Source organism: Cannabis sativa, chromosome 5, assembly GCF_029168945.1.
Source record: "Cannabis sativa cultivar Pink pepper isolate KNU-18-1 chromosome 5, ASM2916894v1, whole genome shotgun sequence".
NCBI classification, from domain to species: Eukaryota; Viridiplantae; Streptophyta; class Magnoliopsida; order Rosales; family Cannabaceae; genus Cannabis; species Cannabis sativa.
The window spans coordinates 3,988,632-4,049,579 of NC_083605.1; the positions used below are offsets into that span (position 1 = coordinate 3,988,632).

Here is a 60,948-nt window from a genome sequence, read left to right on the forward strand (position 1 = left end):
TAAGATGCTGAAGCATTTTCTTTCTAATGGCAATCTATAGAAGCTTCACAACTTCTTAGGTATAGATTTTATTTATCTAAGGAAAAGTCTTAACTATTCCAGAAAAGATAAAGCCATGAAAGAATTTCTTACATCAACAGTGAGAGGTCTTAGATATGCTTTTGTATGCCTTAGACCAGACACCTGCTGTTGAGTGGGAGTAATGAGTAGGTATCGATTAATCCAGAGAAGAACATTGGAAGACAATCAAGTAAATCCTAAGATAAAGAAGAGGAACTATATGTTAGTCTATAAGGGTGTGTTTAAAACTCTTAGACTACACCATATCAGATTTCGAAATTTGCCTATGTGCTAGTAAATATTTCTGATAAGATGGTGGTTACTCTGGGGGTGGAATAGTGATTTTGGAGAAGTGTAAAAACCTATCTGAAGTCTCTAGGTCTACCAGAGAGAGACTGAATGTTAAAGCTGCAGGAAAGGTACTTATTCAGTCTAAGGAAAGTTCTATACATCTTTGGCACCATTCCAAATTGCCTTAAACTACTAGTGTTAATTTCCTGATTAACCAAAAGTAGTTGCCAAAGATATAGAATCCAGTATCCCAAGAGAGTAAACATATAGAGAGGAATTTCACATTATCAATGATTTTGTGATTAAGGAAGAGTAATAGTGGAGAAAAGGTTGTGGTTAATTCAACCTTTCAGATCCTATTACGAGGAGTTTACTACTACTACACTTGATTTGCATATCAAGGTGTTGAGATTATTTGAAACGCACTTTTTGTTTTATATTAGTGCAAGTGGGAGTTTGTTGGGTTTTATGCCCTAAATAAAACTCATTTCAATATAATCAGATTTGTTTATTAATATAGATCAGAAATAACATTTAATGTTGCATGGTTCACATGATTTATTTCATGATTATATGTACATAATGTATAAATTCATCTGAAACCCTTTTCACATACTTGATCCTGTTTATTGTGCCGTCAACACATTGGAAAGTAAACATGACTATGTGAATAAAGTTTCCTAGATTTATCAGACACAGGGTTTTACTGATATGATAATCTACAACAAGAGTTTACTTGCATTTGGAGAAGTGCTATGTTCTTTCCAGAGCATTGGTTAAAGTAAAGCTCAGGTTGGATGCATGGAGTATGCATCGGAAGGGACCGATATTGAACTTTGACTTAGATTTATTAAACTTACCGTAATATCTATTCAAGTCAATATCGCCTAGTTGATCCTAGATCAAATGATCTTAATCCTGATATGATTAGGCTCAATCTTGAAAGGCTATTCGTGTTCTTTGATTTGTTAGTTAAGCCTACTTTTAGGTCAGGGTGATACGTACATTTTGGGAACACGGTAGTGCAATTGAGTGGGAGCGCTAGCATAAACATGGAATCTATAGCTTCTATCTGGCAAATAGTAAGCAAAGGATGATCTCCTTCGAGCTTGACCAAACGAACATAAATGGTGGAGTACTCATTTCACATTAGCTGAAATATCATTTATACGGGGTCAAGTGTTTTAAGGAATAAATACATTGTAGGGTGTAACGGTAATTTAATCCCTTTACAAAGGTGTATCATTCATATAGAGGATCATTGATCACATTAGGATTGTAACAATGGATAACTAATGATGTGTCTATATGGTGGAACATATAGAGCATTCTATATACTGAGAGTGCAATTCTAAGTTCTATGCGTGGATTCAACGAAGAATTAATAAGTTAGTGAATTTTAGTGCTAAATTCTTGATCTACTTATTGGAAGCTCGGTTATATAGACCCATGGTCCCCCCACTAGTTGAGATAATATTGCTTGTAAGACTCATGTAATTGGTTTTGATTAATCAATTATAATTCTCAAATTAGACTATGTCTATTTGTGAATTTTTCACTAAGTAAGGGCGAAATTGTAAAGAAAGAGTTTATAGGGGCATATTTGTTAATTATGATACTTTGTATGGTTCAATTAATAAATATGATAAATGACAATATTATTTAATAATTATTTATAGTTATTAAATAGTTAGAATTGGCATTTAAATGGTTGAATTAGGAAATTGGCATTTTTGAGAAAATCAGATACAAAATGTGTTAAAATTGCAAAATTGCAAAAAGCAAGGCCCAATCCACTAAGTTTAGGGCCAGCCACTTTTGTAGGAAATTTAAACTGATTTTTTCATTATTTTAATGCCATATAATTCAAATCTAACCCTAGTAGGAATGCTATAAATAGATAGTGAAGGCTTCAGGAAAATTACACTTTTCTTCTGACTTTTTCTATTCAGAAAAATTGAGCCTTCTCTCTCCCTATCTTTAGCTGACCACTCTCTCTCTTCTTCCTTGATAATTTCGAAATCCTTAGTGTATGAGTAGTGCCCACACACATCAAGTGATACCTCAATCATAGTGAGGAAGATCGTGAAGAAAGATCATCAGCAAAGGAGTTTCAGCATCAAAGATTCAGAGAAAGAGATCCAGGTTCAGATATTGATAATGCTCTGCTACAGAAAGGAATCAAGGGCTAGATATCTGAACGGAAGGAGTCATTATATTCCGCTGCACCCAATGTAAGGTTTCCTAAACTTTATATGTGTTTAATTTATCGTTTTAGAAAGTTCATATTTAGGATGTTAATAAACATACTTGTGAGTAGATCTAAGATCCTGGTAAAATAAATTCCAACAGTGCCTTCATTGATTTTTTTTTTTATTTTAATTCTTTTTTCCAAATTTTTCATTTTTTTTTTCAATTCAGTCTTTTTTTTTTCTTTTTCTTTTGGCACCCCCAAATTACAAGTCTCAAACATCCTTCAAAGAGATAGAGGTCTTTTCTCGGTTGACCTCTCCACCCCCAAACTTCACTCCTTGGCCTTTCACTAAGAATTTTCTTCTTGAAAGTGCATCACGAAGTTCCACTACCCCATCGGGGTATACTCTCACCACCAAGAAAGATCCATCACACCTTGAATCTAGTCGTCCATGAGTAGCCTTCGTTAAAGAATTTGAAAAAATCACTTGTTGCCCAACTTCAAACATTTGAGACCGAAATTTTCTACTAAGCTTCTTTTTCTTTCTCTTCTTTTTGGGTGGTTTTTTAGAGTCAATAGATGCTTTGTCTTTGCTTTCTTGTGCCTCGTGATCCTTAGCAATTTCTTTAAGGAGAATCTTCTTTCTCACCTTCTTACTAACTTTGAATTTAGACTCCTCAACCATGTTAGGATCCATACCTTCAATTGCTAAGCATTCTCCTATTGCATCCGGGCCACGTATGGGATGGAAAACTTGAATGTGGCTTGCTCATCTTGAGCTCTCATGGTGAGCTCTCCTTTTTCAACATCTATCAAAGTCCTTCCCGTGGCAAGAAATGGCCTCCCTAAAATGATTGGAACTTCCCTATCTTCCTCATAGTCAAGAATAATGAAGTCCGCCGGAAAGATGAACTTATCTACTTGTACCAAAACATCTTCAATTTTTCCATCCGGATGAGCCATGGAACGATCCGCTAGTTGCAAAGTGACGGTGGTTGGCCTTGCTTCTCCAATTCCCAACTTCTTGAAAATAGACATGGGCATGAGATTAATACTAGCTCCCAAATCACAAAGAGCTCTTCCAACATCCCGTCCCCCAATAGAAATTGGAATTGTAAAGCTGCCCGGATCTTTCAATTTAGGTGGAATTTTATTCTTCAACATAGCGCTACAGCCCTCGGTCAAAGCGACTGTTTCAAACTCGCCAAGCCTCCTTTTCTTTGTCAAAATATCTTTTAAGAACTTGACATAATTTGGAATTTGCTCTAGCGCTTCTACCAAGGGAATATTGATATGGAGCTGTTTCAACACATCTAAAAACTTCTTGAATTGCCCATCTTGCTGCTGTTTCCGAAATCTTTGAGGAAATGGAAGGGGTGGTTTAGTACATACTGGTGCGGATTGCTGACTGTCAGATTGCTGACCCGATGCTGTATCAACTGGTCTGGTATCAGCAATTTCCTGGGCAGTTTTTTTACTCAATTTTTCGTCGTTTTGGATTGAAGTGGGCTCCCCACTACCCTTTATTTCCTCCTCGGAATTTTTCAGATGCTTGCCACTCCTCAAGTGAATGGATTTGCATTGCTCCTTCCCATCCCTCCTTGGATTCTCCGTGTCACTAGGCAAAGAACCTTGCGGCCTAGCTTTTAATTCATTGGCCAAATGTCCAAGTTGCAACTCTAAGTTTCGAAGAGAGGCAGCTTGACTTTGTATCACCGCATCATTTTTGGCCATATAATCCCGCATTAAACTCTCCAAAGAACTTGGTTGGGCATTTTGAGCATGTTGTGAATGTCGGGGTTGTTGTGAAAAACCCGGTGGATATGCTTGTCTTCCTTGGGCTGGTGCGGTACTTGAGCTTGCTCCTTGACCTCCCCAAGACAAATTAGGATGATTCTTCCAAGATTGATTGTAAGAGTTTGAGAATGCCCCATTGTTTCTGTTAAAATTCTGATTTCCCATGTAACAAACGGACTCCGGATTAGATGGACACTTCTCAAACACATGCCCTTCTCCACAAAACACACATGAGACATCATCACTTTGAATGGCAGCAGCTGGTTGAATATTTTTAGCGTTCCCAATACTCAAATTCTTCAAAACATTCGTCATGGAAGCCATTTGAGCTGTCAAAGCCGTTATTGCATCTACCTCAAGGACTCCCGCCACTTTTCTACTTGTTGGAGCTCTTGTGTTGGACCATTGGTAGTTGTTACTTGCAATGGTCTCCAAAATCTCAAATGCTTCATTGTAAGACTTCGACAAAATAGCACCATTGGCCGATGCATCTAACACCATTCGAGAAGCTGCATTTAAGCCATTATTAAAAGTCTCCATCTGAATACAATGTGGTATGCCATGATGTGGACACTTTCGCAAAAGTTCCTTAAACCTCTCCCACGCATCACTTGTGGACTCATCTTCAAGTTGCTGAAAAGACATGATCTCACTTCTGAATTTTGCATTTCTAGTAGGAGGAAAGTATTTCCTCAGAAACTTCTCAGCAAGGTCATTCCAATTGGTCACAGAATCAGGCGGCAAAGTGTTGAGCCATGATCTAGCTCGGTCTCGTAGTGAGAATGGGAATAGCTTCAGCCTTAACACCTCTTCACTCACTCCTTGGATCTTGAAAGAATCACTCACCTCCAAAAATGAACGGAGATGAAGGTGAGGATCCTCAGTTGGCATCCCGCTGAATTGACCCACGGTTTGGAGCATTTGAAACATCACTGGCTTGAGCTCAAACTGCGGTGCTTGTATTTCAGGCCTCACAATGCCTGGATTGAGCTCATTAAACATGGGGGCTGCATACTCCCTTATAGCCCTTGCTCGATCATCTGCCAATATGATGGGATTAACAATTTGTGGAGCAACCCCATCATTATCAAAATTCTCAGCCATGATGTCTCGGCCCTTAGCCTTTTGAACCCTTCTTCTTCTTCGGAATGTGCGTTCAATCTCGGGATCAATAGGAGCAAGCTCAAAGTCCTCTTGTTGGTTCATACACTATAGATACCTGAGATTTCAAAAACAAACCAGCAAGATTAAAAGCACAAAAAATTCTTAGAATGTCAATTAGTTGATAAAACAAAATTTAGAACTTAAAGTCCCCGGCAACGGCGCCAAAAACTTGTTGTGAAAATTGTATTGCTTTATAATTGCGCAAGTGTACACAATCACAAACAAGTAATACAATGATAAGTAATCAAAGTTCGTCTCCACAGGGACTTTTTACTAAATAATGTTAAATCAACTAAGAGCAATTCCAAGAATTTCAAATAAAAATAAAATAAAGTCACACATTAATTCATGAGAAAAATTTGTAGCCTTGATTCTAAACTTGAGAACTAACTTTTTAAGCTAAATAAACTAAAAATAAGAAACTAAAACTGATTAGAATGGTGGTAATTTCAGATTTAGAAAATAGACTTGGGTGATTAATTTCCACTTGTATGTCCCAGTTGATACAGCAATGACCCAGCAATGACTCAGCAACCCTGGCAAAGTTAACAGATTTCAAAAAAACCAGCAAGCTTTTTCCAAAACTTGCAATAAACCATTCACAATCTCACAATGCATTCCTACATCAGTTTAGATCATAAATAGCCTAATAAAGTATCAAATCTTTAGTTATGCATGGTAGCAAAATATTCCTATTTCACTACTAATTAATACCTAAAAGAAAAGGTAAACATCATGCATCAATTAGAGGGGTTCAACTAGGTCTTGCTTTTCCAAGTAAGATCTAGCTTGCTAAATGTTAAAAATGGCCAAAAATTAACATTCAATCAACATTTCATCACATCTAATTGAACTAAGACAAGATTACTTCATCATTGCAAAATCAAAACACTAGTCCATACAAGGGTTTATAACCACCCAAATCTCAAAGAGTTTAGTTCATAGCTGAAATTAAAAACTCAAAACCAGAAATTATATTGTTCATGAAGTTAAAGAGACACTTAAAGAGAAGAAAATGATACAAAACGAAGTGGAGAGCAAGAGAGATGAGTGGTGAGCTCAAATCCTTTCTTTGGTAGTTGCCTTCTTCTCCTTCTTCTCAATCTTCTTCTTCTTTGTACTCTCTTTCTCTGTACTTAGAAACTCTTTTCTGTTGTAAGTTTTTCGTACCCTTTTCAAAGTGCAGCCACCTTCCTCTATTATCACTCCTCTTTTTCTTTTTGCTCCCCAATTAGGGTACCCAAGTTTACCCTAATTGGAAATCCCAATCATCACCCACTTGTCCTTCATTTTCCACATGTTTGTTGAGTCAATAGCCAAAATTCGCCACCTCAGCTCGTTTTTCTTTTCATTAAAGCCAGCTGGACTATCTGCCAAAATAAACTTACTGGGCTGACAAATTGCTACGCGATGATTGCTATAGCAATTCCAGTCAGCAATAATCATTTTTCTGCTCCTTTTTCTCCTTGTCCCAAATATTTCCAAATACCTATTCTTGTATTTTTTCTGCTTAAAACACATAAAAACAATAACATAAGTCTATTTAACACTTACTAACACACACACTTCCATTTATTACAAAGACACAACAAACTAGACACAATTACACAATTTAAACATTAATTGCTCCACAATTCACATTAAATTCAAGCTTAAAGATATGAAAATAACTCTAAATCTTAGAGTTATCAACATGGAACTTGACTCATTGTTAGGTTATATTTAGCCTATGTTTCGGGTCTTTAAAGTTAGCATTTTCTCGTCTATTGGTGTCTTTTGGAGCAGTTTTACGCTTGATTTTCATTGTTTCAGGTTCCCGGGGTGTTAAAGTTCAAATTCAGTCAAATGGCAAAAAACTGGGACAAACTGGAAAAAAATTGGAAAATTCGGCTCCAGACGCGTCAGTAGTCGCGACCTCCAAAGAGCCAGGTCGCGACCCTTTTTCCTGGTTGCGACTCTGGTTGCGATTTCGAGATTTGGCAGAACCTCTGATTTTCGAGGTTTGCCTGAAGTTGCGACCAGCTTAAATGCTAGTCGCGACTAGGTACGAAAATCGCAGATTTGACCTAATTTTGATTTTTTTCTCAAATTGGAGGCACACCTCTCATCCCTATATAAGGAATACGACACTGAAAGTCAAAATAAGCAGAAATAGACCTAAATAGTGGATGCAAGTGGAGAGGAAGCTATCTTAAAGACCCGGAGCGATATCACCTTCTAGTTTCTTTCTTTTCCCCTTAATTTCTTCTTTATGTTTAGTTTTGTTTCTGAATTAATCATGGATGTTTTTAGAGTTATGTTGAACTAAATTTCCCAATAAGGGAGGATGATGAATGTTGTTTAAGTTTATGCCTAGTTAATAAATAATTGCCATTCCTTCATCTTATGTGTGAATACTATCTATATTTGTGTTTAATTTCATGTGCAAGCTTGATCACCTTTTACATGTTTAATGATCTCAATTCGAAATCTGAAAAAGTGAGAATTGAGAATGCTAAAATTGGATAGTCTAGGTTTTGATGTGAAACGAAAGTATTTACATAGCCTCAGTGACGAAAAGATTATTCCTTAATGCTGATTTTGTGTTGATTTAATTAAGAAGTTAATTAGAGAACATATTATTTAGAACCTAAAAGATCTGAAAAGAGTTAGGTTAATTTATAATCTGTCATTCACATTGAGATAAGGATAGCAATTAGGTATTAACATTGGTAGCTTATCAACAGGATTCACCTCCCTAACCTCTCATTAATCACTGTTTATTTTCTTGTTAATTTTCTGAGTTATTTACTTTTAAATTGCAAAATTATTATTTTACCAAATAGAATCATAAGTATAGTTTAGTAGTACTTAATCCAATTCCCTGTGGTTCGACCTCACTAGCGTGAGATACTACTTGATTGCGTACACTTGCGTAATAAACATAAAATTCGTAACACTCATCTGTCATTGCATTCAACCATAACTAAGATTGAGGACTCCTCATGGCTTCTTGGTAAGTAACTGGTTCAGAAGCGTCTCCCACATCATAATCATGTTCTTGCAAATAGACAAGGTAGTCATCATGAATAGCAGGTTTGCGAGCTCTCTCTGATCTTCTTAACACAACTTCACCACCCTCAATATCAGGATTTTCATCTTGCATATGATTCTGAGGTTCATCATGAGCTTCTGTTGAAATTTGTTCAATCACGGGATCAATAGTAGGAGCGGAAGCAACAGGTACAGGGACATAAATACATTCTTCCCTGAACAAAATTTCTCTTGACCCTTGACTTGAACTAAATTCATCTTCAAAATAGACAGCTCTATCTAATTCTATCACCCTCGTGGTGTGCGAAGGACAATAGAATCTAGAACCCCTCGAACCAATAGTGTAGCCTACAAAATAGCCACTAATAGTCTTCCGATCAAGCTTCTTAGATTGTGGGTTATAGGGCCTTACTTCAGCTTTACATCCCCAAACACGAAAAATGATACAAACTCGATTTCTTGCCTGACCACAACTCGTATGGTGTCTTTGGGACAAACTTGCTAGGTACTTGATTCAAGATATAAGTAGCAGTCCTTAATGCCTCACCCCATAAAAATTCTGGCAAGCTAGAATGAATCAACATACAACGTACCATATCAAGAAGTGTGCAATTCCTTCTTTCAGAAATTCCATTTTGTTGGGGTGTCCCTGGCATTGTATATCTTCCATCAATACCACATTCCAGCAAGTATTTGGCAAAAGGCCCGGGGTCCCTTCCAGTTTCATCATGACGCCCATAATACTCTCCACCTCTATCAAAATTGACAGCTTTAATCTTCTTTCCCTTTTGAAGCTCAACATTCGTCTTGAAAATCTTGAAAGCATCTAAAGATTCAGATTTTTCACGAATGAGCTCAACATGGCCATATCGAGAAAAATCATCAATGAATGTGATAAAGTATTTATAACCACCCATAGCAGGTGGAACAAAAGGCCCACAAATATCAGTATGAATAAGCTCTAACACATCTGCACATCTGTCTGACTTACTCTTTCTAACCTTGGCAGTCAACTTTCCTTTTATACAATCAACACAGGCAGTAGAATCAAAAAAAATTAAGATCTTGAAGCACACAATCTTTCACCAATCTCTCCATTCTATCTCTAGAAATATGGCCTAAACGTTTGTGCCAAAGCATGGAAGATCTCAAATCTGATCTTGCACGTTTAGAACCAACAACACCATTAAGAGAAGAAGAAGAAGGACAAGAGGGAGAAGTAATAGGAACAACTTCATGTAAATCAAGCTTATATAAGTTTCCACATAAAGTTCTATTTCCAATCAACATAGAGTCATGATACAAAGTCAGTTTTCCAATTCCAAAATGAAGACTATAACCTAGTCTATCCAAAATAGATACAGAGATCAAATTCCTCCTAATATAGGGTAAATAAGCAACATCATGCAACTCCAAAAAATGCCCAGTATTTAGCTGCAGATTAACAGTCCCAAAAAATTCAACTCTGACTTTAGTATCGTCTCCCATGTACACATACTCCTCCAACCTACTCGACCTTCTTCGACTTGTCACTGCCTGCAAAGAATTCGTAACATGAATTGTAGCACCAGTATCTAACCACCAAGTGTTTGAGGGCACATCAATAATATTGGATTCCAAACAAACCATCACAAGACAATTACCTTTCTTCTCTAAGTGAGCTTTGAGCTTTCGCCAATCAGCTTTCTTATGCCCGAAGCATTGACAAAAGTTGCACTTCCCTTTGAAAAACTCATTCTTATGACCAGTTGAAGAAGAGCTTGCTTGTCCATTTCCCCTAGGATTGGTGGCTTTCTTCTTATGAAACCTTTGGTCACTAGAGTTGTTGGGAGTGAACTTTCTCTTGTGAAAATTGTTTGGATTGGTCACCATGGAGATACTTCTTGCTCTCCACTTTTTCATGTCCTCTTCTTCTTTGGCAAGAATAGCAGTCATCTCCTCAATGGTCCATTGCCCCTTTTGAGCATTGTAGCTTGATCTGATCGAATCGAATTGAGAAGGAATGGTTTCCATCACAAACCACACCATGTAATCCTCACCAAGATCCAATCCCATGCTCTTGAGCTTTTGGTAACAACTTATGAGCTTGTCAATGTGGGCTCTAATATCACCCGTATCAGCATAATTAGTGTGATGGAACAAAGTCAAGCACTCATTTTTCTCATTCTTTGAGAACTTTTTGTACTTTTTCTTAATGGCAGCAAGAAAATCCTTTGCATTTTCAATATGAGGAATACTATCACGAATAGACTCATCCATGTGATACCTCATAAGTATCAAACAACAGCGATTGGAATGCTCCCAATCCTCATAGAATTTCTTATCCTTTTCAGTGGCATCATCAACAGGTTTAAGAGGTGCATTCATTCTCAAGGCCAAATCCACTCTCATAAGAGTCAAATTCAACATGAGAGATTCTACCCACTGTTTGTGGTCGGTTCCATTCAGTGTCAACATGGCACAGGTTCTTGAAATGCTTAAAGCTGAATGAGAAACGAGAGCAATAACCATTAAATGCATGTTATAACAATATCATGTCATTTGTGCTATTTTTCTCATAAATAAATGATCACAAAATAACAAATGATCATCATGTATGCTAGAGTTCTTAGACAAAATTTATAAAGTAGAACTCATACACAGGTAAGAACAATCTATTAAATATTATAATCAAATACATTAATTTACTATCGAAAGGATAGATAAATTGTGATTCATAATATTTAATAAATTTTCTTCACCATATTAAGCATTCTTAGCAAGCATTTATTATCGATAAGATAATTAATTACTTATAAGGATCTTAATCTTATATGGGAGGAAGATACAATATTTAAATAAATTAATATTTAAATGTTCCTCATTACCAAACAATTTTCCATGCTTAATCTTACGATAGGTAAAAAAAATAAGCATTAATTGTTTAAATAAATATTAATTTATGCCATAACAAAATTATATTAATAACTAATATTATGAATAAATTCATAAATTAATATTATGCATAAAATTATGATGTAGAAATGATAGAATGAAAAAATGGAATAAGTTGGTGAAAATGGTCCAAAATTTGACCTTGCACGCGCCCATTTTCCTTAATTTTTAATCTTACGACGTGTCGTTTTGGAAAAACGGCATGTCGTTTGGTGAAACGACATGCAGCAGAGTCATAAAATGACACGTCGTTTTTCGCTGCAAATTGGCTGAGTCTTCGTGCGTACGACATGTCATTTTTGAGAAAACAACATGTCGTTTGTAGAGGACGACGTGTCGCAGGGTCAAAAATGACCTGTCGTTTGTTGCTCAAAAAATGAGCTTCATTCAATGCAAAACGACATGTCGTTTGGCTGATAGAGGCCAAACGACAAGTCATTTTTCTGCTCTAAAAATGACGTTTTCATCCATGATCAACGACATGTCGTTTGCCCGACATAGGCAAAACGACAAGTCGTTTTTCGTCACCCAGCAAACTTCCCCATGGGTCCACGGGTCTGCAACTCAGATCGACGCGACCCCTTTCGTGACCTGGTCGTTTGGAGCATTCCCGGCCACCAAAACCGACGGCGTTTGAGGGGTTTTATTCCATTTTCAACCCTCTATCAATTTCTAACATCCATTTCATCCATTTTTACAAAAAAAAAAACATTATTCATAAAATACAACAAATCCGAAAATGGCTTTCACCATTGATGAACACCTCCATAACAATGAAACCAAAAGGCCATAAAAAAAATATATAACCCATTTAAATTGTAAATCTCATATTTACATTTCATCAAACATATAAATCCGAAAAAAAAAACAAAAAATGTAATAAAATTTCAGATTTGAAAATAAAATGGGTTAGTTCAAAAATGGAATTCTAAAATCAAATATACTAGCTCTTGATACCAATTGTTAAAATTATCACATAGATTATGAGCTATCCAAACACACATTCAACATTAATCATCATTGCTCATAATCATAAAACCAAGATCAATATTTTATTTAGAACATCCAAATAAATACACACATACCTCCCATTGAGCCATCCATGTGAGCCATTTGAATCCAAGAATCACCAAATGCAATGCAAACTTGTTGTGAAAAATTGTATACGCAAGTGCACGCAATCGTAACAAGTAATAAAGTGATAAATCGAGTATCGTCTCTACAGGGATTGAAAATTGGAAATTAATTTATAAAACTAATTACTCACAAATTGTTTTCAACAAAAAAAAATAAAAATAAATTGGAAATTAATTTATAAAACTAATTACTCAACTATGAAGAAAACAAGTTAGAACTATTAAATTGACCTAAAAAATACAAAGTTAATATAATGGTGCAAATGAGTATTGTTGTGAATTCATAATGTCAACTAGGAATTTAAAATGTCATAATCCTTTTTCCAAAGTATTTATGGTTTGATTCTCTAATTAATTAACATATTTCTATGCCCAATTAATTTTAAGAATACAAATTTAAGCATAATTCTTTCAAGTCATACAAGGTAAATAACATATTCCTATGCTATTTATAAATCAAACTTTTCCAAGGTGATATTCATGCATCATTCAAGCAATTCTACTAACCTTATTTTTTTCCAAAATTAAGATTAGCTAGTACCTACTAATGGTGATCAAGCAAAAGTAAGCAATTGCACAATAAACACACTTGAATGAACAAAACCAATTCACTAAAGCATAGCAACAAAAAATCAAATCACAATTTAAGTCAACAAAATAATTCTAACAAAATAAAAATTAACTCATAATAGATTGTGCAAAAATTAAAAAAATTAAAAGAAAAGAAAGATAGAAATAAAAACTCATTTAGAGCTTGTCACAAGACTCTAAGTTTCTTCTCCAAATTGATCTTCTTCTTCCTCTTGATTTTTGCCAATCTCAAAATTAAAAATGCTAAATTAAAACCCTAAATAAAACTCTCCTTTTTTTTTCTCTCTTTTTCTTTTTCTTCTTTTTCTTCTTTTTCTTCATTTTCTTCCTTTTTCGTTGGTGGCACGAGCTCCAAATTACCAGCCACCTCCTTTCAATGTAATTCACGTCTCTTACCTCTTTTCACCATATACATATATAAATCAAAGCTTCCATCAAATTCCAAAAAACCCTTCAATTATGCCAAAGAAAAATAATGATTAGCCCATTATTTTCATTTGTCTTTTCTGACTTTTTTTTTTTTACTTTTCAACTAGTAAAGTAAGGCCCAATAAACATAACATCCATTAGTGAATTAAGTGTAGAATATTTGGGCTTTAGTGAGTTTATGGACTTTAACATCATTTCTTAATTTGGATAATAAGTCCAAAATGTACATTTAATCTTTTAACAAAAATACACAACATTGAGATTAACACTTATAAAATGGGAAACTAAACTAAATTGATAAAATATTACAAAATTAATTAAAATTTAATCTAAAAATACTAAAATTAATATTTATGCAAAACTAAATCAAACCAAATAAAAGTCACTAAAATAAACTAAAAATACTTGAGAACAAAGCTAATTTAATGCCCAAAAAGATATAAATAACTCTATTTTCATAGAGTTATCAAAACTCAAGATTGGAGAGGAGCAGAATGTGGAGCTATCCCCTCTTCAACTTATTAACATTAACCTACTTTAAAACCACTTCTTCATATAAGACATATATATATATATATACATCTCATGCCCCTTTAACCCTAAAGGGTTATTTACTAATTTGGGCTTAAGTGGTCCAATAATGGTATACTATAATTTAATGGGCCAATTATAGTTTTAAGGGTGCTCTCATGTGCCTCTAACATAATATATGATTATTAACCATCCCATTATGGTAGTGAACAAATATTGGGCACATAGTTAATGATTGTGTTTATTAAACATATGATTATATTAGTCCATTAATATTAATTCTAACAATTATAACAACAAGTTTTTATATATAACATCACTTTGTACATTTGATTTCCTTTCCTTTATGAAATAGTTTCACTGCTGAGTAGGGGTGGCAAAACGTGTCATCCTGTCGTGTTCGTATCATATTTTATGTGACCTGCTTTTATATTTCGTGTAAAGCGTATCGACCCATTTTTTGACTCGTGTTTAATTATCTCAATCCTAACCCGACCAATAAAAAATCGTGTCGTGTTTGTGTCGACCCACTGTGACCTATTTTGCTATTATTGAAGCTGGAATTGTAGAGAAAAATAAAAAATTTAAGCTCTTATATACATTTATGTATACTAGCAAAATACTACGTGCGAGGCACGTATACTAAATTTATGCTAGTTTTTTTCTATGTTATTTGAAAGTGATACAATTAAAAATTAAAGAAAAAAATATTATTAATTATTAGGTGAGATTATTATTATGTGTATCTAAATATTATATTTTATAATGTTGTCAATTAAAAGTGAATACCGAATGTAATATATTAGTGTTTAAGAAAGCTTGATGATTTAAATATGTTCTTAAGTTAATCCAAAGATAAATTAAAAATTGATGTTCCAATACTTAAAGAAACATTACTTAAATGGGTGTAAGATAGAAAGAAAATTAAAAATCAATCTCTAAATTATTGATAATTGAAGATAGCATTTGTCTAAAAATTGTAGATAAGAAAACTAATGATAGTCATTGGTGGATTTCAATCTTCATTTGCTTCGATAGAGACAATAGTGTAATTTTTGTATTTTGTACTTTTCATTCTAGCCGGGTCCGCATATATCTGGATTGTCCATTTTTTCGTTAATAAATTGAATATGGTAGTGTCGACAAAAAGTGAAAACCATGTTTAACAAAAAGTAATAGTATTCTATAACAAAATACTATTAAATTATTTTAAAATACTATATTTTATTAAAATAAAACTATATACGATTAAAATTTCATATTTATCTTTACTCAAAAAGAAAAAATCTTGATTAAAAAAAAGAAAAAAAATGAAAAGTTTCTATTATTATCTCCACTGCCTTTCTAGATGTGAATAATGGTCTCTTCTTTCTTCCATATTCTTCTTTATTTTTTGTATATTGTGTTTGCAACATATATGTAAATTTTTACGTAACTTTAAAAAACTTTGCTCCTGGAAACTAATGCATATGCCGAGCACTTAGAATCATTTATTAGCTGTAAACTTTGTTGGTTTTTTTTCGCCATTGATGCTTGGTTTTGTGAACTTTGATAAAAGTCACGCTTCATTTTTATTATTATTATTACTTATATATTTTGTTATTAAGTTGTGAAGAAGAAAAAAGAGAAGTACGGATTGGAATATTATGTGTGATCCCATGGGAATGTCCAAATTGTAATAGGAAAATGAATACAATAAATAATTAAAGAAAACCTAATCGTAGATGTACAACAGCAAAAACTCAATCGTATTTTTTTTAGATTTAATGGGATTTATTTTATTATATATAAATGAAAAGTGACCCATGAATAAAAAGAAAATTAAAAATTAAAAAGAAACAGAATGTGTGTAAGATAAAAAGAAAATTAAAAATTAATTTCTAAATTGTTGATAATTGAAGATAACATTTGCTTCGACAGAGAATAGTATAATTTTTTATTTTGCACTTTTGATTCTAACCGAGTCTGCATATAACTGGATTGTCCATTTTTTTGTGTATAAATCGAATATGGTAGTGTCGATAAAGCGGCGGTGTTCCTGCAAATAGTTATTTATTTTCATTTAAGATGATTAGACATGGTGTGCTTAATTAATTTAATTAAAAAAATTTACTTATGAAAGACAAAACTACACCTCTGCAGTATAATCCATTAACTGGACACCAGTACACGAAAATATTTTCTATAACTACTTTTGTTTTTTAATTTTAAAAATAGAAAACAAAAATATATTCTATAATTTTTTATTTTTTAAATTTATTTAAGTTAGATTCAAGTCTGAGTTTAGGATCAGAAGAGCAGTGGTTCGAATCTAGGTCCCAAGGTCTAGGTTAAAATCGAAGTCCAAAATATTAATTAATAAAAATTGTTTAAAAAAATTTCAAAAATATAAATTTTTTAAAATTTTGATTCTCAATTAAAAAATTGAAAAGTGAAAACAGTCCTATAGAATATGTTTTTAGAAAATATTTTTACTTTTTTAATTAAAAAAACAAAAAATTAATTAAAAAATTGTCATCAAACGAACCCTTAGTTTTAAGGCCCTTCTATCATTGAGACCGTGGCATCATTGACAGAGCTTGTAGTAGCCTTTTGTGATCTGGGAGAGTTATGATAAGTAAATATTGGTCGAATGGGTTGAGGACGATTTGTTTCATTGCTGAGCATGAAAATTACATCTGCCATGCTTGGTCTATCTGTGGTGTGATCTTGTACGCATAACAGCCCAACATGTATGCATCTTATTGCTTCTAATGCAACATATGAGCCACCCATTGCTTCATCTACAAACTCCACTCCTTTACCCTCACTCCATAATTTCCATGCCTGAATGAATTCATATGATTCGTAATGAAATCAAAACATAAATTAATTATATAGAAATAAATGTATATGCGTTAATTAATTCAACGAGAACTCACATAAGCAACAAGGCTGAGGTTCTGCTCATAATAATGGAAGTTAGAGTTCTTCTTGCCGCTCACTATCTCTATGATCAAGACACCAAAGCTAAAAACATCTGATTTTTCTGAGAAGACTCCACTCATGGCATATTCAGGAGACATGTAGCCTCTGTACTTAATTGCAACATTGAACCATTAGCGCTTGTTAGTCATAACTCATCATACCAAAGTAAACACATGCATAAGTAGATTAAGATCCTTACAAAGTTCCAACAACTCTTTGAGTGTTTGCCATATCTACTGTTTCCTGGAAAATACGAGCCAAACCGAAATCTGATATTTTTGGATTCATCTTCTCATCCAAAAGAATGTTGCTGGCCTTTAAATCTCTATGTATTACTCTTAAAGATGAGTCACGATGGAGATATAAAAGACCTCTGGCGATTTCAAGTATAATGTTCATCCGTGCATCCCAATTCAGCTGTTCTCTACCTCTTGGAATTAATGGTAAAAAAAAATTCCATATATAATTCGTTCTTTTCCTGATCTCTCTCAACAAACTAATTGTATATGCGACTTATAAAAAAAAAAAAAAAACTAATTGTATATGCGGTTTAAGGTTCAATTTATTTTATATATATTTTTAATTTTTAGAGTTATAGTTGTGATTATATATAGAGTTGAAATATGCTAAATATCAGTTTAAATATTAATAAGATTTGTTTTATTATTATTTTTATTATATATAAATAATATTTTATTATTTTATTAAATAAAAATAAAAAATCACCCATGAATTTCTCATAAACCAAGAATTTCAGTTATATAGACACATTTTATATAGAATAGATATAGTTTGTTATATATATAATAAAAATTTTTAAAAATTCAAATATTTTTAATTTCATATTAAAGAAAATTAAATTTAAAATTTTTTAACTAACATTAATCACTAAATATATTAACTCCCATCAAAATTCACTATAAATTTTTAGGTACCTAATTACTAATAATAAGAAGTATAAAAAACAAAAAAAATAATTCTTTATACCAGGATTTTGTATGTTTATATGGTACCTAATTATATGATGGGCTATTTATGGAAAATAAAGATAAGTTTTGATATATATGGTATAAAAACTTAATTACATTAAATATGACATTTTTTAAAAAAAAAACTTACAAATATGGGAAAAAGTCATGAGGCATAAAAAAACTTTGAATTTGTGTTTCTTTTTATTTATTTTTCCTTTTTTTAAAAAAATAAAATACTAAAATAAATAAAAAAATGATCTCAACTATAGATATTATTTTTTTTACAGAAATTAAACTTGTTATTTTTTTTATTTAAACTACTATTTTTTTTCTTTATTTTTTTGTTTAAAAATAATTATTTCATTAAAAGCAAAGTAAAAAAAAAAAAAAAAAAAAAAAAAAACTAGTTTCATAAACATCATCCTGAAAAAAAAAACAATATAAAAAATTATATTCTAAAAATAATATACACTTTAAAAATCAGTTTCATCAACATTGAAAAAAACTAATAATTTCATTAAAAGAATAAAAAAAAATAGTTTCATTATGTTATTAGAATTTTTTTTCAAGTTACTTTTTTATTATTTTGTTTCTAGGTTCTAAACTTACACTTATATTTTGTTATTAAATTATTGGTATGCATATGTGTTGTTTTGATTATATTTATGATTAGTATTTTTATTTTTTATTTTTGTATTTTTGTGTGTGTGTGTGTTTTTATTTGATTGTCTGATGAAACTGGTTTCAATTAACTTTATTATTAACATTTGTATTTTGTTATGATTTTTTATAACGTCAAAACTGGTTTCACATGTCGAAATTGGTTTCACAGGTTTTAACTGTTCTGTAATGGGGTTGCTCCATTTTTATGAAATTATTGTATATTTTTTAGTTTCTATAAAACCAATTTTATTATTGTATAATATTTGAATAACAATTTTTATTTTATTTTAATCAATCAGTTTTTGATACACATTATTTTATTATTTTCATAACTGGTTTTTTTAAGTAACTAGTTTTTATAACTGATTTTTTTTTATTGTTGTTCATAATTGAGTTTTATTCAATTTTTTATTAATTTATTTCAAGAAACTGGTTTTTATTTGTTTGTTTTTATTTTAGTTGTTTTACTAACTGGTTTCTCACATTCCAGTAATTTTTTTTTTTTTGTTATTCTTTTATGGTTTTTATTGCATTTTTGTCTCTTTAATTTTCTTTTTTTTTTTCTCTTTGATTTTAATTTATGATTCTCCTTATTATATTTGCTGCATATTGTATGTTTAAATTAACTTTAATTTTTGAGCAAGCAAATAAAAAATTAAATGCCAAAATAAAGAATGAAGTTAGAATTTTGACTATTAGGTATTGATATAAAATTTATATGTTCGAAACTGGTTTTTAAATTTAGTATCGTTTGTAAAAGTTTAGTTATTAGGCATTGTGTATTTTTTATTATGTTATTGATGAAACTATTTTTTTTGCCTCTTTTAATGAAATAATTCGTTTCTTTTAATATTGATAAAACTGGTTTTTAAAGTTAGTATCGTTTTTAGATTGTAATTTTTTTCATTATCTTGTTGATGAAACTATTTTTTTTTATTCTTTAAATGAAATTATTAGTTTCTTTCAATGTTGATGAAACTAGTTTTTAAAGTTTGGATTCTTTTTAGATTATGATTTTTTATATTGTTTTTTTTTTCAAGATGATGTTGATGAAACTGGTTTTTTTTTCTGCTGTTTTTAATGGAATAATTAGTTTTTAACAAAAAATAACAAATAGTAGTTTAATTAAAAAAAAAAACAAGTTTAATTTTTGTAAAAAAAAAATGAAATATAAAAATGTACACTTATTATATATATTAAGAGAAAAAAAAATAGTTTGAGAAAAAATATTAAAAAAAAGAGAGACACAAAGAGAAATTAGAAAAAAAAAATAGAGAGAGATAAGAGAAAGAAAAAAAAACAAAAAAAGTAGCAACTGACTTAAAAATTGAAAAGAAAAAAAAAGAGCCAAATTTGACTAAAAAATATATAAAAAGACAAAAAAAAAAAACTTTTTGAAGCTTCAATAAGTAAAAAAAACAGTAAAAAAGAAAAAAAAATTAAGAAAAGTATAAAAGTAAAATGTTCTTGTCAAATTAAAAATGTAATATTTGAAAAAAAAAATGTAGTATTTGGTGTAATGTTTCCAAATAGAAAGAAACCCTTAAATGTAAATGTAAAATAAATTAAAAAAAAAAAAAAACTAATTAACCTAAAAATAAAAATATAAAATATGGGATTAGATAATAAGTTTATAAAAATATGGCATATCAAATACCATAAAAAATCTTAAATGTGAAAAAATAATATAGAAGAGTGACAAACCTATAAATGCCATATTTTTCTAACTTTGTTATGAAATCCTATATTTCATTGTAATTTTCACTTATATGATATCCAAGTAGTTATAATTCAGTGTGAATTTGAGTTGCTCTAGTTTAACAAGGAACATAATTTTTGAATTTCTACTCAAATCAAGATCAAATCAAGATGAAAATAAGTTTTCCAATCATTTAAATCCATATTATTAGATGCTTACAAAAGGGGAAAAAAACATATTTTTAGATATTAGCAATAGAAAAAAAAAAGTACATTTTTAAAAAAAGTTCTCATACTAACCTGTCCTATAAGAAAGGCCCAAGTTATAATGAGTTTGCAGAGACATTTGGGCCAAACAATGACTTGTCCTGGGCTTGCAGAGGCATTTTGGGCCGAAAACTGACTGTAAGAGATCTATGAAGAAACAATAAAACCATGCTTGCAAATTCTTGGTATACAAAGAAAAAGACTTGAAAACCTTTGGCTTGGTTACTCATGAGTTTATTTACTTTATTATTATTATTCTACATTGTATTCTATATCCCCCACAAACAAGCATATCCCTTTTGCACCAATAAGCTCAAACCAAGACACATAATCATTTGTACAATAATTATCTTAATAATTAGTAGTTAGTGCCACAATTTGTTTGGTAGCATAATGTAGGGTTTAATGCTTTCAATTTTTATAATTCATTTTTCAAATCAAGGGGCAAAATCTCATTGATTGATATAAACTCATGTAGGACCTCAATTAAGAAGAATAATAAGAAGAAGAAGAAGAAGACACATTTAAGAAATAGAAACAAATCATAAAAATACAAACCACATTTTCATATTATTAATCACCCAATTACTCTAATACTACTACTCTACACTAAAACAAAACCCCTTAAAAATAAATAAATAACCCTTGTGTGAATTTTCCTTTTGGCACCATCTAATAATGGCCAAAACCCACAAATATATAGTTAAAAAAGAAAGAAAAAAATGACAGAAAAGAAGAAGAAGGAAAGAAATTGAAGAGGGCAGGTCTGATACTACTAAATTGTACCAAAAAAATAAAAAATAAGGACTGTCAGTGCACAACCAACACTTTCTTCACAATCTTATAATGATTATTGGGCAGGTTTAGGACCACCCTATAATTCAAAAACAGAAAATATATATTATATATTCATGGGAGTGGTCCTCTAACTTTAGGGGTTACCATAAGGCTGAGTACAGTAATTGCCAAAAGCAATGAAAATTGATCATATTGGTAAAGATATCAGAGGTACCAATAACCATTATCAGATTTATATTAAAGACACATCTTTTTGTATTGTTGTTCTCTAAAACAAAAGTTGTGACTACCTGCCACAACAAGAGATTTTTGATCTGATGCTCTTCTTTCTTTCCCAACTATTGTGGTCCTAATTATTATATATACTTTTAATTTTAGTTTTGATTTTTGTATAAATGCTGTACTTTTCTCTGTGTCTTACAATGTCTAGCTACCTATGTTATGTATGTGTATATATATATATATATACTATGCACAGTTTTCTGCATCAGAAAAATCTGATCCCAAGAAAGAAAAAGGCTTTTGAAAAATAAAGTAGATTATTGTAAGTATGAAAGTTTGGATATATAATGTACTGAGATAAGTCTTGTGCAATATTGTGAGATTTGAGTTTAGATTGGTACTTGAGCTCTATAGATTCAATCTATAATTAGTTACTCTCTTTAGTTTTTTCTTTTATTTTAGAAATTAACCCTTTTCATATAACAATTTATTGTAAAATATAGTTTTTTTTTTTTTTTTTAGAAAAGAGTTTCTCCTACAAAGTATTCTTGAGAGCAACCTCATTTTTTCTTAGTAAAATGCAAATAAAATAATTAATATTTTCAAAATGGTACATTTACTCAATGTTTGCAAAATATTTTACTTTTGAGTAATTTACAGCATAATTTATAAAATATTATCCACGTGGCAACACCTGATTGGTTCACGTCATTAAATTTTTATTTTTTTAAAAAAATTAATTTAAATATACTAATAAAAAAAATGACGCGTGGATAATAATTTAACATTTAACAATCAGGTACCTACGGAGTTCTAAAAATATAATTTAAGTATTATTACCGCTAAAAATTAAACTTAGATATTTATAACTGAGAGTTAAACTTAGGTATTTATGCCGCAAATTACTCTTTACTTTTTATATCCATTATATTCTTTTTATGTTTGTAGTAAATATTCTCAATATTTTTATACTTAATCTTAAAAAATAATATTAAATAGTATTAGTGACTAAATTCTCACTTTTCAGATACAATAGAATTTTTATCTAAGAATACACTTGGGATCAAGCAAATTATATTCTAATTCGGAGGTTATAACTAAATAGAGTTACACTAGAAAAAAAAAAATCAAAACACCAAAAAATATCAATGTAATAACAATATCAATAAATAATCTTTAATACTATATTATAATAAAATTATTTTTGTGTAAATATAATATTTATATACAATTTGAAATAAAATTATTAATTCTACATAAATAAATTTATAAAATATATGTATATATTTTATTAAAATGCAATTATTCTTATATTAATACGGAAATTAGAAAATGCATAACTAATTACAATTTAAATGTTCCTCTGAAGCACATTCTATTGTTTTTAACGATTTGATTAGTTTATAATAATACCGATTTGAGTCAAAAAAAAATTACAATTTAGAGATTATTTTTATTTAAAATTTGTCCAAATTGGGCTTTATTTTTTTTCATAATAAATTAGACATTATTCTTGAATAAAATATTTTTAAATAAAAATTCTATTGATAAAATATTGCATAAAAAAAAATGTAACATTTTGACAATATTTAGTATATTTACTGCCAGAAAAGCAAAATTGGATATAAAAGTTTTAACACTTTAAAATGGAATAAAAGTGCATTAGATTAGTAATTTTAACAGTAATCTACTTTTTCTTTTCTTAAAAAAAACAACACTATTATTACCAAACAACCCCTAGACTTTTATCTAATTTTGCAAACTCCCAATTTAGAAAAATATATAGCATTATACAACAGTGCATTAGAGATACCATTATTAATTATTTTCTTTTTCTTACTCACATTATTGTAGTACAACCAAATTGTCCCCCCCATAAAAGGCCACAACCTATCAAATATTTTACACATATAGACTCTATAAACAATTTAAATACAGAAAGTGAAGGAAAAAAATATATATTTAGATCAAAAGAGTGTAGATTTTTTATTTTCAAAAAAATAAAATAAAAAAGAGTGCAGATTTTTTGTATGAAAAAGTGCAACCCCCACAATTTTTTTTTTTTAAAAAAATAATAAATAAATAAATAAAAAAAATGCAATATTTTGGAAAAACTTAAATAAAAGGTGGGTAGTGGGTAGCCTATCTATTAAACAATATGCAGAGAAATGCAACCATCAAAGACCCCTCCACTAGCTTGTTTGGTGGGAAAATTGTCTACATACCACCCCATTTCCTACATAAGTTTTTATTTATTTTTTATTTTTTATACATATGAATAAATATAATTTATGTTTATGACAATAATTTCTATATACACTTTTGCAAAAAAATCAAAATCAAAATTATCTATTATGATATGTGTACTACTTTTATTATAGGTTCATCAATGATGAATGGAGAGATAGCTCGGCCCATTTCTTTACAAAAATATCAATATCTAATTAATATCTTATATAGTACAACTCTTTAATAATTTATTGTTGGCTTCATTTTTCTTTGTCATTCAAGTTTTGTAAGGTCTTTGTTTAATTTAGATTGTTAAGAATTGTACCTTTTATAGTCTTTTTATTTATTTTTGTGTTCTTTCTTTTTCTTTGATTTTTTTTTCTTTTTTTGAAAATAATGTATGATATATTAAAAGTTGTTAGACCAATTGGTCATTACAATCAAGTTCATTGGAATAGAGTTAACATCACTATTACCAGTGATATCCAAACCCAAAGCTTAATTCACAATATTATGGGCAAATAGTATTTAACACGAAAAATTTAGAAAAATTATATCCCAAAAATAATTTAAAAGAATTTAAACAAGCAGTAATATAATTACATTTCTCATCTACTATTGGTATCGTTGATAGCATTCATGATTACTATTTCAAAATCACTCCCATAAGGGATGCCCTAGCTAAAGAACACAAAAATAAATTAATAAATATACTAAAAAAGTATATTTTTTTGTAGTTTTGGACTATTTATAGATATGGATAATTAAATTGTGGCATAAGAACTTAAAATTTTACATTTGTAAGTGTCATAAATCCAATAATTTTTTTTAGCAGTATAAGTACTCAATGTTTGTAAAATTATAATTTTTCTTATATTTTATTAGTACATAATTTGAATTTTTTTTAAAAAAAATAATTTAGAAGTAATTGACATTACATGTTTCTGTCTACACCCAATAATATAGAATTTGAGACTTATATATTTATTGTTTAAAACAATAATAGAGTATATATTGACGAAACTGTAGAAAAATTATAGTTTTACAAATATTGAAAAAAAAAAACTTATACCGCTAAAAAAATTATTAGATTTATGCCGCTTACATTTAAAATTTTGAGTAATTATATTACTATTTACTCTATTGATAAATATAAAAGTATGTTTGCTACATTGAGAAATTCATGCCAATATATCTTAAAATAAAATAAATAAATAAATAAAGTCAACTGAATAGATGGGACTAAGGGCGACTCAGATCATTAACATTTCCACACTTATATATATTGATGACTTACATTTTTTTTTGTTTGTGATAATTATATCACAAGAGTCTCCTTTTTTGCACTTATATTGACTTAGCTAAAAACAATTAAGTGTAAAATATTAAAATATGAATCATCACCCAAAAAAAATTTGATGTGGACGGTACATAGTTGTATATATATTCATTACATTGTCCCAAAAAAATGATTATTCAAACCTTATTATAAGAATTCCATTATTATTTGATGTTATGGTTCAGTTCAGTGCACTCGACCGATATATATGGCATATACTAAATTAATACATATGGAAAATGAATAAAAAATGTATCATAATTCTCATAAAAATAATAAGAAAAAAAAATATTATGTCACATTTACAAATTATTCAAATGAAAATAATTCAAAAAAAACATATATATATATTTATTAATTATATGATTTGATGAAGAGATATATATATGTGGACAAATATGTATCATATATATATATAAATGTATTAGTTGATTTTCTCCCTAATATAATAAGACCTAATTTTCAAACTCTACAAAATCATGGAAATGTGTAGCTATCATAAGCTAGCCTTCTCAATTCTTATAAATGTATATATTGAGTTTTTTACGATATTTTAATTTAATATAGCATTTAAAAAAAAAATAAGAAAAAGAAAAACAAACTAATAAACCTCCTTATGACAACAAACTATATATATATATATATTAAATTATATATATATGACCTCCCAAAATTTATAAAATGAAAACACAGTAGATCCTCATCACTATTACCAACAAACACACATTTTAAATTTATATATCATGTAATGGGTAATACATATATATAATAAGTAATATGTAACATATAATTTATAATGTATCCAAATCACGTTGTATATATACATATATACAGGTGATATATATTGGAAAGAAAATTATTTTAAATAGTATCAAGCTATTATTGTAATGAGTTTATTACTATACTTGTCGGCTACTATACAATATTAAAATATATAATAAATTGTATTATTGTTATTATATGATTAATTATTTATTAAAATAATGAATCGATCGAATATATGTATGTTATATGATCAGATGGAATATTTATATATATTTACATGTCGGCTGGCAATGAAATTTATAGAGAAAATTTAGTTACTAATATATATAATATTTTTTTGATTGAAAAAATAAATATATACATATAGCAAATTTAATATTAATGCATGTGCCTCTACAAACCCAAAAAGGTACGTAAGCTCATTCGTTATATATTTAAAGAGAGAGAAAGAGAGTGTGATATATATATATGTACATATACATGCATCATATAAGAAATGACTTAGTTACGACTTACGTGGCTATATATTTTATATATATATACCAAACCCTTAATTTATCCATTTTTGTAAAAAAATCTACTAGGAGGATATATATATATATTAATTATATTTAAATATCTATATATATTTATAATATATAGTTGAGAAAATTTGAAGTATGGGAACTTTTGTGGACCATGCACACGAATTTAAAATTGTTTGATGATTGAAATCTATGTATATGCATATATTATAAATTTGTCAAATTAATAATGGTATAAAAAGACAATTGGGTTTTTTTTCGGCAAATACATATTTAATATTATTTTTTAAAAGAGAAAAAAAAAGGGTTAAAAATACAGGTTTTAATTGAGAGTCAACTGTTAATAGAATTAATTTGGTCCTATTTTTCACAGCTTAGAAGAATAAGTCCATACATCAAAACTGAGTAGTATATATATATAATAACATAAATAATGAAGGGGCAATTAAGAATCTTAGGAGCGACGTGGGGATAGTATTCCATATAGAATGATTTGTTGCTTAAGAAGCAGGCATAGTATACCCCATCAATTAAGAAATACCCAATTATACAAAGTAATTAATATGTCTTCAGTTTACAACTCATATACACATATATGTATAGATACATATATATATATATGTATTATACGCACTAACTGTATACAGCATTATTATTATCTTGTTTGTGAGTTGTATAGTATCAATATTTGTTGGGTTAACCTAACCAAAAAATAACATGCACTAGAGCCATCTATATACTTATTATTGTATATATATATATATACAGTTTATATATATAATAAATGAATTATGGTATATATGGCCACATGCATGGCGCTCATGTGCTTGGCCCCATATAAATATTTTTTTATATATCATGAGAAGAATATATAAGAACATTATCCTATTTATTCTCCTAATTAACTTCAACCACAAATTATCTATGTGTGCATGCTTACATATATGTGTATCAGTGTATGTATATAGAATATTATAATATGATTATTAATTATTTATATATGGACCAATAATATGGATGGTGGAATGTTTTTTTTTTATTATTACAATTATTAATTATTACAGTATATATACTATTTGTGATTAGACAGTTTACTTTTTTTATTAAAGGAAGATTAACTTCACCTAGGCAAGGACCTTAATTTGCTCGTGCATATGCATGCGTAACTATCTTCACAAAATAAAATATAAAAAATATTTAATCCACACACATATATTATATATATTTAATCCACCCACTTATATATATATATATATTGATTTGTTGTGGTCTAATTTCATGATGCATTTTTAGCCATTTACAAATATAATATGATCGATTAATTATATACACACATTAGGTTAAATATCATTCCACACATGTACATGTTAATAATAATATCTGTTTATTATATAGGAGTCTTTTCAATATTATACCTGAAATTAATTTTATTTATAAAAATACCTTTAAAAAAATTATTTGCACAAATACCGATTGCCACGTCAGCATAAATACCGAAATATAAAATAATTACCGAAAATTGAAAAAAATAAAAAAATCTCGCTTCCAGAAATTTTAGTGTTTTGCAAATTTTAAAAAAAAGCAACCTTTTGGTTGCTTTTGATATAAATAATATATCAATTAGTTACTTTTTATTAGAAAAAAATTAATTCAAGATAATTTTTTTCTCATACACATTTGGTTGCTTATTTTGATCAGACAACTTTAAAATTAATATATATAATAATTTTCATATTGTAACTAATTCTATTATGTTTTAGATACTATTTGGTAACTTTATAAGTTTTTTTATTAACATATTAAATTCTTTTTATTAAATAAATTTATTATTAGTATACTATATTTTAACTTTTAAATACAAAATAATAAAAGATTTTAAGTTAAGTTATGATGTTACTTGATATGTTAAAGTTTATTAAATTTTAAATTTTATTACTTTTTTTTACAAAATATAAAAAAGGAACAAAAAAGTTTCTTTTAACACATACTAAAATGTAAGAGAGATATCTAAATGTTAGAGGAAAAATAAAAAAAAATTAAGAGAAATAATAAATTTAGAGAAAAAGAATAATAAAAAAAATAATAATAAATGAAGAAGATTTTTTCAAAAAAACAAATTAATAAATAAATGAAGAAGATAATAATGTCAGAAAAAGAAGAAGTAAACAAAAAGGAAAAAAAAAGTAAAAAGATAAATATTGGAGGAGACTTATAATTTCTTGTTTAGATTTTAAATTATAGTGTGTTATTTTGTTGTTTAAGAAACCTTAGTCTAACTTTTAATTTTAGTCTTTTTTTTTTTTTTTGTAGCAGAAAAATATATGCTTCTAACATGTCAAAATGATCACTTTAAAAAATAGATTATAATAGTGTAATTTTTGTGTCCAAATAATAAATTGCGTGGCTGAAAAAACTTTTGAAATAAAAAAAAATAAAGAAAGTGAGAATAATAACAATTTGTGTCGTTTATTCACATAATTTTTTTTTTAAAAAAAAAAATCTGATTGTATATCAACTAGGAGAGTCAATAAAATGTAAAAGAAAAACATATGGTTAATTTTTAATTTTAGTAGGCGTGTAGCGGTATTGAAAACAATAAAATGGTCTAAGAAAATTTCATAAATACAATTCACGTTGATACATATAATTATTTTTTTCTAAAACTACTAATTAGATTAAAAAACAAAAAAGAATGTAAAATAATAAAAAAAAGAATAGAATGTAAAAAAAAAAAATATTTGATCAACCTAGTTTACTGTTATTTTGAAAAAATAAGATTTTTATTAAAAAAAAAAAAAACGCTATTGTCTAGAAAAAGAAAAAAAAAAAGCTAGCATGTAGGCAGAGTTTAAGAGAGAGAAGCAATAAATATACATTGGTATACCTATAAAAAAGAAATGCCTAAATTGTGAGTATTAAAATAGGTAAGGGTAAATTCTTAAATAATTTAATAATAATAGTTATTGGTGCAAATATTTCTATTATATATATCCATTTAATTACATCTAGGCATATTTTGACTGACTTAGATATTGTATATATACATACAGATACAGATATGTATTATCTTATAATATTATAGCTAGATTTCCAAAAAAAAAAAAAAAAAAAAAAACCTTACGTACAAAAGTAGTTAATTGGCTAGCTAGGGCATGAAACTGCCCCTGTTATAAATAAATAACAGTCAACACAAAAAGTCAAACACGCAGTATAGGTTAAGCTATACATACACTTTTTAAGGTATAATATATATAAAAAAAAATGTAACAAAATCAACGGGAGAGATTTAAGCTTAATTAACGCAAAAAGTAGAGAAATTTTTCATATAATATATACATATACATATATAGTTTAATTAATTATTTAAAGGTGTCGACTACTCTCTAACTCTAAACTACTTCTAGATCAACAAACTATATATATATATATATTATTATTATAATTAAAAATTAATAATGACAATATTGGCAATTTGTCTGTTACTGTTTGGAGAGTTTACTTGTTCAAATCACCATCACATGAAAGTTGTCTATACAAAAGTTGTGGACACTTGGAAACATTGTATCATTAGGGTTTCACTTTTTCTAATATGTTAATTAATATTGGCTCATAATTTCAACCAAAACACTTATGGTGTTTTTCTTCTTTTTATTTGCAACTAACATTTTTTCTTAAAACTTTGTTTTGGAGCTAAGTAGTTTAATAATATATATTATATCCCACTAATTTGAACTTTTGTATGTGCATGCATGTACATAAATCATTGAAATAATTAATAAAACAAAGCAAAGGTTAATTAACTTGCATCCTAAGAGAGAAATATAATTTATATATATAAAGAGTTTCACTTTTCTTTTATCGAAGGTTGTATATTATAGTTGTAATAAATATATTTTCAGGGTCGGCATTAGGTAGGTTAGGCCCGCATTTAGGACCCTCACTTTCAGAGTTTAATTCACAACTTGATTAGTTAGAGTGATACTCTTTTTCAATATGTTTTTATATATATATTTCTAAAAGTGAGAACTCTAAAATTTAAAATGTCCTTATTAGGCTCATATATTCTCATCCCGTATGTATATCTTGTGCGTTTTCAAAAAAAATTGACCTTTTTTTTTATATATTTTTGAAAGTGAGAGTCTCAAAATTTAAATAGCCTTAGACTTATATATTCTCAAGACCGACCATGCATATTTTGTTTGATTTCAAGAAATTTTGACTATTTATGATGCAAAAAGAAAATTTAAAATAGTGTAATGCGCACCTACAAAATAAAATAAGGATGTTTGCAACTGAATATTTGTATTCTACTTCAGTACTCTAAATTATTCAAAAAAAAAATTAAAATCAAACAAAATTCCTGATATGACTATTATAATGTACATCATCATATAAAAAAAATTAATTTATAATTTTTTTTATGTACCATAAATAAGAAATGATCCTAGCTTGAGCAAAATTAATGCTTTTTACCCAAAAAAAAAAACAAAAAAAATCCTAAATGCAAATAATATATTTATATTGGACACATTCCGTAAAATATATTCTATGCTACAAAATGGGAGATTGTAATGAAGAGGTTAAAGTAAAATTGCCTGGTTTATTTGAAACAATTCCCACTTTAACTTTTTGACTTTTTAGGGTTTTTTATGTCTTTAATGGGGACATAAACCTAATGGATCATATAAAGCAAAGCCAAAAAATTAAAAATAACTTACCATTTCCTACTAATTTTACTTTTGTGAGTATTAATTACAAAATCAATCACTACATTTTCTCTTAACCAATATTCTCTGTTTTTGGTAATCTTACAGTAATTAATATCTATTATATAGAAAAAAAAATGATGACAATTATTATTTCTAATGATCGATCTCATAGGATTCTAATGAATTTCCTATTAGACACATAAATCTTCAAAACAAACTTACTTAATAATTATCAATTGGGAGATCAATAATGATCTTTTTTAAAATCTTGGTTAATAACAAACTTAAATAATTTTCAGAATCTAAATCAATTATTATGAAAAAAAATATTGCAAATAAAATGGGGTCCAAAGGGTATAAATATGTTATTTTGAAGAATAATAATAATTAAGAAAAAAAATGCATAGCCCCATGTCCTTATACAGATGCTAAAACAGAGTTTTCAGCTGTCACATAAATAATTATAATTTTTTAAAAATACAAATAATTCATTATCAATAGCTGTCTGAATTGGGTATTTTTGGAAAGACATAAATATCCATAGACCTAAATTTGATATTTTCATATTAAAATAATAAAATTGAGATTATAGAGTTAATTTGAGTGAGAAAATTGACATTGGTCACCATCTAAAAGAGAATAAAAACAACATATAGGTCATGATCTCTGACTATTTGACCACTTCACTACTTTTATTTATTTTTATTTAAATTTAAATGGTTTTTTTTTTTTTTTTTTTTGTGAAGTAAGATAGAATCAAATTTATAATACCAAGTCAAAAATTTGGCACTGACCCATTTATGTGCTGCTGAGTAAAAGGTGGCAACCTACCCCCACTATATCAATCAATTTTGTTCAATAACTTCATTCATACAACCAAAATTAATTAATAATAATCAAATTATAATTAACCCAAAATTATATATATATTTATAGATTGAAGTAGTACAACAATATTTGCAAAATGGACCGACCAAAATGCCAGCAGCTATTACACAGACCAAAATGTTGTTACAAATTACAATAATATAATTTTGGTGACTTTTCCGACCAAAATCTTAAAAGGGATGTATTTTTTTTTTTATATAAGAATATTTTTATTTTAGTTATTTAGAAATTTTTGTAAAAAAAATTAAAATTATTGCGAGTGTCGAAATAAATTTCAATAATTTGTTATAGATATACGGAAAAAAAAAATATAATTATACGTGTGATAAATTCTTTAATTTTTTTTTACCGAATTAGTAACATGAAAATATTAAAATAATGGCATTGAAATTGTAAATTTATAGTCACAAAACGATCATAATAGTAATTTTAATCGCCTAGAGAGTTTTTCAATTTTAAGTGGAAAAAAGATACATAATAAAGTTTACTTGTTGTGGTGAGACCTTTAATTATTGTGTCATTAATACTTGAATTTGGTGACCACCCCCCAAATCTATTTATTATTAGTTTTTTTTTTTTTATAAAGTTTGTTGAATCACATGAAGATTGAAAATGAAAAAATTACTAATAAATCAAAAAATTTGTAAAAAAAAAATTACAAAAATATGATAATATGTAAAAAAAAATTATTTTTACGCTTTAGATTTTTTTATTTACAAAAATATATTTTTTAATAAAAATAATAAAATATTTTTTAGTTATTTTATAGTTGTATAATAGTTGTTATGAAATTATTTTTTGATTGTTTTTTATTATTTTATAGTTAATTTATTGGTTTCTCGTTATTTTTAATTATTTTCTTATTTTTTCTGAGCAAAATATAATTTTGTAATTTTAAAATTTTACAAGCATATTTTTGTAAATAAAAATTTTAGACCATATAATTGTAAATAAATATAAAAATGATATTTTTAAAATTTTTCCTTGAATAAATATAGTGTGGGTGTAGGGTGAATGAAAACTTTCCATCCAAATATGAAGTTTGCATCTAATCTAAGAACATGCAAAATAATTTATGGATTGTAAAATTATATTGCAACATAAATGAAAAATAATTACTTTCGAATATTTAGGCAAAGTTTCCAAAAAAAAAAAGACTACAATTAATTTTTAAAATAAAAATGCATCCAAATAAAAGCTTGAGAGATACAAGAATAATATATAAATGGAGGAAAAAATCTTAATTGATTACAAAAATAATGACATTGAATACTTTGTATTATTGTTAAGTAAAGTTACTATTTTTATTAGATTGATTTTTATTATTTCTCACATTTGCCTATTATATCACAAGACATTTAAGAAACAAAAGCTTTTCAATAAATGAATTATCATTAATTAATTAATTAATTGGATTTAATTATGGGTGATGAATTAAAAAAGGTATTAACATATTACTACATATGTATTAAAAAAAATGCTATAAATAGAAAATAATTAATAATGAGCTTGATATCTTCAATATCTTTTTAACTAATAAAATGAGTAAATAACTACTTACTAATTACTACTAAGCATAGTATTATCCCTTTCCAAACAAAAAATGCATAGTATTAGTTATTATTATCTTATGAATATTTATTTTATTAAAATTTGGCAAAATTTATAAATTAAATCTTAAACAACTGTCAAAATGATTTATTTCTCAGACACAAAATTTGGAGTGTTATAAAAATATGAGACATAGTCTGTAAGATGTTAAGAAAAACACATTGTCCTAATAATTTAAAATAATTTATTAATTTGTAGAAATTAAATTAAAATTAGAACAAAAATATGGTTTCTCATAATATTGAAAAAGAAAAATATAAAATGTGTTTATAAACACACTCTACTTCCCAAATCTCGTTTCTTGGGCCATATTTTCACGAATATCAAGGAAATTATTACATTATTTACTGTTTTACCCTTACACAAAAAATAAAAAATAAAAAATAAAAAGTTGTCTTATTATTTATTTATTTATTTATTTTCTGATTCTTATTATTAATATAATTATTTTTCCTCCTTACTGATTTGCCTTGCTTCATCGAGCGAGCGAGTCCAAAAAACAAAAAGCTACAAATTTTGATAGTTTGCTTCTTCGATCTGTGGCCTCATCTTCTTCTTCTTCTTCCTCTGTCTCAAACAATTCGCCATTAGAGAACCCCAAACAAGCACGTAAGAACTAAAACCAAGTTTTGGGTTTCTTTTGTTTTTAACAAATGAGAAATATTTGCTCCACTATTTGTTTTTTTTAATCTTTGTTGGATTCGTTTCTTCAAGTGTAATCATGTGATCTCTAAATTCTCTTAATGGGTTTTCATTTCTGTGTACTATGAAGTGGTTTTTAACCCTTATTTTGCTGCAGAATTTTGGGTTTTTTTTTTTCTTCTAATTAATATTGCCATTTTTTTTTTGTTTTGTTTTGTTTACTTAATAAATCTTGAATTTTTATTCTGGGGAAGAGACCAGGTTCATTGGGTTTGGATTGGGATCCATGTTGGATCTCTTGGTTTTTGTTTTATTGTTGTTTATTAACATTGTTGTTTGGTTTCTCTTTTTTATTATTGTTTCTGCTAAACTGATCTCGAATTTTGTGTTTTTTTTTCTTTAGATTTTTTTGTGTTGTCTTGGGGTTGCTTGCCAAGAGGGGATAAGACTTTCCCACATTTTCATATGTTTTAAAATGTTGGTCTTCTGAGTTGGGTTTTCATGGGTTGAACTTAATAGTATAATGGATAGCTTCAGTGAAGATGATGAAAATAGATATTTTGATGCCCAAGAAGAGATTGCTTCTATTTCTGATGCAAATTCTGACAGCTTTGATTCTAGTTCACATTCCAAAAACTGGGCTTTGGATAATTCACTCTATGATGTTTGGAACAGGAGCCCTGGAAGTGTTAGGGAGCGTAGGAATAGTTTTTTCAAGTGGATGGGGCTTGATTCCAACCAAGTTGGGATGCTTCAACTTTCAGAAACAGAGATTGACAGAGTGTGTGAGGAGAGTGAGGCTGTGTTGAGATGTTCAGGTATTGAGAATGAGTTCTATTCGAGTCGATCTATGATGTCGTGTGGATCTTGTACTAGCTATAATTTTTTGGATAGGTCTGGTTCAAAGGATGAGTTTGTTTGCAGAAATGGAAGTTTTGGTGGTGCAATGGAGTGTAATGTGGAGGAAGTGGGGGAGTATGAGAAGAGGAGTGAATGTGGGGAAGTTGAATTCGGGCGGTTGGTTTCAACTGCTGAATCTTGGAGCTGCTCTGGCTCATCTCCTAATTTGTCACAAAAGATGAGGGATTTAAGCATTTTCGAGGGAACAGCGAAGAGGGTTAAAAGTATGTGGTTGAATAAATTAAGATCCATGACTTGCATTGTTGACAGACAAGGAGATGCTGATAAATTGAGACCAAATGATATCGATGCATATCTACCGTCAAGGGCTCAAAGAGTCAAGGTTCGCCAATGCAGCAAGCAATCAAAGGAACTTTCTGCTCTTTATTTGGGGCAAGATATTCAAGCCCATGAAGGTTCTATTTTGACTATGAAATTTAGTCCTGATGGAAAGTACCTTGCTAGTGCTGGTGAAGACGGGGTTGTAAAAGTATGGCAAGTGGTAGAAGGTGAAAGATCCAATGAGATTGACATTCCAGAATTGGACCCCTCCTGCTTGTACTTCACAATGAACCATATGTCAGAAGTGAAACCACTTAAAGTGGATAAAGATAAAATGGGCAGATCAGCAAGCTTGAGGAAGACATCAGACTCAGCTTGTGTTATTTTTCCGCCTAAAGTTTTTCGAATATTGGAACAACCATTGCACAAGTTTGAGGGTCACATGGGGGAGATCTTGGACCTTTCCTGGTCAAAGAATAATGTAAGTGATTATATAATTTATGGTTAAGATACATTGAATTCAAGCACAAATGTCTTTAGCTCTATGAATTAGATATTAAACTTAATTTTTTGTTTTGTTTTAATGAAGTATCTCTTGTCATCGTCTGTTGACAAAACCGTCCGATTATGGCAAGTGGGCTGTCATTCATGCCTCAAAGTTTTTTCGCATAGTAATTATGGTAAGCTTCTGTCATTTATGTTCTTTTATTCAATTATGGACATTTTTGGTTAATATATTACTCTAGCTGATTTCATTCATGGCAAGATCCCCAGTTCATGTATTATAACATTTCAAAATTTATTTTCTCACAAATCTTTGTTATGCTGTCATGCAGTGACCTGTGTCCAATTTAATCCTATGGATGATGATTACTTCATCAGTGGTTCAATAGACGGGAAAGTTCGTATCTGGGGAATTTCTCAATGTCAAGTTGTTGATTGGACTGACATAAGGGAAATAGTCACTGCAGTGTGTTACCAACCTGATGGGAAGGTTGGTATTTTTTTGTTTTCTTTAATCTCTTTTTCTGACCTTAAAGTGTCAATGCAGACTCTGATCTTTGAAATGGCTCGTATTTACAAGCTTTATTCATCCTGCAGGGTGGAATTGTTGGCTCAATTGCTGGGATTTGTCGCTTTTACAACATCTCAGGTTTGTTTTCTGCTGAACTCTCGCATTTGTTTCGAAAGTTTAATTGTGGTTAGCACAACTTATACTTAAAATTAATATTGAAGGATTTTACATATTCTTTTTATTGATTTTCTTTCTTGATTGCTTAAAATCAGATAATCAATTACATTTGGAATCTCAAATATGCTTGAGCAGCAAAAAAAAGTCAGCTTCCAGAAAGATAACAGGCTTTCAGGTAGTTCCTTCTTACTCTCTTGTGGTTTCATATGCAGCTTTTGTAATCAATTTTTGTTTTCTCTTAAATTTATAGGAATGGTTTTTCCCTTAAAGGATGTATTGTAACTTTTTGTTCATTCATCCAGTTTTCTCCGCAAGATTCTAGATTAGTCATGGTCACTAGTGCTGATTCACAAGTCAGAGTTCTTCGGGGGGTCAATGTGGTCGGAAAGTATCGTGGTATGTTAACTCTTGTCCTTGGAACAAATAATATTCTGTCGAATTAAGTTGAGAGGTTCGGTTTTTTCATCCCGCTTGCTAAATTGCATCTCTCGATATTTCTGCAGGGCCACGCAATTCGGGAAACCAAATATCTGCATGTTTCACATCAGATGGAAAGCGTATAGTCTCGTCGTGTGAAGACTCCAATGTATATGTATGGAACTGTGTTAAACAGGAAGAAACTGTTCTCTCTCAAACGAAAAAAGTTAGGTCTTGTGAGCGGTTTTTTTCCAATGCATCTGTTGCAATACCATGGTCTGGTTTTAAAGGTGGAAACTCAGACAGAGGAAGTCCATTTCACATTGTGGATAAGTGTGTTTACGAAACTCCATTGATTTCTTCACTAGAAAGTTTTTCGTTAAGTCAAGAATTCTTCTTGGAGTCTTTTCCCAAGGCATCTGCAACTTGGCCCGAGGAAAAGCTTCCAATGTCAAACCAGGCCATAGAATCTGCAATGCACAAGTCTCAACTGAAGTTTCTCAAAGCTTCTTGCAAGAACAGATTTAGTTCTCATGCATGGGGTATGGTAATTGTTACTGCAAGTTGGGACGGTCGTATCAAGGCATTTCACAATTATGGTTTACCAATTCATCATTGACATTTTTTCGGGTTTGGCATGGCTTTAAGATATTCCTTTACTCTTCATCGGGTACATCACCATCGATCGGTGGCTTTCTTTCGCTAGCTAGTGCTTCAAACATCATGTACAAAGGATTGAAAATTGATTTTTGGGCAGCATCAATAGCCAAAGAAAGATTTCTTTAGTACCCCATTATAGTAGGCAGCAGGCATGTGCAGTGTGTAGAAAAATCTTGAGAATTTCGGGTTATGTCTTTTTTTTCCTTCTCCAATGGGGTCCCTTCTCAGATTTCTCTATTGCCAAAGGTCAAATTAAGTCATGGCAAGTGTCAAAAATGGCATGGTTTGTTAATCCATCTCTGTATCAGCAAGTGGCTGAGGTTAGTTCTTCTGGATAATCAACCAACTTTATGATGAAAACTTTTTATTTGCCAGTTGAATGAATGAATGATGGATTTTCATTTCGATTATCACCGCGCTCGGAGCCCACAAAGAATTAGACTTAAAGTGTTTTGCTTGGGCAGTAGTATTGATGCAGGGCAGCAGTAGGGCCTTGTAGAAAACTCTTTCTTTTGTTCTCTTAAAGATGAGATGGAATCCAAGCTGGTGGTAGGAGTTTCTTTGAGAAGAAATGGTGGGGAACTTTGGCCATTACCTAATGTTGGCTGGTCTGAATGATTAATATGTTTGTCTGCCATTTCTGACCACTCTTCATGGTGGGACCTGAGCTACACAACATCAAGTTTTGGCTCTGAAGCTATGTAAGGATGTCATATCCATCTCTCTCTCACTCTCTCTCATGGCTTCTTTAAAAACTCATTTGGCCATTTTTCACTGAGAAAACTTCTAGTTTTCAGAGCAATTAACTGCTACTGCTGCATATATCCATCCATGGCTGACCTTTGCTCTTTTACCTTTAGATCATTATTGCCTAACATATGTATCTACTCAGTTATAGGTTTAGTCTAACATCAACCACTTCTTATGGTTTTTTGTTTTTTTTTTTAATAAATAGATAGAAAAAGCATATATTATATGATGGAGATTTGTAATTGTAATTTCTGGGGAGTAAAATAAAATATCTCATTTAGCTTTTACTGATGTTTAAGTTGTAGATTTTTATATATACATCAATGTCTTCAATCATATTAATCACATATATATAGATATGTGAAATCTTTGAAATGACAAATTGTCCTAAACCAAACTTTGTTCTTTACACCCAATGTAGGTCATATGTTAATGCCATTTGTTGGGTATCTGGTGTACTAATAAGCATGCCATATACTAACATGTACTAAATTATTACCCTCAATTTGTACTGTATATATTTGTATCTATATATATAAATATTTATACTCGTTTGGGTGCATCGATACATCTTATTTGTTCTTTTTAACGAAATTTAAATAGTTTTAATCTTAATCTTTTATATGACAATGTACAACATAGTTATATAAATATTTTATAAATTTTTGAAAAATTTACAAATATTTAACGTTACAAAAAGTATAGTTCAAACAGACTATTGTATGGTATTGTAAATTATTATGAATTTTACAAAATTTGGTAGGATGTTTTAAACAACGAAAATGTATAATATCATATAAAAAAAAATTAAATTTATATACATACATTTAGTGCATCTTAAATTTTTGAACACAAGTTTACCAAAATTTAAAAAAAATAGGCACAATTTATATTAATACCCTTCTCCCTTCTCTTCTTTTTAACTTTATCATCCATATTCTATCATTCTCATCCATACTAATGGTGGTCTAATAGGATCCGATGGTGGCCCAATGCTAGCCATTTTTTTTTTATGTTTTTATACATAAAAAAATGGTAGTATCAGGCCACTATCGGACCGTATTCTACATTTATATATATTAAGCCCCATTCATTAAGCTCGCCAAGAAAGTATTGGGCCACCATCGGACCACCATTAGACTACCATCGGACTACCATTGGACTACCATCGGGCCACCATCGAACTACTATCGAACCTTCGTCTACAACCTTTACTCATTTTAACAACAGGAAGGCATTAGGTCACCATCGAACTACCATCGAAACGTATTATCAGGCTACCATCAGACTATCATCGGACCTTCGTTTTCAACATTTACTCATTTTAACAACAGAAAGGCATCGAACCACCATCAGGCCTGGCAAAAAAACTAATTTTTTGCCCAAAACTCTAATCTAGTCGATTTAACCTAAATCTAATATCTACTCGCAAATAACAAATATTAATCATACAACTTATTTGTTTGATAATATTATCGATGGAGAAGCCGTGGTTGATGGAGAAGTCGTTAGGTCTGCGGTGGTCATTGGGTCTGTGGTCGCAGTGGTCGTGGAGAGAAGAGACCGATGTTATGGGCGGTGGGTTGTGGGTTGAGTCCTTGGAGTGAATTCAGAGTGCGAGAGAGAGAAGGGATGAAGAGAAAGGGTTAGATGTTTGAAATGTGAGGGGTAGAATTGAATTTTATGAAATGTTAGCCTATTCTACTAATATGGGTTAACTTAAGTTTCGGAAAATAATTTTAATCCAATAAATATATAAAAAGTCAAATTTTTCTAAAAAAAATAAAATTATAACTATTTAAATAAAAAAAAGGAGGAGATGAGTGATGAAATGAAATGTGAAAATATGTAATAAGTACCTTTTCAAAATTTGGAATCAAGTTAAGGAATAGTAGGAACAAAATATATAGGACAAAATATCCATAAAATCTACAAGAATTAAGACTAAACTCCAAAACAAAGAGTTTCTCCATAGGACTGATAGGATTGACATGAATACCAGTCTCATCTCATTTCTACATTTTAGTCTTAGTATTGGGTAATACTGTCTTCAACCAAAACAAAAAAAATAAATAAATAAAATAAAATATCTTCTACTGTCTTATCTTTCTTCTTTTGAAATAAATATATTTTTATATAAAATAGAAGGAAGGTGATGATGTTGAAATACTACTAAAATGAGCAGTGTTTTTACAAGACAAAAGTGATGAAATTAAGTAATAAAAAAGAAAAGAGAATATACAATAAATAAACAATGAAAATTTAGAGAAGAGAAAACAAAATCAATGAAAGTAAAAACATGAAAATTTATGATGGAATCTAATTACATTTATGCATAATAATCATTAAACAAAAGGGCAGGTAGTGAGGTAGGTCATATTAAATAATGGGCATTTTTTTTTATTTAATTTTGATAATTATTATTATTATTTTTTTACACTTAGTACGAATTGTTACACCATTAGGAGACAAGAAGACAAATTAGAAGACTAATTAGGTATCTATAAACATGAAATGTCTCTCCACTTAGCTGTTAAAAAACTCTTCTTGTAATAAAAATATATAATTGTATGTTGATTGAGTGAGTCAAAAGTATCAAGCTTTAAAAAAATGGTTGATTTGAGAAAATAAGGTTTGTTAATGAGATCCAAACACTCATTTTCCGACCAAACCAACATTTGCCACTCCTCTTTACTTTCCCTCTATCTCATCATTAATTTCATTATTTAATCATTTCTTTTGCTTTAGTATTTCTATATGTATAAGATAAGGTTTTTTATTTTTTTTAAGAGGATTTTTTTTCTTAACCAATATAAATACATGTTTATAATATATCTTGGCAAAAATTATAGTGAAGTGTATTTGTGTATTATAAGTTTATATATTTTGTTATTTGAATATCTTTTGCAATATTTTTTTTATTATTTTTATAAGTTTATTTTGTGAAAAGAATATTTATTTTTATGATTCCCATTACTATATATCTATTTAGTATTTCTATTTAATTTCATATTTAAAAGATCGGATAATACAATTTTGGACTCCAAATACAAGGTTTAAATTCTATATTTCATATTTTATTAAATATATGGTATATGTTAATTTTTTTTCTCTTTATTTTTGTAGGTGTTTTATTGGTGGATCAAAAATTACAACTCTCAGTTTTGAGGGTTTTTTTTTTTTAAAAAAAAAAAAAATATTAAGCTTTTATTGTCTAGTTCTTCTGAGGTATGCATGTCCTTAAAATAGACAATAAACTTTTATAGATGAAAGAAAATCCTCCAGTAATTACGCAATTTTGTTACTTTTATTATTTTAACATTTATCGGTTACCTTTAAAAAAAAAATTATGTTTCATAAATAATACTTTATTAGTCTTTCAATATATATATATTGGACCTCTTTTTTAGTAACAAATAATAATAATAATAATAATAATTTTAACTCTATAAATATTGATGTTGGTCGAAAATTCACGTATTTTTCAAATCAAAATAGATGGTACAAACTTGAATTTTGAACAAATAAAAAATCCAAAATAGAATTATCTTTTAAAAATAATCTAAATAATTTAAATTTTAATTTATTTTATTCTTATGAACTCTTTTTTTTTCACAAAACATAACGAGGAAGAATAAAAAAAATCTTAAGAAGGCATAAAAATAATTAAAATTATAATAATTAATTATTGTTTAAAAATTCTCAAATCATATATTCATCTAACAAAAAATGCATATGACTCCATTTTAAATTATTAGAGAATATTGTCTCACATGGATTAAATGTATAAAAGTATTGAGCCATATATAAGAACATGGGTACTCTACTCATCACCAATTGTTTTGAGATTGAACCTCATAATTCTTAACATGGTATCAGAGCTATCTCTCTAGCGGGCTTTTGGTCCACACATATCTAAATGGTTAGCCAGCTGCACGAGATCCAGATAGTGCAAAGACGCGAGATCTGAACAAAAATAAGCGTGCAAATGGCATGACTTGTGATAAGGTGCTGATTCAAGTTTAGTAAGTAAAAATAGCCACCATCTTGAGGGGATATTGGAGAACATTGTCTCACATGGATTAAATGTAAAAGTACTGAGTCATATATAAGAACATGGGCTACTCCACTTATCATTAATTAGTTTTGAGATGGAACCCCATGTTTCTTAACACAAATAATAATAATTACTTAAAATTTTGAGTTTGTAAGTAGTAAAAACTCAAATAATTTTTTAGTAATAAGTAACCAATGTTAGTAAAATTTTAATTTTCGTCTAGTTTCATCAGTATCTTAGTGTCTTTGTAGATAGACTTACTTTTTGAATTTGTTGAAAAAAGATTTAAGTAACTGATACTACATGTCTTTTTGTCCAGGCTAATAATTTAGAATCTAAACTTTACACTTGTTTTTCTTAAAACACTAATAGAGTCGATGATGTTAAAACTGAATGAAAATTATAATTTTATTATATTGGATATTTATGCCTCTAAACAAATTTATTAAGCAAAAATGTTCCTAATAATAATAATTGATGTAATTTTTTTTTTTTTTTTTGATGAAATAGGTGTTTGCTATTTTAGTAACTTATTAAAGAACTAAACTTTGATGAAAAAGGCCCAACCAATATCCCCTAAATTAATTGGGCCCTAATGTGAGCCCAATGGCCAAAAAGAATAGTAAAGAGGACCCAGAATATTTGGTGTTTCCCAAAATCCATAATAAAAACAAAGAGGCAAATTTTTTGTCTGATAAAATGAACTTGGCTATATTTATGAGTGAGAGTAGTGTCTCATGCATGCTTCATGTATCTAGCTTAAGTTTTATGAATGAATTGAACTTAGTTATACAAGACTTTGTTCTTTTAGCATACAATTAGTTAGTACTACTACTACTACTCTACCATTTCACACCACATCTTTTTTTTTTTGTACATACAAAATATTACAAGGGTGACATTATTACTTTTTTAAATTGTGGGTCTCCTTTTAACCAAATATGATTGGTTAAAAATATTGTTGTGTTTGAGGCCCTATCACACTCCAATTACTCAATTACTCCACTTGTGTGCTACCACTCTCTACCATTTTACACCACACATAGTGTTATATATTGACTTGGACATAATTTTTTTCTATCCTCACTTTGTTACCAAATTCTGAATTTTTATTTTAGTTTTTGAATTTTAGCTAAATGCAATTTTAGGTTCATGTTTAATATTCAAATGAATTTTTTTTGTTTTGCAAACTATCAAAATTAATTTTATTTTAAACTCACTATTTAAATAGAATTAATAGTGTTCTAATATGTTTAGTGTTCAAATCCTATGTGAAACTTTTTTAATACTTTTATTAAGATAATGATATATGAATTAAAATTGTAAATTTGAATAAAAACAAAGATAAGAACATTATTTTGAGAAAACTTCACCCAAACTTGTTAGGTTACCAATTTTTTAATAGATTTTTCTTTCTTTTTTTTTTAAAAAAAAAAAATATGATTTAACACTTAGTTTTGTAGAAACAAAAAAATCATTCCAAACCCAATCTACATAGTGGGCATCCATGGAAGCCCATTAAGATTCTTTTTTTTTACCCTCAATAACCAGTCCCTCTTCTCACACCAAAGAAATAGATTAATACTATTTACACAAATACAAAATTTAAATTTGATATTTACCATTTGTTTCTCCACTTGATAAACTCACACTTCATCACCCAAAAAAAATAAAGGGGATTTTTTTTCTCTTGATTTAATCATAAAATCCTTTTTTGGCTTCAACATATTTTTGAACATAATAAGTCAATAAAAAAATATGCTACCATTTAGTGACAATTTTTTAGTCACAATATAGATATTTTGTGATTAAATTTTTTGATATTATATATGGACTAACATAATTAAGTATTACTCACACAATATTAATATTAACATTTAAAGAAAATTATCGATAGTGCATAGTATTATCATCAATTAAATAGGATAGACATAACATTAAGGGGTAAGTTGAAAAATACCACTTTTATTAATTAATTGATCAAATTTACCTCTAATTTTATATTTGATTGAAACATACCTCTTTTTATATGTATTGTACTCAAAATACCCTAACATAAGAGAGTCACATGGAGAGTATCTTAAAGTGACAGTGGCAAAATTAATACATTGTTTTTAAAAAAAAAAGGTAAAAATGATAGACTTTAAAAAAGAGGGTAAAAATAAAAGAGGATAATATAAAAATAGTATAGAGTGTAATTTCCTCTAACATTAAGGGCTCATAACATAGGGATAAGTTGAAAAATACAATTTTTTTGTATTTATTAATCAAAAATACCTTCATATTATATTTTATTAAAATATACCCACTTTTTTAGTAGATTGCCCAATATACCCTCACTCTCTATTTAAGTCTAGCATATAATTTACATTAACCTAAGGGGTCTAATGGAAACATCATCTATAAAAGTGAGTATATCTTAAAGAATATAAAAATAAAGATAAAAATTAAAACAAGTAAAGTGGGTATACCATGTAATTTCTTCCCTAACATACTGTCAAACTATTGGGCCAAGACAACCAATTCTTACGGGCAATTAGGTCCAAAAGATTTATACCTTTTATGTTGAAGGTGTGAGATGTGTTACTGTATAAGTGTTCAGAGAGAAAGAGTAGTGTTCATAAATCCTTTTTGTACCCTTGTCATCTCTTTGATGTGTAGGTGGATGAATTGTGATACCCTACATAGAATGATATCATTTTGGGCTATTTTATGAGCTGTGAAAATCACATAAATTGTTATTTTTAGTAAATAAAAATATATTTTTATGTTTAAAGTTTTTTTATATATATTCCGTACAACCGTATGTAATTTTTTTATTATTTTTGTTAATTCTATTTTTGGCATATTTAATTGACAAAAATATTTTATTATTCATTGTATATTTTCGGCTGGTATGCTTTAATATGGTTTCCTATTTTGTGTATTCAAACTTGGAAGGAAAGTTTTCTAACTTTCCTATTTATGGAAAAAAGGTAAAAATGGTAAGTTTGGTTACCCATTTCGTTTTTATCTAACCAGGTGTGTAATCTGATCTTGTGTTGAGTTTCCCATTTTCTCAGATCAGATTTCTTGAAGAGAAAACCGGAGCTAAACTTTCCTTTTATAGAAAAGGAAAGTTGTAGTTACTGTCCACGATTTTGTAGGTACAGAAACGAAAATTCCTGGACTGATTGAAGAATTATTTTAGGGAAGTTTCTAGTGGGTTGAGGTCTTGTTCAGACCGAATGTAAGCTGTCAATAAGATGTATATTCATTATAAATACATCTTATAGCAGCTAGGTTTTGCATCTCTTTCACACACTTAGAATTGTATTCAAATCTTTAGGAAAGAGGTGTCTTTGTTATGTAGAGAAGAGTTGTTCTACTCTTACTCTGTTTATTTGTTGTTTGTATTGTCTTGAGTCTGTATTCAAGTTTACAACGAAGAAGAACATCAGTGCACCTTCGGGAGAAGGGTATTTACAAGCTTTCGGGAGATTGCTTTTGAAGTCTTGCATCGGGATGATACAAGCACACAACCTTCGGGAGATGGTTGTATAGGCTTTCGGGAGATAGCCTTTAAGCCCTGAATCGGGAGGATTCAAGCAACTCTTCAAGGTGATCGAAGGGAGTTCGAGCTCTTGGAGTTTTATCAAGATTCAGTTAGTAGGTGGAATACATCAAGCTTGCGGTATACAATAAGAGAGAGTCTATTTATGCATAAGTCAATTACTTTGTATTTTTGATACCGATCTAATGAATCTTATCTCTGGACGTGGCCCCGTGGACTAGTAACAATCTGAAAGGATTGTTGAAACCACGTACAAAAATCTTGTGTGTTTTTACTTTTATGCACTGTTTGTTTTTCTGGGTTTCTCTGGAGTTACAGAGTTGTATTCTGTAACTACGGAAAAACTGTTTTCAGTACCAGTTTCATTATTCTGCATTTAATTAATCACTTAATTAAATAATCAAACTGGGAATATTAAAATACGGAATTTCATTTGGTATCAGAGCAAGTCACTAAATTCTTAGTGAGATCTTGAGGTTATTCCGTTTAACTTGTTTTGTGTGAGATGTCTTTGTTTGCAGAAGGAAGCTCTATCTCTCGACTTCCTCTGTTAAATGAGTCGAATTATCCTTATTGGAAGGTCAGGATGAGAGCATTCATCAAATCACAAGATGAGAAGGCGTGGAGAGCTATTCTTACAGGCTGGTCTCAACCTACTAAAAATGATGAAAAAGGTAATACTCAGGTAAAATCTGAACTCAGTTGAACCACTGAAGATGAAAAATTATCTGGTTATAATAATAAGGCTTTACATGCTATTTTTAATGGTGTTGGTGAAGGCTTTATTAAATTAATATCATCTTGTGAATCTGCAAAGGAAGCATGGGAAATCCTTCAAATTCAGTTTGAATGTACTGCTGATGTAAAGAGATCACGATTTACCATGTTGCAAACTAGATTTGATGAATTGAGAATGTCAGAAACTGAAACTTTAAATGAATTTTATGAAAGATTTTCTGATATTTCTAATGAGTTTTTGGCCTTGGGAGAAAAATTAGATGAATCTGTCTTGGTTCGAAAAATTGTTCGAGTTCTTCCTGAAAGGTTTGACACAAAATTGCTTGCAATGGAAGAGGCAAAAGACTTTGGCAAAATAAAAGTTGAGGAACTCATGGGGTCTTTAAGAACTTTTGAGTTGAATCAACAGATCAAGAAAAAGAGTAAGCAAAGTCTCTCGAATGAGAAAAGTAAAGGTATTGCCTTTAATGCTTCTGAAAATATTATTTCTGATGATGAAAATGATGATGAAATGGTTCTGTCGGCAAAGAATTTCCAAAAATTCATGAAATTTGATGGAAAGAAAAAGAACTTTTCAAAGAGCCCAAAAGGTAACATTTCTGGTAATATTTCCTCTAAACCTTTTTCATCTAACAATAAAAAAGGTATTAAATGCAGAGAATGTGAAGGTTTTGATCACACTCAATCCGAATGTGCTAATACCTTAAAGAAAAATAAAAAGGGATTAAATGTTACTTGGAGTGATGATTCTGAGAGTAGTGAGAATGAAAAAGAAAAGGTTGTCCTAACAAGTGTTTTGTCAAGAAATTTGCAGGAAAAAGAAAAGAGCATTTGCTTGAACAATATCCTGATCGATGACAACAAGGAAGAATCCAGATCCGAATCAGATGAGTCAGAAATTGATGAGAATTCTATGGCTGAATCCTGCAAGGTAATGTTTGGTAAGTGGTTGGAAACTTGTGCTGAAAATTGCTCCCTGGTTAAAGATAATAAAGTCTTGTATAACAACATTAATGAGTTAGAAGATAAACTTAAATGTTGTGAATCTAAACTGTCTTTAAAAGAGTCAAATATTATTTCTTTAACCAAGGAAATTGATAACATTAAAAAGAATGTTAAAATGCTAAGTCCAGGTTCCACCATCTTTGAAAAATTTCAAAAATCTGGCCAAACTAATCATGTGGGGCTGGTTTATGTTCCAAATCAACCTGATTCTAATACTACTTTTGTTAAAACTAATAGTTTTGTTTCTGGAGGAACTGTTTCTACCTCGCAGGTTTCTGTTTCTACAGCAAAGCGCTCTGCTGTTACAAAAAAGAAGCAGTACGGTAAGTTTGACAATTTCAAAGGGATTGGAAGACGTTTCATTCCTATTTGCCATTTTTGTGGAATAAAAGGTCACATTCGACCTAATTGCATAACCATGCAAAACATGTTTAAATCTAATTATCTTGGAAATAAATATGTTTTACAAAAACAAAAATGGGTTGTCAAAAACAAATGCTTGGTAGGTTCTACTTGTTTTAAAACTGCTGCTTCTAACATGTGGTATTTTGATAGTGGTTGTTCTAGACACATGACAAGTGAAAAAGAATTTCTTGTGAACATAAGACCAATGCACTGTGGAGAAGTTACTTTTGGTAACAGTCTTATTGGAAAAGTCATAGGAATTGGAACTCTCAAGTTTGAAGGGCTTCCTAACCTAAAAAATGTCATGTTGGTTGAAGGACTAAAAGCTAATCTACTTAGCATTAGTCAGATTTGTGATCAGGGTTATACTATGAGCTATGATAGCAATCATTGCTATGTATATAATATTCTTGATGAAATCGTGTTACAAGGGCTGAGATCTAGTGATAATTGTTATATTCTCACCACGTATGCTACTTGTCATTCTGTCATTGAAAATGTTACTGATCTATGGCATGAAAAACTTGGTCATATCCATTTTAAAAATTTAAAAAAATTGTTTGTTTCAGGGATTGTTCGAGGATTACCTAAATTAGGTAAAGAGTCATTGGGAAAATGTGGACCATGCCAGTTAGGTAAGCAACTGAAAATTTCTAGAGTTCTCGAATTCTTGCACATGGACTTAATGGGTCCAATCCAGGTAGAAAGCTTGAATGGTAAGAGGTATATTTTTGTTTGTGTTGATTATTTCTCTCGATTTCATGGGTGGATTTTTTGAGAGAGAAATCTGATACTTTTGAAGCTTTCCAATCTTTGTGTTTGAAATTACGAGTTGAAAAAGATTGTAACATTGGTAAAATTGTTAGGATTAGGAGTGTAGTGGGACGGTGATGTGTGTGTGTGTGTGTGTATTGAGTGTTGGGGGCTCACATGCGAGCCGTGTGTGTAGTGGGATGGCGATGTGTGTGTGTGTGTGTGTATTGAGTGTTGGGGGCTTGCATGTGAGGCGTTGGGTGTGTTGTGTAAGTGTGTTCCGGAGATTGTAAATATAAGGTGAGAGGTGAATGCACATTGACAAGGGTGACGTTAGAGGAGGAATAAAGGGACAAGGCATGCAAGGAGAAAGCGTACAACCACGCCTTCTGAGAACTCTAGAAGCAAGGAGGTACGAGTAGCGACGATAATAGATCTGCAAGGTGTAAGGACCCGACCAAGGGTACGCTACAACCACTCTCCTACAACCTATAATCGGGGACCACACGCTGCAACTACTCTCTTGCAACCTGCAATCGGGGTCCACTCTCCTGCAACTGGGACCACATGCCTGTAACCGGGAACCATCTGACACCAGACAAAGGTACGAGGACCAAAGCCACCTCCAGCACATGCGACCTGTAGCGCAAAAGCGATCTTTTCCCCTTAGGACCACTTTGTATTCCGAGCCATTAGAGCCTATAAATATCCCATTCTTAAATATGAGAAGGGATTGGAAAATTATTTGGTGTAACTCAGGCCTTGAATGCAATAGAGAAAAATAAGTTTTAGACATCTTTTCATCTTCATCTTCATCTTCATCTCCATCTTAATCATCATCTAATTCCTAAGTTACTTTATATTTTCCGACCACTAAATTAGTTGACGAGTTCTCACCGTCAACAATACATATAAAAAGAACTATTTGAACATATATAAATAAAATATAATTAAATATTTCAACTCTAATTTGGTATAAATTAATCAAAATTTTCAAAAATTTGTAAAATAATTATAATAATAATAAAAATGTACCTCAAAGTGTAAGAAAATAAAGAGGCTCCTGCAAATAAAAACTAAAATAATGGTCGTAGTTGAATTTTTCATGAAATTATAATAAAAGTTAAATACAATTTTAAATTTTATATTTTTTAAAATTTATCGATTGAAACTTTTATTTTGTTAAATAATAATATGAACCTTATATTTTTTAAAAATAGTACAAAATTTAACAATAACTTGAACTGAATGTGTTATAATTAAATTGATTACATTTTCATTAAAAATTAACTTTTGTTTGATCTATTTAAATAAGATGATAAAAATTAAGCTCGTAATATTATTTTATATCATTTTAAAAATATAATCTATTTATTATTTAACAAAAACAAAAAAAAAAATTATTAATTTCTACAAAACATAAAGTAATATTTATCTATAATAAAATAAAACAAAATTATTAAAAGAAAACAAAAAAGCGAATATATTGCCGTTCTTGAGCAATGAATAAAGTTGACATAATCTTTTGGACCATACTATACTAGATCGGCTGCCCACTAATATTATTTTTATTATATAAAAAAGTAATACTAATTTCCATAGGAAATTCGAATTACCATAAACTCATTCAACTTTATTTTATCTTTATTATTCAATGAACATGAAAAAAAAAAAAAATATATATATATATATAACAATAATGACGATCATGAACTTCCTATGCAAAAAATGATGATCATGAATCATGAGTATAACCTTTTAATTTTCTTTTTATTTTAAAACATTTTCATAAAAGAAATCAAAATCTTTATGTTAATTGGTGTGTTACGATTTAAACGCACTGTGTTTTAATAACAAAAAGCACAATTAATGTCGTAATTTTATTATTAATGATTATTTTTTCGAAAATGATGCGATATAGTGAAACAAAACAAACCCATAATAAGGGTCTTAGCTGTAAACGGTATTTATGTTCGGCCAATAATAAGACCCTTCAATATGGTAATTATTTATTTTTTATTATTGAATGTATTAAATTTGGATTATTTTCCTAAAATGTTAAATTGTTAGAAAAAAAAAAAGCATAATAATAATAATAATAATAATAATAATAATAATAATAATAATAATAATAATAATAATAATATATCTCATGTGCCTAATGATAGCAAAGTCAAATGAACAGCTACCATAATCTTGCAGATCTGATTTATTAATTTTGTTAGTAATGTGTGACTGTGAGTATGTGATAAAAGAAATAATAAATATTAATATGAACAAACTATTTTTCTTTTTGAACAAATTAATAAAATATTTATACATTATCTAGTTTCACGTTCTTAAATTTTTAATAGTTGGAAGTTGTTGTTTTTTTTTTTTTTTGGCTAAACTCACTAATTTTTTTTGGATTTAGGCATGACTTGGTATGAGATCTGTGGTTTTGCTACTGCGATTAAGTTTTTGCTTCCACGAATAATTTTGTCTATGTAATATAATTTTGAGTGTCTTTTATTTAGAATATTGCAATCGATCTTGTCTTTGTGATATAATTTTTTTTTGAATAATTAGCTTTTTTAGTCCCTGTCCTTATGACACTATACTATGATGCCCCTTAATTTATAAGTGTAGTTAAAAATACCCCCTAAAATATATCAGTTGGAATAGTATAATCCTTCTATCTAATTCTGTTAAAATTGACTAAAGTTGACTGTTAAATTAATAATGTGGCATTATACATAGATAGTAGTTGAAAAATTATATACCATTAAGAAAATAAATTACAAGTCATAAAAATTACAATCACAGGAAAAAAAATGAAAAATAACATCCCAAAAAATAGAATATCATTACCTTAATTTTCCAAAAATCCCATGTTCTTTCTAGTGATATCCATCTCTTCAAATACTGTAGAATCCTAATTTTACACATTTTTCTAATTTGAACTGCTAAAAAACGATTGGAATTATTTTAATAAAATTATTTTTATTAAATTTTTTTTAAAAGGTTATGAAATCATTTTTTAATCATCTTTCATTGTCAGTTATTATGCCACCTCATAGTCAATTTTCCCTCTAAAAAGAGATGAAATTACTACTCTATCCTTTGTTATAATACCACATCATCAATACAAACAGTATTTTTAAACAAAATAAACAGAAGGACTAAATGTATGCATATAAAATTATACAAGGACTATTTGTAACAAGCTGAATAGATTAATGGGCATAATAGTATAGTGTCATAAGTACAGGGAGTAAAAAAGATAATTATTCTTTTTTTTTTTTAGTTTTTTTGTTGGTTTGTCTTATTTGCTATTCGATGGCTCATCATCAAATTATTATTGGTGGTTAAGAATAATAAATTTTCTAGTGAAAACTGTTAGTAGTACAATTAGCACATTATACAATAATTAATTGCTCAAGTTAAGAAGTTGAATAAACAACAATTTTTACCATTGTATTTTTTAAGTGGTTGAAGTAATGAATAAAAATACTGTAATTTTTTTTATTTAATTTATTTTGTCGAAAACAATCAATTAGTTGGCTTGTTATTTTAATTTTAATTTTCCTCACAAAACATATCTTGATTTAACTAATTACTATTACTTTACCGCGTCAAAAAAAACTAATTACTATTAATAAAATTTCATTATTTTTTTTTAAAAAATTAATTATTTTTCAAAATAATAATAATAATAATAATAATAATAATAATAATAATACATGCACAATATTCAATATCTTTAGCTTTTTTTTTCTTTGAATACAATCCATTACTTTTTACACTCATTTTCCTTTTTTACTTAACACCTTTTTCATTTACCAATACAAAATAAACAAATATATATTATTACATTACCCTACACTACACAAAGATTAACTTTAAAACCCCCTTTTTTTTTTCTTTTACTGTATATATATTTTAAAGTTACAAAATCTCAAAATACTCATTCTAATCAAATTCTAACTTTATCTTCATTATAAATGATCCAATTCTAACTTTACCTTCAATATACATAATGTACTAATTGGCTTCAACAATAATTTTACTATACATCTAAAGAAAAAGCATAATTCCAAAGAGCAGAAATATGGCACAATATTCATAATATTCCCTCTTAAAATTGTAATTATTTTTTGTTCACCAATCATGCACATAAAAGATATGACTCTAATACCATGTTGAGAATCATAAGATTACATTTTAAAACCAATTAGTAATGAATAGAATAAGACTCAATACTTTACTATTTATTTCATGTGAAACTAAAGACGGAGCCACTTTTGGCTCTAAAGGAGGCCATGGTACCTCGTAAAATTTTGGAGAATTTTATTTTAAAAAAAGAGTTTATGTATTTGATCTCCCTTAATTATTTTTTTTATCTTTTGACTCTCTTTATTCTTAACTCGCCTTATTTTTAACTTCTGCTTTTGTTCTGTGTGGGACAATGTCGACAATAAGTATTGTTATTAAATAGTATAATGGTGTCAAAAGTCACTTTTGGTTAGATAACCCTATACTTAATTATACTAATAATAATAATAGTGAAAAGTTTTAGAAATTCTTAATTCCAAATTATATTTTGGTAATTATAATTCTATTAATATTTTTATTGAAAAAAATATAAAACAAAAAATAAATTAGCTTTATTTTTAAACTAGAAATGTAAATGGTGATGGTCTAAGTAATATATTGAGCATATTAGCAAACATTACCAACAACACGGGTTTTTCATTAGTTAACCGATTAATTATTAAATTAAAATATGATTTATATCGTTTTTTCATTATTTTTTAAAATAATACAATGCTGAAAATATAAATTTACCACAATTATCCTTCATTAAATGCCAACATTCTTTATATGAAATCTCTTTTTATTAAAAAAATCAACAATTTGATTTTCAGGTTTCAAATTTCGATTAATGGCGGTCCAAGAAAATATACAAATCCAAAATCAAAGAAATTAACGATAATAGTAGAAATGAAAATTCTCAGAAAAAGCACACCATAATCAAGAAAAATGTAAGCAAACCAATACCTAAAACGAAAACAATTGGCGTTAATTTTTTTTTTCTGGTTTTTTTTCAATCTTTGATCATTATTACAAGCATTATATATATGATAATCAGAAAACCGAGAAGGAAAAAACCTCAATCGATGATCAGATCATCAGACAGGGAGGTTAACGACGTCGTTTTGAGGTCGGTGATCACTGAGATTAACAGATCTGGAAGCGGAGAGCATGAGTGGACGATCGTGGCTCTCTTCGCTGCCGTCGATCCCATCGTGATCGTCGGTGGTGGAAAGGTTGATGCAAGAACAACGCTCCAATGAGGCAAAGAAGGCGGATGCCACGTAGGCACCGACTATGGTAGCCATTCCGTTAAGCTTCTCGCATGTGCTCTGGCTCTGATTCTCCATTGATTGAAGAAGAAGAAGAAGAAGAGAGAGAGAGGTGTTAAGGTTAAGCTGAGGCGTTTAAGTGTGGAATTGGGTTTGGGTTTGGGTTGGGTTAGTTAGCTTGGCTAGCTTATCTCTATGCTTTATATATAAATATTAAATACCTCTTCTTTATTATTATTATTATTATTATTATTATTAAATTAAATTTTAATTGGCCTTAATTACCGTCTTGCCACCAAAAACTATTGTGAGATTATTGAATAAACTAATCACTCACAACACCACCACCGCCTCACGCGAGAATTTTTTATGATGATATTGTAAACGACATGTCGTTTATAATATTTGTACTCTAAAATTTTATAAATGTATATTTTAATAATTTTCATTTTATTTAAATATATTATATTTAATTAGAGTAGTTTTTTTTTTTTAAATTTTTTTATTTATATTCTTAAAAAATGTATTTATCAAATAAAATAAAATATTTTTCATATGATAAAAAAATTAAAATAAAAATTTTTATTAGGAAAAATTAGAAAAATAAAATAAATATTGAAAGTAGTGCCCTTTTCAAAAAAAAAAAAAGAAATTAATATAAAATAATGTGAGAAAAAAAAAGTTAAATATTACTTATTCTTAATAACATTACTTATTCATAATAATAATTAGAAATAGATTAATGTTGTTTAAACAGTTAATTTTTTTTTTTGAATTATTTAATTTTATTAATATAATAATTGTCCATGTACTAAATTAAATCGTATTTTTAAACTTTAATATGTACTAATTTATATTTTCAAATTTAACACATACTAAATTATAAGCTCTCAACTTTCATCGAAGTAAGACATTTGTTAATAAAATTAGAGAAAAATTATTAAATTTAATATTCTCAATAATTAAGAAAATTTGTAACCACTTAAAAATTTGAAACCAAATCTTAATTAGTGAAAAAAATTATATTCTATTTCTCTTTTCTTAATCGGAATAAGGATACAAAATCCAGCACATACAAAGACACCTAAATTAAGAAATCCGACGTGTCATGCCACGTAATATGCCACGTAATGTGAGCCAACGTCTCTCATTACCCGAGCAACAGCTAACGGATAAGAACAGAAACTCAGAAAAGGAAAAGCTGAGAGAAAAAGCAAAAGAAAATACCAAAAAGGAAAAGAATGGCAGCAACATGTTCAATTCCATTTCCCCAAAACGTTTTCAGAGACCGTTTCAACTCAGCCAAACGCCACTACTGTCTCACCCAACAACGTTTCTACTCACCATCTCGTGTTCTTTGCTCTGGCAAGTCTCTAAATTCATACATTTCTTTTTCATTACACCTTTATTGGGTCTCTCTTATATATGAATTTTATACTATAAAGTTTAGAACTTGGGTACTAATATGGATGGAAAATGAAAACTTTGTGTTTGTGAAGTTAGTAGAGATGGTCATCCGGAGGTGGTGAAGGAGAATTCGTCTCATGTAAACCAAATCAAGAATGTGGCTTGTGGGATTCTGGCTGTTTGGGCAGTCAGTACTGCCTCACCTGTTGTTGCAGCTAACCAGGTTTAAAACAATACATTTCACTGTATGGGTAATTAGTGAAAAATCAGTTTTTATAATCTCACATTGCTAAGTGATGATTTCTTTTCAGAGCAAATACACATTTGGTACCTAGTTTGTGTTTTGTTAAAATATCATGTGTTTTTATCTAAATACAAACTTGGTACTTTCTAATCAAATTTGATTAAAACCTTTTTATAAATATGACCAAATTGCACATGATTCATGTGGGTTTTGACTTAATTTAAGTCAGCTTACTTGTATTAATAAAATTTATTTATTAAATTTAGATTTTAGGGTACTAAACATGTATTCAAAATACCAAGCATTATTAAAAATAAATTAGTAGCACTTGTTGTGTCGTTGTATGGATGCCTTTGCTGACATTTTTTCTTGCTTGGGTCAAAGGATTTGAATCCCACCGTAGCCCCTTTTTGAAGGGATTATGCTTGACTTTTTGAAAGGCTAGTTTGTTTTAGCGGTGTCATGGGATGGAAACCATGAGATTATCGTTTATAACATGGCGACTAATTAGAATTTTTGCTCCTTGAACTTTGACATGTACCAAATTATGCCCTTGAAAGGTAGTTAAAAATGTCCCATGAATTATTGAGATTGTTAGATTTAAGGACTTTTGTTTAATTTTAGTAAAAAAAATCTAACATGAATGAAAATTCAGGGGGTATGATTTAGTACATGTCAAAATTCGAGGGGCATGATTTGGTAGATATTAAAGTCTGTGAGCATGATTTAGTACATAAACAATCACTGAAATAATAAAATTAAATGAAATTAGACAAAAGTCTTTAAATACAACAATCTCAATAGTTTAGGGGACATTTTTAACGACCTTAAAAGTTTAGGGGTATGATTTGGTACATGTCAAAATTCAGACAAAAGTTTTAATTAGCCTAAAATGACCTATGTTAATCTAGTCCGTGTGGAGAATTGTAGATAGTGGGGTTATCAAGAGTGTGTGGAATGAGCTCATCTTGTAAAAAGTTATCAAATCAGTGTTATTTTGCATATTGATTAAGAAAACCATTTTGTCAAGTAAGTATTGAAACAAGCTAGATTGCAAAGCAACTATCATAATATTTTGCCAAACACCTTACCATGCAGTTATCCAATGATTAGTTATTAGAAGATTAATGTTATGATTGTGTTTTTGGCTGAATTTGTTATGTTGAATGGCAGAGACTACCACCATTGTCTACAGAGGCGAATCGATGTGAACGAGCATTTGTTGGAAACACAATCGGTCAGGCAAATGGTGTGTATGACAAGCCACTCGATCTTCGGTTTTGTGATTTTACTAATGACAAATCCAACTTGAAAGGGAAAACCCTTTCGGCTGCGCTCATGTCTGATGCCAAATTCGATGGCGCTGACATGTCTGAAGTGGTCATGTCTAAGGCTTATGCTGTTGGAGCTAGCTTCAAGGGTAACAACAACTATTCCTTGTGTGTTTTTCTTCATGATATTTTGATTCAACAACATAAACACATTTAAATTTTGTTAAATTAACAATGTGACAATTATTTATTAGTTTAAAGTAACATACAAAATAACTTCTAAGGTCGTTCCTACAACTCAAAAATTGCATTACACAACCCCGAATTTCACATTTTCATGTTGTTAGTTTAACAAATTTACCTCATGAAAGTCGTTTAAGGTGGCTCTGTAACTTAAAGAATTGGTGGTCTGTAATTAGTGTGCTATTCACATTTTTATCTTTTATACTAATTTTTTGATACAACCCCTTTAATTTCTGCATGTAAATTTGTTAAATTTGATATGTTGTCTTTGCTTAAATTGGTCTATTTTCTAACAAATCAAGTACTAATACTTGTACTCTTAGGCCAAAGCATTTTCAGAGATTTTCTAGTTGAAACTTGAAATTTACACATCAAATGTTTTGAATTTATATGCTATAGGGATTGGAATTCAATAAGAATATTAAATTGCTTTCATCTATTCATATGTTTAGATGTTAATATTGTAATTATATATGTTGCAATATCCAATAAAATTTGAAGAAATAGATCCCACAAAACTATACAAACATGTCTCACTTTTTGAGTACTACATTTCATTTTTATGTGCCATAATGTGCAATATCGAATTGAAAAATGTAAAATCAACACATAAAAGAGTTTGGTGTTAGTGAGTTGAATGAAAATGTTGTTGCAGGTGTTGATTTTACGAATGCGGTGTTGGATCGGGTTAATTTCGGAAAAGCTGATCTTGAAGGAGCTTCATTCAAGAACACAGTACTATCAGGGTCAACATTTGATGATGCAAAATTGAAAGATGTAGTATTTGAGGACACCATTATAGGTTACATTGATCTTCAGAAGATTTGTAGAAATGAAAGCATCAGTGAAGAAGGAAGAGCTGAATTGGGATGCCGGTGACCATTCTTTCTTTCATTGTCCTAAAACAACAACACTATATATGTATCTAAGTAAGTATATCTTCTTTTCAAGTAATCAAAATAAAAAAGATAAAAGGCTGAGAGAGTGGTGTTCTTAATCATAGTTTTGATTATGTAAACCCAATTTGTGTTTTGGTTCACTTATATGTGTCCTTTTGTTTTGACAAAATATATAGAGGAATGAAATTTACAATTCGTCATTTATATATAATGTGTCTCTGAGTATTTTTATTAGACACAAGAGATTACATTAGAGTAGTTAAGAGTTATTTCCAGTATAAATATTTAAGCTTAACTTCTAGTTGTAAATAAATACTAAATTTAATTTTTGACGGTAATAATACTTAAGTTATAATTCTGAAACTTCTGTAGGTATATTGATGTTAAGTATTAAGAAAATGACTCGTGAATAATGACGGTCAAGTACTTATAAAGTTTCATAAATATAACTTAAGTATTATTATCGTTAAAAATTAAATTTAAGTATTTATTTGTAACTAAAAGTTAAATTTAAATATTTATACCGTAAATTGTTATTATTTATAATATATGTAATATTTTTTTCTCAAAACTTCATCAAAAAAGAATAAATTATGTGAGATTTAATACTAAATTGTATTAATAGTGGCATTATATTTTGACACTAGTATTAGCAATTTTCAATATCTTTAACTTTTAGGAAAAATAAAAATTCCAAAATTTATAATAAAATTTCTTAATTTTCTCAAAAAGTTGATAAAATTTAAAATATGCATTATGATATTAAACATATATATTTTTTTCTTTATGCAAAGACATTTTCATTAAGAAAAGAAAGAAAAATGGTTTTATTTTATGAATTCAAATATTTAACATTTTGGCTGGTCAAGCACATAGTGGTACCATCATAGTACCTCCCATAATAATCATAATCATTAATTATGCATACTGTGGTGATTTAAGTTGGTTTTTTTTATTAATGATACAAACCTCATTATATCAAATGGGTTGGACAATCGAGTGTAAACCAAGTAATTATGTAAAGTCAATTATAGTATTGCACGAGTTGATATTATTTAATGGGTAATGATGATTTTTGTTCCAAACTTTTACATCAGTTAAATTATGTTATTTAAATATTTTAATTCGTTAAATTTTTTTTTTGAACTATTAAGATTGTTAAATTTAAAAAGTTTTGTTCAATTTTACAAATAGAATCTTAATGTGGATGAAAGTTTAGGAGACGCGATTTAATACATGTCAAGGTTCAGAGATATGATTTGGTAGATATCAAAGTTTAAGGGTACAATTTAATACATAAACAATCGTCACGTTGATAAAATTGAAAAGAATTGGACAGAAATCTTTAAATTTAACAATTTTAATAATTTTTTTTTTTTGAGAAATTTCACTGTTATTAAAACTGGCAATCGTTTACAATAACAGAGAAAATAGGATTTGGGATTTCACCCATCCAACAGACATCTTCATCCAACTCGAGAGCATACTTAGCTAAACCATGTGCGACTTGGTTAGCATTTCTCTTAACATGAGAAATAGTTACTCCTGAGAAAAAGGATAAAAGACAGCTAATATCTACATCTCGCAACCTCTCAAGTTTTAACAATTTTAATAATTTGAAAATAATTTGTATGGTTTGCGGTAAAAATCCTAATTAGCGTTATTTATGATCATTTAATAAATAATAAAACATTTGACATCAAGCGCATCTGGTGTAGTGGTATCATAGTACCCTCCCACGGTACTGACCAGGGTTCGATTCCCTGGATGCGCATTTTAATATTTTGTGAATTTTTACTTTTGTTTAACAACAAGAAGAAGTTTTATAATATTGACTAGTATATATATAATTGGGTGATTTTACAATGCACTCCCTTAAAAGGGATGTACTGATGTACCATTAATTTGTTTCGGCATTCAGACAAAAATTTTAGTTTAATTTTTTTTCATATTCATATACGTTATAGCTATTTAAGATATCCTACAAAATTTTGAAAAATTCGAAATAATTTATAATATAGAATATAATGTTCAAACAGTCTATTTTACACGCGTATAAAATAAAATAGTCACGCGTGCAACACACTGTTTAAACATAATTTTCGGCGTGTTAAACTTTTCCAAATTTCTTAAAATTTTGCAGGATGTCTTAAATAACTATAACGTACATGACCATGAGAAAAAATTTAACTAAAAAATTATTTCGGATGCTAAAACACATAGGGGTGCATCAATATATCTATTTTAAAGGGTTGCATTCTAGAATTTTCTTATATAATTTCTAGAGAAATTTTTAAAATAATTTTGTTCCGAAAATAATAATAAATAATTAAAAATTAATTTTTAATAACTATAAATAAATTATAAAATAATA

General features: G+C 29.0%; 6 protein-coding genes and 2 non-coding genes across 10 annotated transcripts; 4 read left to right on the forward strand and 4 right to left on the reverse strand.

The window, feature by feature from the left end:
• Positions 1-2,816: 2,816 nt before the first annotated feature.
• Positions 2,817-3,242, reverse strand: LOC133038093 (uncharacterized). Its single transcript, XM_061116141.1, has one exon. The coding sequence runs from the start codon at positions 3,240-3,242 to the stop codon at positions 2,817-2,819; it is 426 nt and encodes a 141-aa protein (XP_060972124.1).
• A 23-nt stretch (positions 3,243-3,265) lies between these two features.
• LOC133038094 (uncharacterized) lies at positions 3,266-5,548 on the reverse strand. The gene is made up of 3 exons (XM_061116142.1): positions 4,996-5,548; positions 4,766-4,851; positions 3,266-4,441 (listed from the first exon to the last, which is right to left on the reverse strand). The coding sequence occupies exons 1-3, from the start codon at positions 5,546-5,548 to the stop codon at positions 3,266-3,268; spliced, it is 1,815 nt and encodes a 604-aa protein (XP_060972125.1).
• LOC133038645 (small nucleolar RNA R71) lies at positions 4,899-5,005 on the forward strand. The gene has a single exon (XR_009688145.1). It is a non-coding gene; the product is annotated as a small nucleolar RNA R71 (small nucleolar RNA).
• Positions 5,549-16,124: 10,576 nt separating the features above from the next.
• On the reverse strand, positions 16,125-20,805 carry LOC115704627 (G-type lectin S-receptor-like serine/threonine-protein kinase At1g61430). The gene is made up of 5 exons (XM_061116143.1): positions 20,760-20,805; positions 17,327-17,639; positions 17,082-17,232; positions 16,688-16,986; positions 16,125-16,198 (listed from the first exon to the last, which is right to left on the reverse strand). Exons 1-4 carry the CDS (start codon positions 20,803-20,805, stop codon positions 16,696-16,698), a joined length of 801 nt encoding a protein of 266 aa, XP_060972126.1. The 3' UTR covers positions 16,125-16,198; positions 16,688-16,695.
• Positions 20,806-34,247: 13,442 nt separating this feature from the next.
• On the forward strand, positions 34,248-38,941 carry LOC115716205 (uncharacterized). 2 transcript variants are annotated; one of them, XM_030644947.2, is made up of 8 exons: positions 34,248-34,420; positions 34,857-36,116; positions 36,225-36,315; positions 36,472-36,629; positions 36,737-36,788; positions 36,923-37,002; positions 37,130-37,223; positions 37,331-38,941. In XM_030644947.2, exons 2-8 carry the CDS (start codon positions 34,977-34,979, stop codon positions 37,861-37,863), a joined length of 2,148 nt encoding a protein of 715 aa, XP_030500807.2. In that variant the 5' UTR covers positions 34,248-34,420; positions 34,857-34,976; the 3' UTR covers positions 37,864-38,941. The 2 variants fall into 2 exon arrangements, with proteins under 2 accessions (XP_030500807.2, XP_060971258.1); XM_061115275.1 differs by having other exon boundaries at positions 34,258-34,420; positions 35,129-36,116.
• Positions 38,942-54,121: 15,180 nt separating this feature from the next.
• LOC115715596 (uncharacterized) lies at positions 54,122-54,684 on the reverse strand. Its single transcript, XM_030644241.2, has one exon. It carries the CDS (start codon positions 54,586-54,588, stop codon positions 54,337-54,339), a length of 252 nt encoding a protein of 83 aa, XP_030500101.1. The 5' UTR covers positions 54,589-54,684; the 3' UTR covers positions 54,122-54,336.
• A 993-nt stretch (positions 54,685-55,677) lies between these two features.
• Positions 55,678-58,778, forward strand: LOC115717391 (thylakoid lumenal 17.4 kDa protein, chloroplastic). 2 transcript variants are annotated; one of them, XM_061115276.1, is made up of 4 exons: positions 55,678-55,879; positions 56,014-56,140; positions 57,335-57,581; positions 58,331-58,778. In XM_061115276.1, exons 1-4 carry the CDS (start codon positions 55,752-55,754, stop codon positions 58,552-58,554), a joined length of 726 nt encoding a protein of 241 aa, XP_060971259.1. In that variant the 5' UTR covers positions 55,678-55,751; the 3' UTR covers positions 58,555-58,778. The 2 variants fall into 2 exon arrangements, with proteins under 2 accessions (XP_060971259.1, XP_030502217.1); XM_030646357.2 differs by having other exon boundaries at positions 55,679-55,875; positions 56,010-56,140.
• Positions 58,779-60,277: 1,499 nt separating this feature from the next.
• Positions 60,278-60,348, forward strand: TRNAG-CCC (transfer RNA glycine (anticodon CCC)). Its single transcript has one exon. It is a non-coding gene; the product is annotated as a tRNA-Gly (tRNA).
• Positions 60,349-60,948: the final 600 nt, after the last annotated feature.

Excerpts from the sequence above, each read along its gene's own strand:
- LOC133038093 (XM_061116141.1), bottom strand. The coding sequence starts at position 3,242 with ATGGATCCTAACATGGTTGAGGAGTCTAAATTCAAAGTTAGTAAGAAG.
- LOC115715596 (XM_030644241.2), bottom strand. The coding sequence starts at position 54,588 with ATGGAGAATCAGAGCCAGAGCACATGCGAGAAGCTTAACGGAATGGCT.
- LOC115717391 (XM_061115276.1), top strand. The coding sequence starts at position 55,752 with ATGGCAGCAACATGTTCAATTCCATTTCCCCAAAACGTTTTCAGAGAC. Across the intron at positions 56,141-57,334 it reads CTGTTGTTGCAGCTAACCAG|AGACTACCACCATTGTCTAC; the intron begins GTTTAAAACAAT and ends GTTGAATGGCAG. Across the intron at positions 57,582-58,330 it reads TGTTGGAGCTAGCTTCAAGG|GTGTTGATTTTACGAATGCG; the intron begins GTAACAACAACT and ends ATGTTGTTGCAG.
- LOC115704627 (XM_061116143.1), bottom strand. The coding sequence starts at position 20,805 with ATGTCTCTGCAAACTCATTATAACTTGGGCCTTTCTTATAGGACAG. Across the intron at positions 17,640-20,759 it reads GGGCCTTTCTTATAGGACAG|TCGCATATACAATTAGTTTG; the intron begins GTTAGTATGAGA and ends TTTTTTTATAAG. Across the intron at positions 17,233-17,326 it reads CAAAGAGTTGTTGGAACTTT|AGGCTACATGTCTCCTGAAT; the intron begins GTAAGGATCTTA and ends AATTAAGTACAG.
- LOC133038094 (XM_061116142.1), bottom strand. The coding sequence starts at position 5,548 with ATGAACCAACAAGAGGACTTTGAGCTTGCTCCTATTGATCCCGAGATT. Across the intron at positions 4,852-4,995 it reads TAGAAATGCAAAATTCAGAA|CTTCTCGAATGGTGTTAGAT; the intron begins GTGAGATCATGT and ends GCTTAAATGCAG. Across the intron at positions 4,442-4,765 it reads TTGAGATTTTGGAGACCATT|AATCATCCTAATTTGTCTTG; the intron begins GCAAGTAACAAC and ends CAATCTTGGAAG.
- LOC115716205 (XM_030644947.2), top strand. The coding sequence starts at position 34,977 with ATGGATAGCTTCAGTGAAGATGATGAAAATAGATATTTTGATGCCCAA. Across the intron at positions 36,789-36,922 it reads TCGCTTTTACAACATCTCAG|ATAATCAATTACATTTGGAA; the intron begins GTTTGTTTTCTG and ends GCTTAAAATCAG. Across the intron at positions 37,003-37,129 it reads GAAAGATAACAGGCTTTCAG|TTTTCTCCGCAAGATTCTAG; the intron begins GTAGTTCCTTCT and ends TCATTCATCCAG.